Source organism: Neopsephotus bourkii, unplaced genomic scaffold (assembly GCF_033783945.1).
Source record: "Neopsephotus bourkii isolate Nb327-2 ecotype Australia unplaced genomic scaffold, CSIRO-AGI_Nbou_v1 NB_1740, whole genome shotgun sequence".
In the NCBI taxonomy this organism is placed as follows: Eukaryota; Metazoa; Chordata; class Aves; order Psittaciformes; family Psittacidae; genus Neopsephotus; species Neopsephotus bourkii.
In genome coordinates this window covers 117,834-171,088 of record NW_026902214.1, presented here as the reverse complement: position 1 = coordinate 171,088, position 53,255 = coordinate 117,834, and the positions used below count along the sequence as shown (strand labels likewise).

Sequence of the window (53,255 nt, the reverse complement as noted above, 5' to 3'; positions counted from 1 at the left end):
GACTGTTGACCCTCTTGGCCACCAAGGCACATTGGTGGCTCGGTTTCCGTTTAGTGTTCATCAGGACCCCCAGATCCTTTGCCGTAAAGTTACCTTCCTGCCAGTTAGGCAGCCCCCATCGTATACTGGGGCATGGCCTTACTCTTCCTCAGCTGCAGGACCTGATGATCTTCCCTTCGGCCCGTTTCTCCAGCCCATTGAGGTCCCTCTGGATGGCAGTGCACGCTCTTGTGTATCAGCCATTCCTCCCAGTTTTTGTCATCAGCAAACTTGCTGAGTTACATTCTGCCCCATCACCCAGTTAAGTATTTGAGATGTTGAAAAACAGTGGATCCAGCAATGACCCCAGGGTACGCTGCTAGTTAACCAACCTCCAACTCCTGCCTTTGCATGGCAGGAACTCTGAGGTTTTGGCCTCTTTGTGGAAACTGACATCTGTTGGTGGTAGTAAGCTTGGTTAGTAAATTTTGGCCAAAACACTCTGGCTAGTTGAACAGCTTTCAGCAGACCGCTGGCCCTGACCTCCCCAAACCTTGTGGTATCAATGGTAAGAGAGTACCAGGCTCTGCAGCCCTCTTTCATCATCCGTTCCTGTAGTGTGGAAGATCTGAGACTTTCATGGGCAGTAAGCAAGTGGATAGCAAGGAAGCGTATGTAAACTTTACTCAGTGAGAGAAAAAGAAATAATAACCCAAAGTTGTACTGGAAAGCTTCTAAACGTGTTTGGGCTTTCTGGGCTGTGAGTGGACACTGACGGCTCACATCCAATTGGTTAGCTACCAGTCTCCTCCGAATTGTCCCCTACAGGGCTCCTCTCAGCCCATTCACCAGCCGGTAGGGGTTGATGTGAGGGACGGCCCTGAACCACGTGCAGGACCTTGCGCTTGGCCTTGTTAGACTTCACAAGGTCTGCACGGCCCCACTCCCCAAGGCTGTCCAGGTGCCTCTGGATGGCATCCCTTCCCTCCAGCCTAATCAACTGCAGCCCTCAGCTGGGTGTCATCTGCAAACTTGCTGAGGATGCACTTGATGCCACTGTCTCTGTCACCGATGAAGTCATTAAGCAGCACTGGTCCATGCAGGGACCCCTGAAGGCCACCTCTCGTTCACAGTTTCCACTTAGAAACTGAGCTGTTGTTCAGAGGCATCTGGAAACGTGCAGGGTTCAGGGTGGTGCTTCTGGGGGAAAGCTCAAAGGCAGGAGACTATGAGTGGTCCTGCTAGATGCTGCTGCAATCCTGAGGTGTTCAGGGTTTGGAGCTTTGCTTTGCTTTGCTTTGCTTTAGTGACTGGGACAAAGCCAAGGCATGCTTGGCTCAGACAGACAGGCCTCATTCCCCTGTGACGGCTTTTGGGAAGCAGGCAGCCTGTTTCCCAAAGAGAAGAGCAACAGCGTCCTGTCTCCCAGGCACAGGCACAGTGTCTGGGGCTGGAGGAGTTGGGCTGCTGTTGTTGGGAAGTGCCAGAGAAAAGCTCTGAGGGCTGTGACTGCAGGATGACATGACCTGTCCCTCAGGTGTGGAGGTGCCTGCAGGAGGATGCAGCACGGACAGGGCTGTCAGCATGGTGTCCGTCCCTGGCACCCCACTTTGCGCGTCGTTAGGACAGGAGTCCTGGATGGTGGTTAAAGGACATCTCTGCCCAGGGTTGGAATGGGGAAGGGGGGAGGCTGGAGAGCATGCCCTGCAGCGCCTCGGGGCTCTGATCTTCACTGCCTTTGCACGAAGGCGAGCAGGCGCACCATCAGAGCCCCCAGGTAGCAGCGGGGGCCGGGTGCCTCAGTGAGGTGTGCCGGGCGCTCCCCTGCATCCTGGCGGGCGGGGGCGCCGGAGCGCCGAGGGGCTGCGTCAGCCGGCTGCCGTCGGAGCCTCCCCGCGAAGCACCTTCTGCTCCTCACGGGCCCGGGAGTGCTGGGCCTTGGGCGCAGGTGGTAGCGCCGCGGCGGGGACCTGCTGCGCAGCTCCGCGCTGGCCACGGACCTCGGCGGGCGGGCGGACGAGCTCACCACGCACTCCTGGTAGTCGTCGTCCGCCCGCACCGTGTGCAGGACGCGGTGGATAGGCCTCCTGCAGAGGGGGCACACCGCTCTCCTGGCGGCCCACCGCTGGATGCAGCCGAAGCAGAAGCTGTGCAGGCAGCCGTCCACGTACGCTGCATCGCTGATGTTGCCCATGCAGATGGTGCACGGGACGTCTGGCGCTGCTTCCTGCCTCCCTGCCCACTCCAGCTGGCTGCTGCCAGCCGTCATGGCAGAGCTGCTCTGCTGCAGGCGCTCCTCAGGACCCGGCAGCGTCTCCTGCGGGGAGAGAAGTTCAGGGCTTTCCTGGTGCTAGCAATGGAAACGGAGACAAAAGACCCAGAAAGCGGTGGGACAGGGGAGGAAAGGGCCTCCCCAAGTGGGCTGAGAAGTGGCAGCGGAAGCAGCCCTGTGGGACTGTTGCAGGTTATTTTAAGTGTTACTGGATCCTTTTACATTTTGTGTTTGATTGTGAAGCAGTTATCTATAGGAACATCTTGAAGAAGTTAGACTCTACTTGAGCACGGGATGCTGTGTTAGCTTAGAAATTAGAAGCTGTGTAGCTTGAAGTCCCTGTTCTCTGTGACATGCTAGCTTTCCTCCTTACTCTCTAGAGCATAAGCAAAGCACCTAGGGTCTACCGTACATAGGGTGAGTTATGTGACATCCTGGCAAGGCAGAAATCTGGCCAGCCTACGTGGGAACAAAACTTACTTTTAAGGTAAACTGCCTTCATGGTAGTACTAAAAAACACATCCAGAGCTAGAGAAGACCCCTGCCCAAGTGAAGACCCTTCCCCCGCGCAGGTGTAGTAATAGAAGAGAATGACATTGCAGATATTATGATTGTATGTAAATCACTAACCAGTAATTGTACCTGGGACTGTACTACCTTGTAATTTTTGTGTAAAAATGTAAGGATGAAATTGGCATGGGGCCTGCTTGATTTGTGGAAATTCCAGCTAGCACCCAGCACTGCAATAAAGACAGCCCTGCTTCTTAATGCTACATTGATGTTAAGGAGTTTTGTTCTCCCGACTTTGGGTGACAGGACAGCCAGCCCCAAGGGCTGCCCTCCCGCCTTGCCTGGCCCCCTCAGCTCCCCTCAGAGACGCTGCCCAGAGTCCCAGACCCCCACACCTCTGCCTCTCCCCGACAACCCACACGACTGGAGCTGCCACTGGGTACCTGAAGGAGGTGGTCAGGAAATGCAGGGGAACTGGCCAGGAGTCCTCAGTACTGCCCACTGCCACAGACAGCTGTGTGTGGGACACAGAGCCCCCCAACCACACAAAGCTCTGCACAAAAGCAGCGCTGCAAAAGCAGGTCCACAGTCCTGGTGGAGCTTACACGCTGTGCGTGTGCACTCCAGGAGCCCCGGACCAAAGCTGCAGGAGCACAGCCTGTGGCTGCAGGGTAGCACTGAGGCTGGTGACGTCACTGGAGCCTCCCAGTGACATCACCGCATTCTCTGAGGCTGGCCCCCGACTTGGCAAATGGCAGTAATGCAGGAGAGGAACCTCGCAGTAATGCAGGAGGTAATGCGCGGAGTCCCAGGCCCCCACTCCTCTGCCTCTCCCCGACAACCCATACGTGTGGAGCTGGCACTGGGTACCTGAAGGAGGTGGTCAGGAAATGCAGAGGAACCAGCCTCCAACTCCTGCCTTTGCATGGCAGAAACTCTGAGGTTTTGTTCTCACAGACCTCATGTAGGCTCTACATCCACAACTTTCACCGAAAATCATTTGCAGGAAGTTCACCTCCCTAGTGCCCATGCTACTAATGTAGCCTGGAGGGAAAGGAAGTAATCAGTTACTGAAGTTGTAATTTTCAGTATGATGCAACAGAGATGTGTAATATGCATTCTGATACAAAAAAAAAAAAAAAAAGATGAAGCATAAAGTCACTTCATCGAGTATTGAGCTGGTGGTGTGAGCAGATTCAGAACTTGATAGTAGAGAGAATAAGGCCTGAGACCGTTTTGGAATAGAGAGCATTTTAGTGGGGTAAGAAACTTTGTTACTAGGAGTACAAGAAGCTAATAATCAGCTGGAAGCAGTGGTGCAGTACAGGTTTCGAATGGAATAGAGGTCAGATAGTTTTGTCTACAAGCTGGTTGCTGTTTTGAGGATATTGTGGTGGAAAGAGGTAAGAGAGAAATTTAAGAGGAGAGCATGAAGATCATGCTGCCACAGTAGAAAGCAGACCAGGGAATAGTTACCTATATGTCAATTGAAAAATCCCTGGGCAAGGGCAGAACATGGAGCACCTGTATAAATGCCAGAGGTGTGGACAAACATTCTTACAGGAAAGGACACCTTTGAAGGTGGAGTACTGCTGCATTAGATCCTAGATATAAGAGTAGGTAGTATGTCAATGTGTGTGCAAACTTTGGGTAGTCCTTTTCCAAATGACTTATCCTAGGAGAAAGAAAAGGGTTTGAATTTGGCAAAGTGTTAGAGGCATCTTGTTTTCCAGCTTATGGCATGGTATGAAGGCATGGGGTAGCCACCCCATCCCTCAGGAGGCAGTGATGCGTTCCCTGCCTGCATTTAAAGCCTGTTTTTTTTGCTTTTTACTAAGTGGTTCCCTATGAAAACTATAGATACAGAGATGTAACTTTACCTGAACATCATACTCATCTGTTTTAACATTTATATATTCTAGAAATATATTTGCTATTACCCAAGCAGTGCTACCAAAGTGCTACCAGCAGTTTTGAGAAACAAAAATTAATGATGCTTGTTTAAATATCTTCACACTTTGGCATTTTAAATATCAGTACATCCTTTTATTTATACTATTTTTATTATAAAATTCCAAACTTTAATGAACATCTGGAAATCTGAGTTGCAAGTATGCTCCCTCCTGAAACAGTCTCCCAGACATCATGAAACTTGCTGTCAGGGACAGAGGACTTCTGAGCAATGTATCATACAATTTGCTATAGCTTTCAAGAAACTATACTACAGATGTTAGCTTTCTGCCAGGTCTTTTGATTTGAGGCTCCCAGTGTCCAGCATCTGGGCATTCCTTGCATATCAATTGATCCATTGGCTAATTAAAAGAAGACAAACTTCATATATATCTGCCCCTCTAGCAGGCAGACAGAGGAATTCTGAATTGGGCCAGAAAATTTTCACATTTGTAGTCCAATGTAAAGTTTGCAGATGCTTCATACCACTCACCATACTTTTGGGAAGGAAACTGGGGTAGAAGGAGCAAGAGCTGTGTCCTGTAAAGTACAAGATTAAGTACTGGTGTAAAGAATGCACATTTGTAAAGCACTGATTCTTTATTTTTACACTTTGCTGAAGAAGCGTACCATAATCCTTCTTTAAAGTCCTGTGTTTTCTAAGAGTTCTAAGATTTAGCTCTTCTTGTGATGGTACTCTGTAATGCAATAACCAAGGTGCTCAGAAAAAGCACCTTTTAATACCTTGGCCAGTAAGTTATCCATAATATGCTTTTCTAGATACACATGATATAGTCACCTTAATATTAGACTGCAAGATAGTCAGCTGCATTCAATATAATTAGAATTCACATAATAAAAGGACATCAATACAGAGTTGTATAAAGAGGAAGTAATTAAAACCATAGCATACTACTACTACTACCTAAAGGTGTAAAGCTTCCATGGCAACTTTCACGTTGCATTTCTTGCATTTTGTGATTGCAAAAGCTCAGCTTCAGTGTTGCTTTAATACAGTATTTTACACTAAATACTTTTACCACTAGAAGGATTATTTTGAAACCTGTAGTTTCTAGGGCTCCTAACACTAACCCAGTTTGTGCAGCAACATTATAAATTATTCAGAAGAAACACTGCTAAATTATAGCTCACCACAAAACCTCAACTTGGCTCAAGCTGGTGTGATGAATTATGGGTATGTGGTAGCCTCTTCACAGATAAGGTCCCAGCAAGTAATCTTTGAAGTTTCATCTGCTACAGTGGCTGAAAAACTATATGGCCTGAAAAATGCCACATTAAAACTCAAGGCAAGAGGAATATATCTGCAAATGTAAAACAGGAAAAAAAATACTTATTCAAATTACAATTCATTTAAGAACCAAGTGTACTTGGAAAAATGATGGTTGCGAGGAAAAGCAATGCTGTGGACTACTGCTGCATTAGACAGAATTGTTCCAGTCTCGAACCTGCAACTTTTGATTAGACTTCGGTAACTAAAAATGCATTTTAAAATGAAAGTCACTTTTGTAGCTTACTTGTAACATAAATGCTAGGACCTTGAGAGAGCGGGACCTGGGTTTTCAAAGCCAAAGCACACAGTTTCCATTCTTCTTAGGCTGCTTTACTTAAATGCTGAGTAAAAACTGTCTTCAGTTATTCCTATTGTAAGGATTTGTAGAAAACCCTGAAGAAAACACTTTTACACATATTTTGAAATTTAAGGTCATCTTTAAACTCAACAAAAATGTTCTGATTTCTTGAGTAAACTCTTAAACACTAGAACATTTTATTTCAACGTTTTTATGGTACATGAAAATGGTCCTTGTTCTGCTAAATGTCTTTGAAATTTGGCAAACTTTACAATAGCTTTTGTGTAAGGAGACTTGTAATACCCAGAATAGTAATATCTTGAATAATCTGCTCCAGGGAGATAAGATTAAGGAATTTCTTAGTTGACAGGCACATATCTTTGCCAGCAAAGCCACTACTTCAACACTTAATGCTTAGGAACTGAGATATCAGGCAAACCCTTAAAAAACTTTACTGAATCGTTTAGGACTCAGGGAACTTGAATATCCTCCCAACCGATTAAAACAAAACCAGTTTTATAAACTTGTGCAGAATTAACTGACATCATCCACTGTTTTCAAACAAAATTAATGACCCTTATATTTATAAGTTTTATTTATTCACACAAAAGAGAAAGTAGTAAAATGTAGTAAGACCCAGAACTCAGACCTTCTTTTAAAAAAAGTTGTATTTAAAGGAGTTTAATTATGAAATTTACAAAGCCAAAAGCACTGAAATAATGAAATTACTAGCAAATATACTCATTAACCTAGTCAGTGCACATTTATCACAACAGCCTTAATTCTCATCAAGCAAATAGTGTATTTTCAGTCATCCAAAACTGCACAGTAAAAGCAACCCACCTGAAAAAAGATGGAGGGATCATTCATATGTAGACTAGGGTTTAGATCATCCTAAATAAAGATAACTGTAAACATATTTTTTGCTATAAATCAGCACAGTAGATTTACAAAATCTGTATTTTATAATTTTAACTCAGAATTTCATAGATACAACATATGTTTGCATAGTTACTTAACATTTTCATATCAATGCCTATGATGCACTAATTACATTTCATAAATTATGTAGTTTCTCATATGTGTACATAAAATTAACATACTGTACTTAATAAATATACCACCTGATCTCTCCCTTAAAAAGCTCTAAAGCAAGCTTGTAAAGGCATACATGAACATCACTGAACCTGGCTGAACATGGAACATCAGAATTAGGATGGCTGCAAAAATACTGCATTTGTTTAATTAAGAAAATTATTAATTTTTCTGTCAGTATTTACTTGCTAAACTTCTGAATCTTGCTTTTAATGCAGTGGATATTTACAGGGACACCTGCCAACCTTCAGCAATTAATTTGTGCCTTTTTAATATTGTTTCTTAATGTACATCTAATTTAAATTCTTTGTATTATTATTAAAATATTGTATTGTTTTCCTGAGGAAAGCTGCTTTTTGCCTGGTACACAGAATTTATTTTAGACCTAAGTCTCTGGTTTGGCTTCAATCCCAGAATATCCTGATTTCTAAACAAGCTGCAAAGCATGTCAAATAGGCATCATGATTAAGCTGCAGTCTTCACTGTGGATTCTGCACCATATTAATCCCTGTTATAACTCCATTTATTTCACTGGAGTTACATTTCTTATTTTAATATACTCGCCATGTTTGGTCTCAGTATAAAATAAGAAAATGGCATACTTAAAATGAGGCACTGTACTGACAGAATTTCATTATTTCAGACCTGGTGCTGGAGACTAATAACAGCATAAATGATCATATATTACAGCTGGTTGTGAAACTGTTTGACTTCAGTAATTTCCCAGTAGAGAAAGGATGAATCTGTGAGTCCATGTGTTTAATCACTCTTAATCAGGTAAGACTTTTAAAGCAGCAGTATCAAATGCTCTTTCATAAGTCTGTTTGCTATGGCAAAGCACATTCTAAACATACGCCTATCACTGTTCCCAGAGGGCTTCTCTGGTGCCAAGAGACAGAAAAAAACTGTAGGCTTTTTTTTAAGACTAGATGAACACAGGCACTGGAGTTTTCCTTCATTTTTCCTCCAACTATTGAACATTGACCTGCTTTGACCAAAATTTCCAGCACTATTTACTTTCAGACAGCAACTATACCTTGAGAACTTCAATTCTGAAAGTTTCCATAAAATTGCAAATAGCATCGAACAAGAACTTCTATGTTGCATGACTGTTTCCATCCTATGAGAGAGATTGCAGCTGGTTTCTCAGAGACCTCTTGAAAGTCACACTCTTTTCTATCTGTCAGAATTAAATACTCTTTATAGAGGCTGAATTCAGCCTCTATTACAGATCATAAATTTCTTTCACTGATCATTCGGCTTGTTGTTGCCCCAGTAAATTAGCTTTACTGTTTTGTTACAATAAATACACAATTTTTACATCAGAAATACACCAGTATTTCTCTTTGGAGGCAGAAGCACAATACTAGTCCTAAGCATAGGTTGTATTTTTTATTTTTTTCTTGGGGGGGGGGGGGAGGGCAGGGGGAGAATCTGGTGGAATCTCTAGTGCTAGGTCTCAAATTCCATGCTGTACACTTGCTGAGTATCTTTTGCCCAGTAGTCTTGATTCTTTGCTTTCATGACTAAAACCGTAAGTAAGGCTTTGCAAGTCTTTCCTGACAGAAGAGAATGTAACCTGTTAACTTTGCAAGATCACAGTCAGGGGCAGGAGGTAAGAAGGCACATACTGGGGGGGGGGGGGGGAGGGGAAAAGAAGAAACAGCTCTCAGCACATCAAAGCACAGAGATTTGTCTCAGAAGGCTGTCATGGATTTGTAATGTGTCAGGTTATTTCGGGTGACTCTCTGAAATGTGCAGCTATTTTGATAAGTGGTTGCAGGTAAAACATGGAGAGCAAATCCTGAAGAGTGCACAGTCTGCCAACCCCCCCTCACAATTAGATACAGCTCTAGGTTAACGTAGAAACAAAATATCAGGGTAACTTGTGCCAAGGAATGGAGGAAAAGGATACAAGGAAAACACAGCAACATAAGTTACTTTAATCAGGTAAACACATTGCTAATTTTTTCCTTGTCATTGTATAAAAATATTGATGCTTAATACACTGCTATAAACACTGCCCGCTACCAGGTGTGTCGACTGTATTAGGTTGCATTTATTGTAGACCCATGGTAAATGTGAGAAACCTCGAAGAATTACATATTATTGGTTAATGGGTAGATTATGGCAAGAAAAGTGGCAAATGGTATGGAGAACACCATGTGAATGGGCCAAATTGAAAACTCCAGCTACCAGGAGTTGCATCACTGCCTTTTAACATGTAAGACGTAAATTTCTGCTTCGAGCAGAAACTCGGCTGAGTTCCAGATAAAAACTGAAGTCCTTCATAACTGGGCACTGGTAGGATTCTCATGAAACTGAAGACCTATTCATCCTCTGTGCAAACTCTCTTGGGATTGAATTCCTTCACAGGGAAGAACCCTTCCTTCATGCCAGTACTTCTCATTTAAATTTGCTATCAAAACCCCACAAGCAACTCTCAGTGGACTTTTAAAGATTTGTGAATCATATCCGTTAGCCTAGCTCTAATCATAGCTGTGCACTGACCACAGATCACAGCCAAGATGGAAAAGTTCTCAGGAGAATTCTTTGTTATGCACAAACTTGCCTTTGGTAGCCCTTCTGACTGGCACAAACTTGCCTTTGGTAGCAGTCTGACTACAACAGGACCCTTCAGCTTCGTCTCTTTTCTACTCCTAACCCCTGAACTGGCCATGTAACCCTTAAGCCCAGAGAACTCAAACTGTGGCACAGATGAAAAATGTCTCAGGAAATAATGGGATTGGCAGCCCACGACTCCCCATGGCAGCCTGTCTGTAGCCCCTTTTCAGCTAGATCCCTAGGCTTTGTCTCTTTGAACCTTAATGCTAGAAGTCCATGGAGCTTTAACACCAGACAGCCCCAAACATGCCACAGATCAAAAAGTTCCCAGAGACCTCCTTCTGCAGCCCAGACCTTCCCTCAACAGCCCCAATCAGTTAGACCCCTAGCAACCATCCTTTCCTCACCTTAAATTTGCTCATGACCGTAACCCCAAGTAAACCCAAACAAAGTCCTGACTGAAGTTTTCCAGGGTAATTCTTATGCAGACCAAGCTGTCCCCAGGCAGCCCCTTCACAGACAGCTCCCTAGGAACTCTTTCTCTTCTAATCCTAAAATTGCCCAGAACCCATTTTCTGCAGCCCAAACCTTCCTTTGACAGTTTCTCTACAGTCCCACTCCACCTAGACCCCTAGGCTTTCTCTCTCTGAGCTCAAACCCTACTCTTAAGCCAAGCCATGTGCTGGGACCTCAAATAAATAAAAAATAAATAATACTAAAATAACAATTAAAAAGGCCAAGATAAAGAACTATTAAGAAAAACTTGTTTGTAGCTAAACATACCTTCAGCACTACCTTTGCAGCTTCACTCCATATATGCCACCAGGGTTTATCTCTCAAATACAATGCTAACCATAGCCACGGGCTGACCCTTGTACAAGGATCCCAAGCCATGGCCAAGATGAGAAAGTTCTGAGAGAAGGATTTTTTTTTGCAACCCAAACCTTTCCTCACCAGTCCATCTGCAGCCCTGCTCTTCCTAGGCCCCTGTGCTTTGTCTCTTTCCTATCAATTAAGCCTATCTATGGGTGGCCAGAGCCTTAAGCATGATGACTTGGCCTGCTCTCAGCAAGCCCTCAAGTCAAGATCTGAGGTGAGCATGACCCAATTTACACCCTCCCTCTCAAAGAGGGAAGCTTCAGCAGTGTGTCAGTATGTGCACAGACTCATTATTTCAGCACCTGCTCAATGCCAGGAGTTCACTTATGGGAACTGTCATTCTCCAGAGGGGGGAATCAAATCCTGATTTGGCTCGTATCTTCTGAATCCTGGATCTGCCAAGGTGCAAGCATTTTAGCCCATTCACGACTGAGGGTTTATCCCAGCACACCTATAATCTCTGGCGGCCATTCTTTTATTCGAATTATCTTTTATAATATTCAAATTTTACCTTTTATCATACTTACACTGTTTACTCAGTATTAGCTTTCTGACACACGTCTGAAGAGTAGCTCAATGCAAGCGGGCAGGAACTTTACAAAGCAAAACACCCACACTGCTCGCCGTAGCCGGAACGGGTGGTCAGCGGGGCACTGTAACCTCGGCACGGTGAAGCCGCCGAAGCTTGCGCAGAGAAGCCACTTCCGAGCCATAACACCTGAGACAGAGAACACACACGCCGTGAGCCCGGGCTTTCGGTTCCGCCCTCACGGGGATGCTACGAAGAAGACGCCCCCCTCGCAAGAGCCAGTTGGTGTCTCCGCAGCCTGGCACAGCTGCGCAGGACCGGGGCGGCTGCTGCTCCGCCTCTCAGCCCCGCGCCCCAGCACCACGGCAGTCCGCGGCCACCAGCAGCATTTGCGTGCACCGCTGGTGCTCCGCCATGCCGCCAGGGGAAGCGAGCGCGGGCAGCGGCGGTGTGGCGTGGGATGGAGCAGAGCGGAGAAGGCGCTTCCTGACGGTGGATGCATATCCGGGTCAGAGGCCTGCACGCAATCGCAGTTGTCTTCGCCCGCTTCCGGCTGGCTCTGCTGTGAAGGGGTTGCTTTCCTGGTGTTCTCGGTGTCGCCTACCTCCGCCGTACCACGGTGTAAGTCTCCCGGCGCTGCGCGGGGATGCCCTGTTGTTGTGGGGAGGGGTGCCGGGGAGCTGGAACTCGAGGGCTGGAGGGTGGCTGCGGACGCCTCCCACGGGGACCGGAGCCATCGGCCGCTGAGGCTGGGGGACTGGCGAGGTTCGGCCCCTGTGGGAGCGGCGAGCACGGTTGGGCTTGACTGCACGGAAGTGTACCGGCGTTCACTTGTGTGTTTCCTTCAAAAGTCTGCGTTTATTTGGAAACAGACCCCACTCCGACGGGTGTGCCTGAATTGTAACGTTTATGGAACTTTGTGGGGAGCCTGGGAGGTTCTGCTCAGGTAACCTCTGCCGAGGGGCGCGGTAAATGCCGGTACGCTACTGTGGGACAGCAGCGTTACTACACTGTTTTGGCTTAGGTTTGGGAAGGTAACTCCTCCTGTCTGGTGTTTGCAGCTTCAGACACTAAAATGAATGTGTTACTTCTGTAACTCAATCTTGAATTCTGGTGCACGGTTGTGTTACTGATTAATACCTCCATAAGCTGCTTATGTGTGTGATGCTGTGAGTGCCAGGGCAGCCTAGAGGTCAATGGGGTGTGTTGATATTTGTTAGTCTCCCTAGTAGAAATGTCATGCAGTTTGGTTTCTGTTTTTCCGCAGAACTGAAAGTAAACATCCCCAAAATAAGTTTCACTAATACATAATACTTCCCTCCTCCCCTTTCTCCCGCTTCCCCCCACCCCAGCAAAAAAACAACCAAACAACAACAACAAAAAAAATAAACCACAAAAACAAAGCAAAACAAAACCCATGAAAACCAAACAATAAAACCCAACCAAAACTGAGAGCATTAGTCTTGACAGGGTTTTTTTGAGCTAGTACAGTAGTGTCCATGTAGATAGTACTAGGTCTTTAGTAGTCTGGGAACAAGGTAAAACCTGAGGAAATAAACACCTTGGTATTTATCTGCCAGTGTCCCATTGTAATGCTGCCTGCAGTGGCAGTGAACAGCTATCTGAGGAGGTTAAAATCTGGCCCCACTCCATAGTGGTAGGTGAAAGAAGACTTCAGGGCTGTGGTAATGGTGGGGCCTTACTACAGTAAAGTTAGGACTTAAAAATAACTGTTAACAAAATAATAACTGATAATAAAATAACTTTTTATTTCAGTGTATGAGAATGCCTATTAATGTAACTGCTAATACAATTTTTATATTTATATATATGTATATATACTTATTTTGGTAATCAAGAAACCGTAAAAGTAATAATTTTATTCCAGACTTAGACTACTGTGTGATGATAGGATTTCCATGCCGGGGCATGGACCTGTCAGCACTTTTTCCAATTGTATTGCTGTAGCACTGGGTTGATAAAAAAGTTTTTAATGTAATAATCAGGGAAATACTGCTGTTGCTCTTACAACTTCTAACGGTTACAGTTAAAAGTTTTGTGAAAAAACTTATCTTGTATTTGAATCCCTGTATGGCTCTAATTCATATGCAGAGTATTGAGGTCAGTCATGTACGACTGCTTGTCAGTGACACATCTTCTTTGCAGGACTCTTATTTAAGAGTTAAAGCATATTCTTAAATAAGCATATGTGCTTATTTAAGCATATTCATGTTCTTATGGTGTAGCCCAGTGTCTGTTCCCATGTATTGTGAATCTCATTGTGGAATGTTTGAAGCAAGAAAAATACACCACTGCAATATGTTACATTTTCTTGAGATGAAAACTCTTATGTTTTGTGTCATGTAATTTTTCTAAAATTAAAATGGAGGGGAGCAAATAATAATCACTTTTAAACATAAAGTACGTAGTACTTGTGAAACGTAAGAGCATATAGTACTTTTATTTAGTGTCCTGTCCAGAAAGGAAATAAAACTAGCCTACAATCACAATTCTTTTCAGCAATCTCTGAATATATATCCTAGATTATTTGGATTTTTAAACTAAGTGTTTAGAAGATAACTGGTATTTCTTGTTGGCTAATTTATTTTTTTTTTCCTCTCCTTTAAGTGTAGGCAAAAAGATACATATGCACCTCAAGTAGAAAGGAGCATGTTCCCAAATCACTCCATCTTGGGTTGTCCGCCCTTCCCTCCAAAACATCAACAACAGAGTAATTTCTTCAGTAAGATTCCTCTGAATATGCTACCCACTCTTGTCTCTCAGCAGCGTCTAACTGAGACTCAGTTTAATTTTCAGAATGCAGTGTAAGTACAGTAAATTTTTTATAGGTATTGGCTTCAGACTGTCTTTTGAAAGAAATATTTCTATTTATGAAGCATGTTTTTCCCTGGCTTTAGTATTAATCTGCATTCAACTTTAAAATATAGGAAGGTGTTTTGTAAAATAGAGCTATGTAATTTCTGTTGGTGACCTGCAAGTTTTAATGCTGTCTTGCATTGTGCATAATGCATGAAACGCCATTGCACTGATTAGAGTTAATAATCCACGCTTTAGTTTTAAGTATCTTCAGTTGTATTTGTTTACTGGGGGAAACACAGAGGAGGTGAGAAAGGGATAGACTTGAAGGCACCATAGTCTTCTTTAAGGTCTTAAACTTAAGAGTACCTTAAGTTAATTTGGTTGCTAACCTCTTCTTATGCTTGTGCTGTGAAGAATGACCTTCTTTTTTTTTAAATGAAATATATATACTGAAGTATCTCTTTGAATAGAAAAGACAGATGTACTGCGTCAAACAGAAAAAAACCCAAAAAATAGGACTTGCTGAGTTTAACATTTGCTTAAGAAAAACTACCAACCCATAAAAAGCACCTTAGTTATATGAATAATTGTTACTGACTGTAATATTTTCAGGGCTGTTTTGAGTGGTAACCTTACAAGTACTCAAGATGCTACACTGCAGCCAGTGGCTTATGTAAGTGGCAGTCCAGTACATGTGTCTGATGCCCCCACGTCATTCCGAGGAAGAAAGTAAGTTCTTTATGTGTGCGATTAACTCCGGTTGTAATGTGCCCTTGGTGAATCTCATCTCTTACCAATTTCTCATGCAACTTGCATGTTGTTAGAAATTGCAATACTGAATGTTTTTTTTGATGGGTCATGTCATAGCCCTTCAAAACATTCACGTACCTGCTTTTCAGAATTTTGATATTAAAAGCCTTATGTATTGTTTTTCTTTCCCAACAGCTGTAGCCTTACAGAATTGTGATTTTTGTATTTTATTTTAATACTATAATAGACCATGGTCTGTATGTGTTAGCAAATTGAGTGTTGTCTTCCTGTTAGTTTGTCAGGTTAAGAGTAAGAGTTCATCTTCAATATTTTATGGAAATTGTGATGTTTCTCTGGACACTAGATACACTAGATGTTTCTCCTGATTGTCTAAATTGTGTTGTTTTGTTTTTTTTTTATTTCCCAAGTACCAAGTCCTAAATTCAAGTCATATGTAAGTTCCTTTTAAAAAGAAGAATTTTATGGAGTCATATTTTTTCTGCTTTTCAAAAAACTAAACTTACTTGAATTTACATATCTTCCTTTGTTACTTTAGTTACAACAGAGGAATTTCAGATGAATGTACAGTTTTAACATTCTAGAACAAAGAAAAGCTTCTTACAAATTCAGAAACAGTAGCTGATACGTGTTTGTAGGGATTTCCTCTTGACCAGTTTGACTTATGGAAAGTTATGCTGTGTTAGGAGATTTGCAGTCAATTAGCGAATTCTAGATCTTGAGTGGACTCTTAATATATTTTTGGTGAACATGAGTTCATGCAAGTTCTCGTCAGTCAAAATAGGTTGAAACATTGTTACGTTTTGATTTAGTGTTACATTATGAGTTCTTTTAAGATTGTGGGTAGGTTTTGTTATCTGAAATTCTCTTAGACTTGAAAACTGAAATGATGATTTGAGGTCTTTTCAGTTAAATTGATGAAAACAGTTAAATGCTGTCTTTCCAGGTTCCCAAACTGCTTTGATGCTGGCTTTTGTAACTACAAGAAATGACCATAATTTTATTCACACTTAATTAATTGATACATATGAATATTTGATTTCATGCTTTTTTATTTACAAAAATGGGTGAGAACCCACGTACAGGTTAACTTTGTGATATTTGGTGTATAAACAAAACATAGAATCGTAGAATAGTTAGGGTTGGAAAGGAACTTAAGCTCATCTAGTTCCAACCCCCCTGCCATGGGCAGGGACACCTCGCACTAAACCATGCCACCCAAGGCTCTGTCCAGCCTGGCCTTGAACACCACCAGGGTTGGAGTGTTCACAGCTTCCCTGGGCAACCCGTTCCAGTGCCTCACCACCCTAACAGTGAATAATTTCTTCTTCCTTATATCCAGTCTAAGCTTCCACTGTTGAAGTTTTAACCCGTTACCCCTTGTCCTATAACTACAGTCCCTAGTGAAGGGGCCCTCCCCAGCATTCCTACAGGTCCCCTTTAGGTACTGGAAGGCTGCTATGAGGTCTCCACACAGCCTTCTCTTCTCCAGGTTGAACAGCCCCAACTTTCTCAGCAGGTCTTCATATGGGAGGTGTTCCAGACCCCTGATCATGAATGTCCTCGCTTATTCTTACTGTGGATGTGCCACAGTATTCAACACTGGCCAGCTTTCTGTACAAATTCTTAACGAAGAGTTCAGATGCCAAGGGGTTGTCTGTAAGCTCGCTTTAAATATGTCTCTTCAAGTGTATTTGAATTCTGTGAGAAATTACTTAATAAGGAGATACAGAGTACTGTCTGGAAATGAGACATGATGTTTATGACTGTGTAGCTTAATACAGTCCCTAATTTGATTTATCAAATAACAGTGTTTCTTTTTTGCCCGGATTACACAGTTAACTGTCTGTACAATCTAAGAAACAGACAAATGCTACATTTTGAATGGCTATTGCGATGTTTCTGTTCCTCCCCTCCCTGCTACTGAATTTATTTTATTCATCACTGGGTATTCAGAGCTCAAAAAACTTCTCACTGCAGTTGCATTGATTTAAAACAAAAGTACCCTTACGTAGTCTGTATGTATCTTTGACCAAAAAAAAAAAATTATGCTGTCAGTGAAATAGTATGACCAACTTTTGCAGTTGTGTGTTCTTTCTTCCCATACCACATTTATTTCATCCAAGGTCTAGGATGAGCATGCCTTTTGTTCTGCAGAATACTTGCTTTTAATAGTCATGTAATTAAGGCATGGTGTTTGTAGCAACTGTCTTTTAATTGTAACTTGGAGCTTGCAAACTAGAGTAATTACTGTCTCCCCCTTTTGTGTTTTTGTTGGGGGTATTTTGTTTGGTTCGCATTTGGTTTCTGTTTGTTTGCTTTTTAGGAGATTAAGTGAACAAAGTGTTCCATATAATGTCAAGCGGCACCGATTGCATTCACATCATTCTGAAACAGCTGGAATTAACCAAGCAGTGCTTTTACCAGAAGAACGTAGATCCTCTTTTCCAGGATCAGTTCAATCTCCACTCTTTCGTGCACATCGCATCCCAGATTTAACTGGATGTGTACCTCTGGTTCGATATACTTTGTTTCCAGAACCTACAGAAACCACTGTCCATGTGGCCAAAGATAAGGTAGTATCTTTGTATGTCCGTGCCTTACATCTGCCTTCTGAGTAGGCAGGGTTCAATATCAATGAGGAATATCAGTAAACGTGACTGCCACTATGGCACTATGTAGCCTTCCTGTGTGCTTGGGTTCGGAGCACATTTTGGGGGTAGGGGATTGTTTAGTTTCAGTACTAATGTCAGGAAACCTGTATGTCTGCTCCAAGAAGTAGAAATTGGAGGAAAGGTCCATTTGTCACCTGACTGGGGGTAGTGAGAATGCTGATGAAAAAAGGCCACCCTAATAATGTCAGAGATGCCTGTTTTGAGTAAATAGGATATTGGGCCTGTAAAGATGTTCTGTGCCTCTCATCAGGAGATAAAAGTTACTATTTTAGCTATGCTGTAATAGAAAAGAGGTTGACTTATTTAGGTGGACAGTAAAGTTGCTACTGTGATTTTTGTTCTATTTTTGGTTAAACCCCAAAACATGGTTTGTCAGTCTTCATACTTCTGCTGCACCAACATGACAGATTTTTTTAGTATAAAATGCCTGTTGACTACAGCATATAAGTGTCGGGAAAGAGAAACAACTAATATCTCCTTCCACCAAAGATCTGACTTCTACCACATCTTCAGTAGTTTCTGTGGAATTGAAAAAAAAAAAAGCTGACTTTAATCAGTTTTAATATTTATTTTTCTCCTTGTTGCTGGTAGGCAAACTGTTGATGTTAAAGTCAGTAGATACTGCTTATTCCTTGAAAGGCTGCAGATGTTAATAATGCAGAAAATATTTTTCAATGGGTAGACATTTTGTAACAGATTTAAGAAATTTTAAAACTTTGCAGGATTTTCTTTTGGGGAGTTTTTCAATATGAATTCCAGTGCAGTTTAGCTCTAGACAATATAAGAGGTCATGCAAAATACAGTCTTCTGTATTTCATGTAATTACATCTCTGTCAGGAAAGGATGTTCATTTTTCTGTATCTTTACTTTTTGAATATGTATATCTAGTTAAGTCAGCAGGTTTTGGAGTTATTTCAAGCATGTCAACAACAGAACTGTGATTTGCACAAAAAAGAGGTCTGCAGAACACAACTCCAGAGAGAAATTCAGCGACTTTTTCCACGTATGTTTTGACTTTGGTTACTGTCAATTTGAATGTTCTTTAGGTTTATGGTTCTTCCTTCTTCTTGAACTATGATGCGTCACATCAGATTTTATTCTGTGATTCCTCTATTACAGACAGCAGACTCTTTTTGGTTGGGTCCTCCCTGAATGGGTTTGGCACTCGTAGCAGTGACGGTGACTTGTGCCTGGTGGTTAAAGAAGAACCAGTAAGTAATATAAAACATAAATAAAGTATCTTTTAAAAATGTCTGTGGTTTTATAAGGCTGGATTCTAAAATGTGAAACAAATGCTCATATCCTTTTGATTATATAATGTATTTTTGCATTTGTAATACCTATGAACTGTGGGACAAATAATGTTGCAGATATGAATTTAACCCTATAAACCCTTTAGGCCAACAAAACATTAAAAAAATAAGCATTACCTTTGCTCTGTAAGTGGAAAACAGGGAAGTAAGTTCCCTAGAATCATGAAGAGAATTTAGAGAATGCTACCTCCTTTTAGATGCAGGACAAACTTCTTGTAAGTTGTTTTTTTTTATTGTTTAGATTCATGGACAGTAATTTTAGTGAGCAGGCGTAAGTACGAATTGGATATACAAAATATCTGAAGTATTTTTGAGTGGAAATGTTTGAGTTTTATGTTGAGGAAAAGATGTAACAAAAAAATCTAAAGAAAGCTTACTTTTGAAAGAATGGAAGTATCATTGCAAAGGAAAGAGAGGACATTTTTGTGTAAGTGGGGCTATGTTTTCATAAAATTCTGTGATTTGTGAATGTCTGATAGTAGCTTTGCATATCGAATACAAATTGTTCTCTGTGGTGTTTGCCACACTAAAGGTATATGTAGGCTATGGAATGTTTTGGTATACATGATCATGTCTTACTCTGAGAATTTTATTTGAAAAGTAAAGTGTGATTACTTGGAACATTTAAATGAGAGATACTGTAATTTTAATACCATATTCCAGGTAAATCAGAAGACCGAAGCAAGAAACATACTCCGCTTAGTCCAAAAACTCTTCAGTACTAGCCTTTGTAAGTTCCTGGCTACAGTGAGGTGGTAAGATTACTGGCAATTCTTGGAGAAAAGCTGTAAATGTTTAGTAATGCTAGCTATCTTGGTGCTTGCTGATGGTTAGTAATCAAAAAAACGTAACAGTTGCCTTGCAGACTAGTGGACTTCAAGAATGGATAGCATCTAAAATGACTGTTAAATTGTGGACCCTGGTGGGATGGGAGGGCATGAGCAGAGAAGTAGATTTCTGTTAGAGACACCTCTGTCAGTGAAGTCCTTTTGCTTCTTTAGATTGCAGTGCTTTCCTGGGATCAATGCTCTGAAGAATTTTTTAAGTGTCACTCAGAGCAGACTGTGTAGAATTGAGAAGGGTGGGGGATAGGGAACCTTCATACCAGTGAAATAATTAACATAGCTGCCTAGTGAAGAAAACACTAAATGTTGACAGTACCAATGCTATAGGCAAAACAGGTCAATTCATAGTTCTTGTAAGCTCTTGTTTTGGGCAGTTCCTGACTTAAATGTGAATACCATTAACTTCAGATCACCTTTGGTACCACCCCTGTGGAGTTAGAGAAGACCCTGTCATTTATTGGTATAAGTGACTGCCCTCCCCTTACTTCTCACTTGTGGTATGTTCTTTAATGCGACTCCTTATATTGCTGTTCTGAACTGTCCTGCAATGGTAAAAGAAAAGGACAAACAATAAGCTTAAATGCGGACTTCAGAATTTCTTTAGTGGCAAATGTGCATACCTGGATCTCAGCAGCTTACTTTGGAGAGACTTGACAGATCCATTATAGAATGAGTAGCTGATACCTAATGGCTTACTACTACTGTATATTGATGTTTACGTTTGGAAGTCCAGAACTTAGTCTGGGTTAGCCTAGGATACAAGTCATTCTGGTGCTTTCTGAGAAGTACAGTGATAAAATAGTTGTGTTTTCAGTAATCAGAAAGAGAGCATCTACATAAGCTTACTTGTTTTCCAAGAGGCTGTATTCTGTGACAGCGCTTTAGACAAAATCATGTTTGTTTGCCCGGGAATATGAATATTGGAAAGACATGTTCATGTGTGAGTGGTCTCTGAAGGCTTTTTGTTTGTGCCATTGCTCATTTCTAATGCTTTTTTTGATTTTATTTTTTTTTTATAATTATCTGTTTCTTGCAAGTGGCTTTGGTCAGCTTCATTTAATCAAAATGTTCTTTGGAAAGTAAGGCAGGTTATGGCTGATATTGCTGCTCTTGTCAAACTGTCCTAGTTGTGGGTATGTAGATCCAGAGCCTCTTGGATCATCTATAATCTTAACATGGGCATGAATTCTTACATCTAGCCGTCTGTCAGTGTGTTTGTGTATAGGTGCTCTGTGGACAGAGCTTATAGATGTTATCTGAAAATGTTCACCTGATTCAAAAATGAAAGGTTTTGCCATATAGGTCTTTCAATTTGGATTTAGTTCATTTACAAACTGTATCTCGACTGTGCTAAGGTTCATGCCTTTTGCCCAATTCTTATGTGACCTACAGGCTCTGCTGTTCTTTGTCTTTTCCATTACTTTCTTGGGTGCATTTCTTACTCAGGATCATGGGGACAACTAAATGTACCCTGAGATAGCATTAAGAATAGGGAAATGGTGGGTGATACGACTGACAGAACAGTTTCAGGGAGCTTAGTGCAAAGATGTATTTGGTGGAACTGTATGGTTCTGTCACACCTTAGTATGTTTGGGTTTGGATGGTCTGACCTTAAGCCTATGTGTCAATAATACGTAGATAATCACCTGAGAGGCAGTCCTGTGATTGTATGTTTATTGCATGTCCTATCACCATTAAAGCAAAAGGCAGATAAAGGTTATATTTGGAAAGCGTTACAATTCAATAAGGTTTGTATTTCTTGGTATGTACTTTATAAGTCAGATAAACAGTTTTTAAAAGGAAGTTTTAAGCATAATCTATGCATAGTGAAGAAAGCTGTATTAATTATTTATCAGTAAAATATCTCATTCAACTGTAAGCAAACTAAGCACAATTAAAAATTATGTGGCTGATCATGTGCCCATTGTATAAGGTAGTGCTGGGTGTAAGTCTCTGGCTCCCTTCTTTTTGAACCTTAATTGCAACTATTCAGGACTTCTGTTACAAGTACTGCTCAGTGAAAGCACTGTAGAGCTGCATTCCTTATGTTCAAATTTCTTGAATATGCTTCCCACAGAAAAATCTTCCACTTATGTTTTTCTCTAATATTTAGTCATTATTTTTCCACACACATTTTCCTAGATTGTATTTTTGCTGCAGCTGCTAAAGCTTACTTAGTTTAGCACAACCCCTTCTGAGAATATTTTTGCTAAAATTAATAATCTACTATTCGCTAGAAATCAGTCAGTATGACTCCATTTTAGGATCTTCTTTTTAAGATCAGCATCTTACTTGAAACTTAATTGCATATTTTTCTTCCTTTCAGCAACCTACATTGAGAGACCTCAGCTGATACGGGCAAAAGTGCCAATAGTGAGGTTCAGGGATAAAATCAGGCAAGTATTCTGTTCAAAACGATTTTTTTAGATTCTGGTGTGATGAAGTACTCTGTGCTGTCCATGTGAGTAGTACCACTGAAGCCATGGTTTGTTTATCTGTGTTGTCCTATAGTTGTTATATTGCAAATTTGTACACTTACTGTGCAGTGGCAGTCAGCTGACTTCTTTGGTGGCGTGAAACACCTCTTACGGTTGAGATGCTGTTAAGTTTGTGATGTGAATTAGTAGCAGTATATCAGACTTCTGTGGGTTATTTGTACACAGTGGACTCCAGTTGACAAATAGTTTATGACAAAACAATGGTGGGAAGAGAACTGTTGTGAAAGGTAAGTGTGCTGCTTTGTAAACATAACTATTGAGTGACTTAAGGACTAATTCACAGTGTTTACACACAACAGTAACCTGTAGTTTCTTGTGATTGTCTTCTTGATTAAAAATTTACTATTTAGAATAGTATATTCTAAAATAGTATATTCTGCTGTCTTATAGGGAGGTATTCTGCATTTAACAAAGTAGCTTTGCATGTTCCATTCAGTATGACTTTTTTTAGGATTTGGGAGGAATTGAGAGAAGTGGATGTGTTGTATGTTACTGTATCTTCATTACAAAGACGTGAAAATGAGTAATCAAGAGGGATGTACTAGGACAGAGAACAATTTTATTTCTTACTGTATGTGATAGAAGTATCTGACAGAGGAAAAAAGTCGTGCAAAGCACTGAAGTTGGTTGGAAGTCTGAGTAATGTTTAAATCTCCCTTTATTTATGGGCTTAGATTTTATAGGGCTTACATATATCACCTTCATGTAATAACATAGTTTGGCTATTCATTGTAAGTAGGACTTTGAAGAACTCTCTTGTATCTGTCTCATCCTGTCTATATGCTTCTAAAATTTTGCAGCCCCGTCTGTTTTTAAAAAACAAATAAGCCCACTGTTCTGACCTCTCTTGATAAAAGCATATCACAATATGCTTTAAGACAATATACCTTTATAAAGATACAAGCCCTGGGGTGATAAAACTGAAAGTGTCATGTTCACAATTCAAACTAATATCATCAGTTTTAAGTTTTTTTTTGCATCTGAGATTATGTAACACTTGTCAGAATTTTTCTTTATACTTTCAGTTACATCTATTTCCATATTTACTTCTGTATACTTGTTTACCTTTTAAAATTTTGAATAATTTTTATCTTCTTTCTCAATAATACAAATGTTGTTTCTCCCACACTTTCTGTAACTACTGAACTTGTCAAGCCAAAGTTTGGGTTATACAGCTATATATACTATATAATGTGCACATGAAGTGGTAAATTCCTGGTACAAATACTGAATAAGTAGCAATTTTGTAGCAATTTTAAATTGGAGAATAAACTTCAAAAAGAAGCCTTAAGTATGGAAGTGGTTATTGCAGCTACCAGCCAGTCAGTTTCATGTCCATCCCTGGAAAGGTGATGGAGCAGGCTGCTCCAGAGGTCATCACCAAGCATGCAGAAGAAAAAAAAAGAAAAAAAGGTCATCAGGAAAGGGAAATTTCAGTTTGTGTTTGTTTTCCTTTTTCATCTTAAAGGGGTTTTTCTAGTGCTGTAACATAAGGAAGATCCACTGTACCTAAAGGCATATCTTGAACGCAGATTCTGCTGCCAGATAAGCCTTTGATTAATTAACAACATCTCTGTACTACAGAGGATGCAAAAGCTGGTTCATCTACCACATTTGATGTGCAGTTGACTTTTTTTTTTTCTCTCTCCTGTAATGCTTTTTGTAGAACTTGAGTCCCAACAGTACAAAGGGGAAATCTTGCTTGACTAATCTAAGACTTCTATGATGACATGGCAGGGTAGTTGACGAGGGGAGAGCAGTGGATGTTATTTGCCTTGACTTCAGCAAGGCTTTTAACACAAGGCTCCCATAAGATCCTCATAGGTAAGCTTAGGATAGGGTTAGATGAATGAACAGTGAGGTGGATTGAGAGCTGGCTGAATGGCAGAGTTCAGAGGGTTGTGATCAGCAGAACAGAATCCAGTTGGAGGCCTGTAGTCAGTGGTATTCCCCAGGGATCAATACTGGATCCAGTTTATCAATGCCTTGAATTTTAGGTTTTTTAGGGTTTTTTTTTCCTGATGATACAAAGCTGGGAGCAGTGGCTGATACATCTGGAGGCTGTGCTACCATGCAGCAGGACCTTGATGGGCTGGAGAGTTGAGCAGAGATAAGGTTCAACAAGGGCAAGTGTAGGGCACTGCACCTGGGGAGGAAGAACCCCAAGGACCAGGACAGATGGGTGCTGACCTGCTGTAGAGCAGCTCAGCTGAGATGAACCTGGGAGTGTTGGTGGATGGCAAGTTGACTATGAGCTGTCAGTGTGCCCTTGCAGACAGTTGTAATGTGGGGTGCATGGGGAGGAGTGTGGCCAGCAGGTTGAGGGAGGTGATCCTCCCCCTCTGCTCGACCCTGGTGAGGCCGCATCTTGAGTCCTGTGCCCAGTTCTGGGCTCCTCAGCACAAATCAGACAAGGAGCCACTGGAGAGAGTCCAGGGAAGGGCCACAGGGATGATCAGGGCTCTGGAGCATCTCTCTTATGAGGAGAGATTGCAGGACCTGGGCCTGTTTAGCTGAGGGAAGATTGAGAGGGGATCTCATTAATGCATATAGGTACTCAAAGGTGGGTGTCAGGAGGGTGGTGCCGGGATGTTTTCAGCGGTACCCAGTGACAGGACAAGGAGCAATGGCCATAAACTAAACCACAAGAAGCTTCACCTCAGCACAAGGAAGAACTTCTTTACATTGAGGGTGGCAGAGCACTGGAACAGGCTACCCAGGGAGGTTGTGGAGTCTCCCTCTCTGGAGACATTCAAAACCCACCTGAATGAGTTCCTGTGTAACCTGCTTTAGGTGGCCCTTCCTTGGCATGGGGTTTGGGCTGCATGATCTCAGAAGTACTTCCCAACCCCATCAATCTGTTTCTGCATCTGTAGTCCATAGTATGGTCACTTGCAAAAAAAACAAAACAAAACACCCCAAACCAAACAAACAAAAAAACCAAACACAACCACCCAAAAAAAAGCCAAACAAAAAAGCCAACAAAAATCCAGCCGGTAACAGTCATGATATTCGTATACCTTACAAACAGGATTTAAAGAATTCTTTTTTTCCTACTAAATCAATATATAATCTACTTAAACTAGAAACAGCCCATGATATTTTTTCAGAAGGAAAAAACCCACAGTACTATTTGCCATCTGTTTTCCTGCACTGTTTTTCTGGAAGAGGGGAGCGGTGGGAAATGACATGACTTTGGGTTGAGTTGTAGTGGTTTTTGGTTTTGGGTGGAAGCGACTGTTGTTGGTTTGGAGTGGTGTGTTTTTTCTGGGGTGAGTGGGGTGTATGGGTTGGTTTGGTTTGGTTGGTTTCCCCCCACACCTCTTTCCAGTTGTCTTTATGTTACTTAACCTGCCAGCTCACCTGTGTTTTGTCTTTTTATTCAATTACCAGTCTCCTAATTTCTTACTGGCCTTTGTCTTTCATAGACTTATATACATGCATGCTTATTCTGTTTTTCACAGTGGTTTTGAAAATGGGTTGGATATTCTGTACCCTAAACTTGTTTTAGCCAAAACCAGAAGCTAAACATGACAAGCTCCCTGTAAAAGCCAGATTTGATGCCTGTCTGCTGGGAGAAGATGATAGAATTCAGTGGGTGGTGTCTCTGCATCTGGATCTAATGTGTTGCCAATGGTCCATATATTCCAGGAAATTGCCATTTCCCACTTGATTTAGTGAATGAGAAGCATTCAGTTTGTGTTTGTTTTCCTTTTTCATCTTAAAGGGGTTTTTCTAGTGCTGTAACATAAGCAAGATCCATTGTACCTAAAGACATATCTTGAATGCAGATTCTGCTGCCAGATAAGCCTTTGATTAATTAGCAACATTTCTGTACTACAGAGGATGCAAAAGCTGGTTCATCTACCACATTTGATGTGCAGTTGACTTTTTTTTTCTCTCCTGTAGTGCTTTTTGTAGAACTTGAGTCCCAGCAGTACAAAATCTTTGCCTGCCATAATTGTAGCATCTATTGAATGTGCATATTAAAGTACAAAATAACTGCAATGGAACTTGCTTAATCAGTATCTAGTAAATAGTAATCTTGTTAATTTGGGTTAATTGGAATTACACATGCTGCCTAACATTTTTCTTTATTATATTTGCACATACAACTAATACTATTACTGGTTGTTTATGCTTGTTTTTACAAATGTCAAACAGTAGCTCTAGGTTGTTTATTTCCTATTCTATTATGTACTGTGCTCTTAAAAAAATCTAAAAGTCATGCTTGATGTTAATTCATGTTTAAAATTATGTAGTATTTTTGATGCAAAGAACAATTTATTTAATGGTATAAAAAAACTTTCATGGGCATCAAATTAATATTTTGTCCAGTTTAATAAATTCAGTACAATAATTCAAGACAATCTAAACAAGTATTCAAACAAGCAGATACTATGTGAATGAGGCTTGGATATATAAAATGGGAATAGCTGTACATTGCAAATAGCTACTTCTTTGTCAATAATAGGCTACTCTTGTTGGGAGATACGGTGTTGCTGTAGCTTACTGACTATGAATTTAATATCTGTTTTTTTAGTATTGTGAGTCATTAAGCTCTAGATGTGGTATGAAATTCAAACTTATTGTGATATAAATAAAGCAGGGAGTGCTTGTTTTCCTCTTTCTTACTTGCTGTTAACAGCATGAAACAGTTAATGAAAATTGTTTTATCACAAAACATGCAGTGTTTACTAATAAACATTTATAATTTTAAAGTACTTGCTGATTATCTCTGAAAATCATTGCAAAAAGTCTTACTGTTTGACCTCTTCCAGTTCTTGTTCATCAGCATGTTTTTCTAAACTAACACCTCAGAATCCTTCCTGGCTTCAAAACTTGTCCATAGTAAGCCATGTAGTGCAAATCTAGTTTGGAGGAAGATTCATTAAAAATCAAAATTTGGCATATTTAGTTAGGTCTTAATTTGGATCTGTGTGTATTCTTTTTGTAAACCAACAAGTATATTTTTTTCTAACAATGGAATTCACTCACTTGGAGTATTGTGTACAGTTCTGGTGTCCTCAACTCAACATAAAAAGGACATGGAACTGTTGGAACAAGTCCAGAGGAGGGCCACAAGGATGATCAGGGTGCTGGAGCACCTCCTGTATGAAGACAGGCTGAGAAAGTTGGAGCTATTCAGCCTGGAGAAGAGAAGGCTGCGTGGATACTTCATAGCAGCCTTCCAGTATCTGAAGGGAGCTTATAAGGATGCTGGGGAGAGACACTTCTTTAGGGACTGTCGTGACAGGACAAGGGGTAACGGGTTAAAAGCAGGGTAAGTTTAGATTGGATATAAGGAAGAAATTCTTTCCTGTTAGGGTGGTAAGGCACTGGAATGGGTTGCCCAGGGAAGTTGTGAATGCTACATCCCTGGCAGTGTTCAAGGCCAGGTTGGACAAAGCTTTGGGTGGCATGTTTTAGTGTGAGGTGTCCCTGCCCATGGCAGGGGGCTTGGAAATTGATGATCTTAGGGTTCTTTCCAATCCTAACTATTCTATGATTCAAGTACTCTAAACAAAAACAGAATAGAAATCACAGCATCAAAACTCTGAAGACAGTTTCTAGAGTACCATCATAAAGTTATATTCCTCCACCTCTATCATTAAACAGGTAATAAATACTCTGAAATTTAATACCATGACATCTGATCTTTTTGTTTTCTCCTTCCCAACAGCTGTATAGAGTTTGACTTGAATGTGAACAGTGTTGTGGGAATAAGAAATACATTCCTTCTGAGAACCTATGCATACAGTAAGTTTTTAATGTATTTTCTTATTTCTATAATTTTTGCTTTTTGAAATTATATTTTGGTTACTATGTATATATAAAATTACCTAATTGGCTGCATCAGATAGTTTCAAGATACATTCTTGTTGCTCATTCTAAATAAACAGAGAAAACCAGTGTATGTTTTTAATTGAATATTATAATATTCAGAAGATAACAAAGATGCTTCATATTAAGGTCCACATTTATACTACAAGGGTGCTTCAGTACTCTGCCGGTAACAAGATTACTATGCTAATGATTATTTAGGGGTATAATCTCCAGTTCTCTTATTGCCAGTTCTCTTATTGGAGCAATAGTAAGAACAGCACTCTTACCACCACAATGTCATTTGACAGATAAATACCTAAGCAGTGGACCTCAGGGTAGTTCTTCTAGGCCATTTGCAGTTCTTCCTTGACCACGTTCTTCAGCCCTTGCATACTTCCATTTAGGGTAGACTGTGATTAGTAGAAGTTACCTTTACGAGTTAACTTTTTACTAATATTTCAGTCAGAAGAGTTTCAGTATTCTGAATTCACATTACTAAGAGTGTCTGCGACTTGTCCTGGATCAGTTGGTTAACTGTGATTATTTTTCATATATTCAGGAAGGCGTATGCCTGGAAAAGGATTTCCTCCCAAGCTTAAAAAAGTTACGGAAATGTCCCTTATTCCTCTCAGCAAATCACTGTCGGACAGAAAACTTTCCAGCTGTGAAAAGAGCAGTGGAAGGGGTCCTCGTGTCCCACCTTTTCTTCTGTTCTGCATTGCTGTCCACTTTTATGAGGCCAATATTTTTTTTTATAAATTTATTAATTTATATTTTATATATAATTAGTAACTTAGTTAATTTTATCCACAGATAATGCAGGTAGACTGCTACTTTAATTAAAAAGCTGTCGATATTCCTCAGAAGTTTGGAAAATCATTCCTGAAATATGGCTGTCTTTATGTCTTTCCTCATGAAAGCATATATCTTGATTTGATGACTTCTTGCATCTAACATCTCATCTACATAAAAACCATTGAAGCCAAGGCAAATTTAAGATTAATGTTTGTATGCAGGGGTTACTACTTTCATAGATCCTGAGGAAAACTTAAGAATGAGCTCTGTGTCCTCCAGCTGGGAGAGTTCTTTTCCCTGCCCTTGAGGTTTTTAGAACCTAAAAAAAAATTAGTTGTAATCTGTCCTGGCTGCAAGTTAATTAGGAAAATTAGTATAATGAACTGGACAGAACTTAAAAGTAGAATGTGACATTGCTGCATTGACTGATGCATCCAGTTTTGTCTTACCTGCAAGTTAGCTGGCATACCCCTTGTGTGTTTTCAAATGGAAATATTGTTTTCTGATTTTTATAAGGTGTGTAGTAACTGCAGAACAACTAAATAAATTCTATAAAATGATTGAAAAAAAGATAACTTTGGAATAAAAAATATTGTGTTGATCAAGTAGAAACAAACATTGATTGCTGTCTAGTTAAATGTGGGTATTTTTGTGATGTATTTATTTTACTTGCAGTGGAAAATCGAGTTCGTCCATTAGTGCTTGTTATCAAGAAGTGGGCAAGTTTTCATGAAATAAATGATGCCAGTCGTGGTACTTTAAGCAGCTATAGTCTTGTGTTGATGGTTTTGCACTATTTACAGAGTAAGTATATATTTTTTTTTAATTTTTATTTCTATTTTTTTACATGTTGAAACTGCCCTTTGTAAGTTTGTATTTATGTAGTTCTCCGGTTCAATAACATTAAACACTGGCAGGAGTCAACTTCAACACAGAAAAATACGGAGGTAATGTGGGTTTACTGCCATTTCCTTAATGCTGCAAGTTGACCTGTTCTCTGAAGGCAGAGTTGCCAGCTTATGAAAGGCTGAAAAATAAAAAGTCAGTGTTCCTGCAGGATACTGTATAACTTGTGTTTCTTTTAAAACTCAAGTTCCAGTTAACAAAAATAGGCTTTTTAAGAAAGGGAAAAACCTAAACATAATTTTAGGGGTGTTTGTTTTGTTAGGTTTCATTTGGGAACTTCTAAGAAAATTCAAAGGGATAACAAATGCTGTGGGGTCACTTTTATATCATCCTTCGAAGGACTGAACATGGAAGACAAGTGTCCTCAATGACACATGGGAGTAGAGAATGTGCTACCATCTGATTACATTTTTCCACTGATTAGTGTCTTCTGTAAGGTGACAGATGTCGAAGACCGTTGTATCCCAACCCAGAAGTTGGGATATTTGCCTGTCAGTGGCAGGATCTTTTTTTGCTACTTCAGTATATTGAAACATAGAATATCTGTGTGGAGGTGGAGAGCTTTACCTGGGGAAATTCAACAAACCCATGCAGGCCAGAAATGTTTTGCAGGAATAGCCTGAAACAAGGTGATAGAATGATGATCACAGAATTGTTAGGCTGGAAGGGACCTTAAAGATCATCTAGTTCCAACCCCCCCTACCATGGGCAGAGACACCTTCCACTAGACCAAGTTGCTGCTCAAAGGCCCATTCAGCCTGGCTTATCCCTATCTTTCCTCCTTACATTAGAGGAAGCCCACGTTTGTGATTTTTGCTTTTCTTGCTTAAGACTTAAGGCATCATTTAATAGATTATTTAGCTTAGCATGAGTTTATTGTTTTACTGTGAGATAAGCGACTTTAGAAATGAGCACAAGGAACCCCAGAGGTGCACAACTTGTGGTGTAGGATGTCTGTAGAAATATTTTCTTAATTCCTGTTAGTTTTGTAGTATAAACTGTGTATTTTGATGCTTGTATTTATTTTGCATCTTTAACGTCTTTGTAACATGCTGATTATTTTTGCTTGTGTCATTTTAATGACAACTGGTTATTAACATTTTATGGTCATATCTGCAGACCAGTTACATAGGCTCTTATTCTGGATATTTCCTCTTTATTGGTTTGTGTGGATTTTAATATTTTTGTTGGTTTTTTTTTTCTTTAATTTGGTTTGAGGGGGGTTGTGTTTTTTGTTTTCTGTTTTTTTTTTTTTACTTGGGTAGTAGCAATGTTTAGCTCTTCTGACAGCTTGTTTGGCCTGGAAAGTAGATACTAGCTGTAGAGTGGACAGCCAACTATTTATGAGTCTCGAGATTGTGCTACACCCACTCTGTACTAGGGTGGAAAGCCTTACATGATAGTTGACTTAAGCTGATGGCTTGATTTCAGCTAAGCAGTATATGTGCGGCAGAGACCTAGAAGGGCATTTTGTGTATTTGGGATACAGTTGGTTTGATTGCTTCTGAATTCTTTGATGCTTATACTTGCGCTTGTTGTTAATGTTACCAGTCATGAGGACAGTAGGACATAAGGTAGTCCACTTAGTGACTGTGTGGGTTTTTTTTCTCTTCATCTGCTGTGGTGGAATTCCATGGATTTCTTTGTTTCTGTGGAAAGAAAATGTGGCCAAGTCTGTGGTCACAGCTCTGAAACCATAATATAGGTATAGATCCTCAATACACATCAGGGGAAGAGGGGTATCAAACAAAAAATGTTGATTTGGAGGAGATGAAAATACAACGAACTTTAAAAATGCCAAAGTCATTCTGGATGCGAAGATTTCTATGCAAAGGTGGAGCATGAGCAGAAGAGAAAAAGAATCTTTACAGAGTAAAGATACATCAAGGCATTAGTGACCATCTTAACAGTGACTTGGTAAGCATTTGGTAGTGTTACACGTTTAATGGAAATAAGACTTTTCACTTGGAAATTTATTCTCCAAATCTATTTTCATTGTATCACAGTTACTCTAGAGACTTGTACTGGGTGCTGTGTGCAGTCATGGATAGCCAATTACTGAGCTGTGCATTAAAGTAATGCAGAAAAGGGAAGCAAGTAGGAGTTACAAGGAAGTATAAATGTGTGGGCTTGCTAGAATGTTAACAACCCTGCAAGCATGAGGGCATTTGCTGTAGTTATCTGTGGCAGCTGCCACAGCTGTTGCTGTAGTGAAGGGGAAAAAAAGGTTCAAATAATCCTTTTCATCCTAAACTGTCATCAGTCAGCTGCCTGGGAAGGTTCAACAGTCTGCAAACCAAAGAGGAGCCTTTTACCTGTGCCTTTGTCAGCCTTTTGTGATAAAAAAGACTGAAGCGTGGCTCTGGATGTGTATCTAGCAGCAGCTAATTAGATTCTTACTTGTACAGATTTTAACCTGTAGTTGGGTTGTTTTGGGGTTTTTTTACGTTTCTGCTACATACATGTGATGCTACTGAGAGTACCTTGTGTCCTAGTCATAGAATTTCTAATAGTAGAATTTCTAATAGAGATGTTACTGTTGAGGGTAAACAAAATAAAATTAAAAGCTTCCTTTTGCAGAAAGTAGTGTCCCTGTCTTTACTAGGCAAATTTCTTTCCTTTACTACTTAATCCATTTCCATGTTCTTATACCTGTGGATGTTTTTGGACCTAGAATTAGTGTGTTGTGAGTTTATTTTGTAGATAGGTCAGTGTCTTGTACATGAACTTCCCCCCAGGGGATAGGTCCAACTATCTTGTACAGTAAGAAAATAAAAATCCATGTGGCAAATGCTAGTGGTAGGCGATAATTTTTACCCTTAATTCCATCCTCTTAGTATAGCATACGGACCAAGATAAAATGTCTTGATTGCTTGTATTGCTCAGAGGATTTTTTTCCTTTTATTTTAGTGTGGCAGAGAACTGGAAATTATCCAAGATGTTTCAGAAATAAGATGCTCTTGCATATTTTTAAACACCCACAAACAAAAATATTAAAGCAGCTGTGATCATATTCTGAGCAATCCCAGTAGCTAATATAGTATACTCTTTGAAGATAACCTAAGCACATTCTGAAAATTCTGTCATTCTGGTTCTAAGTCCCTATGGAAAAAGGATCTGTAACATCTCTTCCCCTATGACACCTTCTCTAAGGGTGAATTAAGTCCCAGGTCAAAATCCTGTATGCTGAATTTAAGATCATTCTTCCTAATGAATGATGTAGACCAATTGTTTAAAAAACAAACAAAAACATGCTGATAACATGATGTTAAAGTTTTAGTATGGGGAGTGCTCTAACAGTTCTGTAGCTGCTCTAATGCTTGAGTGGGATGTGAATACTTTGGATTTGTGTCTGTCGATCTGCAGGACCACCTAACCTGTGAGACAGGGTCTTGTGTTTTGTTTTTTTCTCCTTGTTCTTCATATCCCAATTAAGTGTGCAATAGATGCTCTCCCCATTCACAGCGTTTATGAAAGTTAAAACTGTTCAGCTCATTTTGTGTTTGTTGGTATGACTGCTATATGCCTAATTTTATAACCTGTTTGCCATTTAGTAGACCAGTTAACAGCGTTAGACTTTTTTTGTATTTTGACAGGATTTTGCTAGCAATGTCTACTATGTATCTTGGGCATTTTATCTTTAGATTACTTATGACAGTATGTAATACTTTGCAGCTGAAGAATGATGTGTGCTTTTGCAGTATCTGGAGACTTCCTATGCTGTGATAGAATCGTCATGTGTTAGACATCAGGAAAAAAAAAAGAGTAAAGCTCTTTTTTTTTCTTTTTTTTTCATTTGGGGAATCTAGATGAGTTTCTTCTAGTGATGTTGTACCCAGCTGCTCTAGAATTTTTCATGTCTTCTACAAATAGCAGTATCTGAGTAACAGCTTCCCTTAGCTGAATTAACTCCTTGTACTCCCATACACAAAATATAGTAATAGAAAGATTTGCTGAATAACTTTTACTTTACAACATGCATGAAATAGATAGATCTTAAGGTCCTTTCCAACCCTAACCATTCTATGATTCTATTTTTTTTTCTATGGAATTCCAGTCCAAGCTTTTAATGTAGTTGATACGATATTGTTTCCTGTGAATTACTTGAATCACAGCAACTTTAAACTTTTTCTTTTTTTTTTTTTTATAGCCCTACCTGAACCTGTCCTTCCATCTCTCCAAAAAATTTACCCAGTAAGTGTTTCTTATGAATTTACTGTATCAAATGTGTATGAAACTGCTTATCTAAAATACATGAACTCCTAAATATCACTAGTGGATTAAGTTAAACACAGTCTGTAAGCCTATCATTGATACACTGAATATAAGCATGAAAAAGGCTATTGCTGCTTTTGATAATTTCTTTAGTGAAAACAGCCTGTTAATATATGAGAAGATTCACACACAGTTGAAAAGGAGTGCTAATGAGAACCACTGACCTAGTTCTCTTTCTGCTGGCCTGAAAATATCCCTGGGTCATCGGTAACTTTATGATTCTTATTTCATAATATGTCAAGTAACATATTACATCCAACTGTGGTGTTTCAGAATTCCATACCTTCCCACATCTGTTGAGTTGCCTGAAATTTCTGAGTGCAGAGAATGAATGATAGCTATTTACTAAGGAGACCTCACAAAACTGGACTTTAGTCCAACGAGAAAACACCTTGTGGTACTTCGCTGTTATGTGCAGATCATACCCTGTTGATCTTCAGAGAACCCTTTGAATCAGTATGCTTTGATCCTCTGCAGAATTAGGACTCTAATTAGTGACAATCTAAGGAAGATTACCTAGAAATAAGAGCTAGCATCTTAAATATTTGTCTGGAAACAAAAGAGCTGTTGCTGACTAGTTCTGTGCTGTAACTTACAGAAATTTCTCAGTTCCTTTCTCCTTACCTTTCCTGTCATATGCCACTTTTAAAATTTTTCTTTATATATAGTTCAGTGTCCCTGCCTATGTTGGGTTTTGCTTTGCTGATAATTGTGCTGAGGTAGTATCAGAAAGTCATTCTTTCTTTGCATATATTTCCTATAATGCTGAAATAGGAATATTTGATGACACTGTACATCAGGGAGGAGATACTGTGGTGTCAGCCATTTTGGGTAATTAGGTTAATCAAATGCAGAAGAAAGCTTCGAGCTATAGTACTGCAGTTTTATTTCTATTTTGTAAACCTAGGTAGGCATACCTATACTAAATCTTTCTGGTCTTTATATTTTCCTCTGATCCTTTTACATACTGAATACCTTCTTATTTCTTCTTTCTTAGTATTCAAAAGCATTTAAAGCTGTTCTTCATTTCTTGTACACTTGACTTTATCTGATGGGTTTTTTTGAATTGCTAAATATGCTAATTATGTTTGCTTAAATCTCATATGCCTGTAGTATTTTACGTTTTGTGCAGCATGTAGCTTTAAACAACTGTAAGAATTGGTAACTTTTTACTTCTTTGTTAAAATAATGCAAATATTTATATTTGTGGTTTTTACTTGTATACAGGCCTTCAGAGTACTATATAAAATTACTTAAATGATTAAAGCAAGTATACAATACCATAAGCTGAAAAATCTAATGAATTTGTACTAAATGCAAGGGTTTATCTTGTGTCATGTGAAAGTGGTAAATCACTTGCAGGTTCCTGTGTTTCTGGAACACTGTTGTAATAATAGCATTTTTTACCCTTTTCAAAGTAGGGTGCTTGTTGTTGTTGTTAATTACCTTGCCTTTGGACTAAATTTTCTAGGATTGCTAATAAAAATAATACTTTATACATGATTACTATAAAATGAAATCAAAACTATGCATTAATATTTTTTAATTGTGTTAGAATTTGGGAGATACGTATTTTTAATGTAAACAACCAACCAAAAATAATTGAATTGTGAAAGTTACAGTTTCTTAATACTGATACTGCAAAGAATTTTAAAGTGAAAATGAGAAATATGCCAAAGCAATTCTGGTCTTGTTACTTGCAGTATTAATTATAAAGCATGGGCATTATGGCTTCTGAAATGCTTTGCCTGTGTATTTGCCAGAGGTCAAAGCTTACAGAGAATGTTGCTTTTACTTATCAGTCTTGACCTAAAGGACACTTTATTTATGATTTGTATATCGATCACAACTAATTAATTTCCGTCAGTGTTTGTAGAGCATTTGAATAATAAAAAGGCAAATAAACAGTTACAGTAATAGCAAAAGACAATATAGCAAATAGAGGTTGTAGTAAAAGTTAATAGCAAAAAGCGGAAATGCATGTGTGCCGGTGTGTATATGCTTACATCCAGAAAACAACAAAGAACAGAAGGATATCAAATACAATTTTCAGTACTTTTTCAATAAGACTTGTTAGCAGTTAATGAAATAGACATTCTCCCCAAGCTTGTAATACTGCTAAAGAAAATAGATTATTTATTATTCTGAACATAGTATCCCAAAGTCTAACTTTCTAGCTGCTCAGGATGCCAGTGTCTCTGTGGTGGCAGATTTTTCTTGCAGTTCAGAATTTTTCAGGCATTTGAACAATCAAAGTTAAAAAAAAAAAAAAATCCACCTTGTTCTCCTTTTCAGAAGTATCTGCGGCCTCCAAATACTAACTTACTAGTTTTAGTAAACACCTGTTGTAGTAATTGAATTGCATTTCTTGTATTGTATGGAGGCCAGCAGCCCTTGGTCGTGTTCCTTGCATTTGGTCCATTTCCTCATGAGTTGTTACGCTGCTAATACTAAGTTCAGTTTTTATGGCTCTTCTACAACTTTCTGTGGGAATGGGCAAGGAGTGACTTTTACTCTAATACCTGTCTGATTAACGGTATATACTGTATAACATAAGTACAACTGTTCCTTTTTATGATCTTTATATGTTCCATATCTGCTTTTCATGTTTGTCTATATGTTTTTGGTTTGTTGGATTGTAAGCTGTTAAATACTGAGTTCTGCTAACTATAATATTTTATACATAAAGTTATATGATGTGAGAACAAGACTTGAAACTTTTTCTTAGCCGGAAGAATAGTCTTTTCCAAGAAGGTGTTGCTCAAGGTTCCAGGAAGTTTTGCTAGAATTGGCAAGATAGGATGGGAATACCAGACTTTCCAGGCCTGCTGGTTTCATTGCGTACCACACTTTTTTCAGAAGAAGCACTGCCAGCTGTGAATGTGGAAATAATATTACAGTGTAATCCAGTGATTTTCTAGTACTGTAATGTTTGAGTCGTGCCTGAAACTACTCTTTAAAACAATGAAGTGCAAGGGAAGATACAATAATGACTGAATAGGTTTCTACATTTAAATAGATATATTTATGTGAATGCAAAGCTTGCTCTTATGTATCTTGGGTTCATTTTCCTTGAAATATAAAACATTGCTGTAAATGTAGCATGAGGCTTTAAAAATTGTTCCTTTAGCAAGAGAAGATACAGTCTTTTGCATGTACCCGAGTCTTTCAGAAGAGCCTGAAGGATATAATGAACACCTAAACAGTATAGCAGATCTAAAACCATGCTGATTTATTCTTGTGTAGATGCCTTTTTTAGTCTGCCAACTGATACTTCTGTTTATAGAAAATCTGACCTTTTCTCTCCCCTTTCCACCTCCCCAAGAAAAGCATATTTCAGCTTAAATGCTGCATTCTGTATATTCAGGATATTTTGGATGACTAATTTCTGTTTTATTCTTTCAGATAGGTTGTCTAGAGGAGGCGCCTTTGTAGTCCTTGAACTCATTAAGTGGGAGGATGCAGGTTCATATTGGAGCTATTGGGTTTCGTATCCAATTTTAACTCTATGCCATGGGCAAAATTAGTCAGGCCTTCCTTTTGGATTGTTTTGGTACCGCAGTTATGGGACCTTGGTGATAATTGCATTAGCTTCACCTACCCTACCTCACTTAGCTGTGACCAGCTCAGTGCAGGCTACCTTACTGAGCTTCTTCTCACGTGGTTTTACTAGCATGTAAGTGCAAGTCCAGTTCAAAGATTCTCATTTAAAATTCTTAGGCAAATAGAGGCAAGGGATAGTCTCACACACTCCTATGCAAGGTGATTCTGCCTGAGTTCAGGGAGAATAACTAGCGTCCAACAGAGGAGTACAAGAAAAGTGTCCTTTGCTTATAAGTTGTCATTGATTTCTAATAAGCGAATGACAGGCATCTGTTTTACTGTGACAAATACATCCATCTGGATTGCGGCTCGGGGAGGGAGGGTGTGTGTGTATCTATTCTCTGATTTTATTTTGGCAGGAATCTTTTGATCCTAATATGCAGTTGCATCATATTCATGAAGCTCCACGTGCCATTCCTCCATACCCCTCAAAAAATGGATCAAGCCTTGGAGAATTGCTAATAGGCTTCTTCAAATATTATGCCACAGAATTTGAGTAAGTAAAAGCTCATCTTAGTGTTTTAGAATATGCAAAGCTTTGATTCCTTCTAATCAATATATCAGCACTTTATAACTCTTGAGAGAATAGCAGTAATGCAGGAGTGATAACTAACATAGAGGAAATGAGTGAAAAGATTAAAGGGCAACTGGACTGTCCTTTAATCATAAAGACTGCCTGACACCTTTTGATTAGCCACAGATCCTATTGTCTAAAATAGCTGCTGGAAGTTAGAGAGCTTTATCCTTTAAAATAGCTGGGTTTTGTTATATTACACTATTCTAAAACTGCCTAGCCATGTGTGAGAAAGATCTAGTTATCTTACTGGTAGTTTAAGGTATAGATTATGGTATGAATTACAATGAATTATTAGTATCTGCACTTGTCATCTTCCTCCCAGGTCAATGGAAGTAACTGACCAGGAGGTAACTCACTAGGCCACACATGGAGAAGAATTCTCCTATATACTTGCTAAGGCTTTCTAACCTTGTTGATTTGCTAGAATCTGAGTTTAATTTTGGCATCTGGACTTTCCTGTAGAAGAGAAGGAGAAGCTAAAGTTGTGAGGGCATCTGAGAAAGCTGTATTTTGCAAACATTCTTCCAAACTGTCACTTGAGAATTTTTTAGAAAAATGGTATAAAATATCAAATGGTTGTATTTCAATATTGTGTATATATACAATATATACATTGTATTCAATACTATATATATAGTACTCAATATAGATATATATATAGTATACAATACAATATATATGTTGTATTCATCATCATCATGGCTTGACTTCGCGAACGAAGACTTGGGAAGGGCTTTACCCACACTTACTACAAGCGCGCTGATGACTAAGAAGGCCAATGTGGGATAGGCAAATCCAGCTACAAAAAGCACAGCAGGTCTCCTCGGGTGGTACAGGTGGGGTGCGATTCTTTCTGCGTTGTCTTTTCTCCTCGAGACTAGTTCTTCGTGAGCTCTCAAAGGAGTCAACAGCATTATGTATGGTGTGCCTCCAAGTCTCCCGATTGGAGGCCATGGTGGACCACTGATGGTAGTCAATATGGCCAAGGCTAAGGTATTGTTTCAGGGAGTCCTTATATCTCTTCTTTGGGGCACCTCTCTTGCGGCTGTCAGTGGCAAGTTGACCGTAAAACACGATCTTGGGGAGGCGGTGATCCTTCATCCTAGAGACATGCCCTGCCCAGCACAGCTGCAATTTCAGCAATATGGCCTCGATACTGGTGACCCCTGCCTGTTCGAGGACAGTGACATTAGAGACATAGTCAGTCCAATTGATGTTTAGAATTGTATGGAGGCAGCGCTGATGAAAGTGTTCGAGGAGTCGCAGGTGATGGCAGTAGATGACCCCATGATCCAGACCCATATAAAAGAGTAGACAATACAATGGCTCTATAAACACTGATCTTTATACTTTTCTTCAGGTGTTTATTCCACCAGACTCTTTTATGGAGTTTTCCGAAGGCTCTATATGCCTTTGCTATTCTGTTGTCTATCTCTTTGTCGATCGTGGCATCCGAGGAAATGATGCTTCCCAGATCGCTGAACTGCTGAACTGTCTTAAGCTCTGACTCACCAATGGTAATGTGGGGATGGCGATAATCTTCTTGTGGTGCAGGTTGGTAGAGGACTACTGTCTTCTTCAAGCTGACTTCCAGCCCAAAAACCTCAGCCACCTCCGCAAAGCAAGATCTTAAACGCTGCAGAGCTGCTTCTGTATGGGCAATAAGGGCGGCATCGTCGGCAAAAAGCAGTTCACGGACAAGATGATTTAGGGTCTTAGTGTGGGCCTTCAGTCGCCTTATATTGAATAGGCTACCATCGGTACGATATCGAATATAAATGCTGTTTTGTTCGTCGAGGTCTACTGTAGCCCTTTGGAGCATCATGCTGAAGAAGATTGTGAATAAGGTCAGTGCGAGAACGCAACCTTGTTTCACACCATTGGTTATTGGGAAGGGCTCAGAGAGTGCATCGCCATACCTGACTTGGCCTTGCTGATCCTCATGTAACAGAATAATCATTTTGAGAAACCTGGGGGGACAACCTAATCGTTCTAAGATCAGCCACAGGCCTTTTCTGCTCACAGTGTCAAAAGCTTTGGTGAGGTCAACGGAAGTTACATATAGCCCCTTATTCTGTTCTCTACACTTTTCTTGCAGTTGTCTGAGAACAAATACCATGTGTGTGGTACTTCTATTAGCTCTGAAACCACACTGACTTTCAGGTAGAAGTTCTTCTGCGATAGCAGGTACTAGTCTGTTCAATAGTATTCTTGCAAGAATTTTACCAGCAATGGAGACCAGAGTTATACCACGGTAGCTTGAGCAGTCTGACTTGACACCTTTTTTCTTATACAGAGTGACGATGATTGCATCACAAAAGTCTGACGGTATTTTGCCTTGTTCCCAACAGCACAGAACTAGATCATGAAATTTAGCATGAAGTGCTTGGCCTCCGTGCTTCCATATTTCAGGTTGGACTCCGTCAACCCCCGCTGCCTTGCCAGTTTTCACCTGCTGTATGGCCTTAAGAGTCTCTCCTATGGTAGGGGCTAAATCCAATTCATTTTTCACCGGATGTTGCAGAATGTGCTGGATTCCTTCACCTTGGACTACACCATTAGCACTAAAGCTCTCTCAGGATGGAGATTTTATCTGTAAGAAGCGTTTGGCCATCTGCAATAAGTAAGGGGCTTCGAACCTGAAATGTGGGTCCATACACTGCCATCAGAGCCTCATAGAATCCTCTGTGGTCACCCAGATCTGCACATAGTTGAGTCTTTTCTGCTAGGTTGAGCCACCACTTGTTCTGGATGTCTCTAAGTTTCTGTTGGAGTTTGCTACATGCAAGATGAAAGGCTGCTTTTCTTACATGGCAGAGTGGCTGAGCGAGGTGTGCTTGATGAGCAGATCTCTTTTTTGTCAGCAATTCCTGGACCTCCTGGTTGCTATCGTCAAACCAGTCTTTGTTTTTCTTTGAGGAGAACCCAATGGATTCTACGGAGGACTGCAGGATGCTGTTTTTGATATGTTGCCAAAGCGCTTCAGGAGAAGAATCTATAAGTTGGTCTTCAAGCCTAGTTTGAAGGTTAGCCTGAAAGCTGTCCCTCACTGCAGCTATTTGGAGATTATTAACATTGAGCCTCCTCCTTGGAATGCCGCCCCTCTTAGGTTTGGGCTTGAAGTGGAAATTAAGTTTGCAACGCACAAGGCGGTGGTCTGTTTGGCATTCTGCACTAGGCATCACTCTGGTCTGGCAGACATCACGAATATTTCTCTGGCGCACTAAAACATAATCAATAAGGTGCCAATGTTTAGATCGAGGATGCATCCAGGTTGTCTTCCAGCTGTCTTTCTGCTGGAAGATAGTGTTGGTGATGGTAAGCTGTTGCTCTGCACAGAACTCTAGTAAGAGACGACCGTTATCATTGCAGCTGCCAACACCGTGCTTGCCTAGTACTCCTTTCCAGGCTTCAAAGTTCTTTCCTACTCGGGCGTTGAAGTCACCAAGGATTATGATCTTATCTTCTATAGGAACCTTTTGAGTGAGGTGACGCAGGTCGGAGTAGAATTTTTCTTTTTCTGCAGGGTCAGCTTGCAGAGTTGGAGCATATATGCTGAAAAGAACAACATGTTGCTTATTGTGTAGTGGAAGACGTAAGGAGATAATACGGTCGGAATGACCTATCGGCAAATTTTCAAGTTTAGAGGCTATGGAGTTTTTAATCATGAAGCCGACTCCAGAAAGATGACTTTCAGTTTTGGGTTTGCCTGACCAGTAGAGTGTATAGCCAGCACCATGTTCTTTGAGGCTACCTTCCTCATGAAGGCGAACTTCACTGAGAGCAGCGATATCGATGTTAAGTCGTGACAATTCATGGGCAATTAGCACAGAACGGCGCTCAGGACGCCCACTGTTCACTGTATCAAGCATGGTTCTGATGTTCCAACATGCGAGTGTCAATCTGGACACACCTTTGGAGGCAGGTGTATGCCTTTGTCTCTTTGTCTTTAAATGACCACAACAGAATATGCCCATTGGCCACGGCTAGCCAACCAGGTGGAGGGGGAGATCAGCTTTGGTTAGGCCACCTTTTCTAGGCCTCTCTCCGTATGGAGCAAGCAGTGCTGTCCTTGAAAAAGGCTGCTTGGTCATTCAGGATGTTGCCGAACAAGACTCTCATCTCCTGGGTCAGTCTCGAGTGACCAGTGTCCTGAACTGCCTGCACGCAGGGTTGGGTCTGTGACTTCCAGTGCACCTTATCACCTGCTGTTTCGTCCCTCGCCTGTCACTACAGGGCTTTGTAAGTGTGGGTAAACCCTTCGGGCCTGTGCAGTGGATTCTTTAGGTGAGGCACAGCGTGCGCAGAACTGGCCTCACCCTTTGCACCTGAGGTTTATCTGCCAGGGCCTAGCAAGCTTGGACAGTGACAGCAAAGTCCTCAGGTCGTAGGTTTGATTAGAGTATCCTTTTCTTAGATGGATGGCCTTACAGGGCTATACGAGCTCCATCTGCCTGGGTTTGGAGCTGTCCTTCTCCTAGGATGATTGCCTGAAGGCTAGTGAGCCCATCCTGCCCATGGGCACACTTTGTCTGACCCTTCATTTGAGAGCTGACTGGCATGGGAGACCCTACCAGAAGCATAAGCCACCACCAGCATAGCTCCCAGCTTCACAAGGGCACGCAAGCTCTTTCCCCAGGACAAGGGGGTGTCCATGAAAGAGATGTTGTATTCAATATTGTATAAAATATCAAATGGCTGTATTTCAATAAGCTTAAAGATCTTCTGAAGAACTTGTTTGAGGCAGTTGGTTCGTATATGTTGCTGTCCTGTGTACGTGCCTCATCACCATTTCCTGGAAGGAGAACAAAATGTGTAACTACTGTACATGCATTATAATTTTTGAAACGTTCATATTTTAGTTAATGTTAGAAATGATCATGAAATCCTTAAAACATCCACATACGTAATATATAATCTAAATCCATATGGCCTGTGGCAATTAATGTACTAATTGCACTTTGCGCATGCTTACGCCTGATTCTGAGAGATCTTCACATAAAGGATTTTTCTTCAATCTCTGCTGATAAGGGAATGGTCTTTTGTCATAAAAGTTTCTCCTGAGTACCTGTCTTTTCAGCTGGCAAGGTGCTGTTTGCTAATTTGCTAAACAGGTAAATTAGAAGTCACAGCTGGAAGATAATCAAGTTGGACTAGAAGCTAGAAGATAGGTTGGACTAGATGCATCCTTTACTACTTGTCTGTACAACAGGCTGTTAATCTTCTCATACATGAAAGTAAATTTCTATTATTCTAAGAGGTATGAAGAGTAAAAAGGCTGCCATATCAGTACTTGAACTGATGGTAATTTCTGAGTATTATCTTTCATGATGTTCATGAAGAAAAAAATACCACCTAATCAGAGAGGAACAGGGGAGTTTCTGGTTAAAACCAAGTTTGAAAAATGGACAACAAAGATAGGATAGTTGCTGACCTCAAGGGATGAAAAGATTTTTTTAAAACCACCACCAACAACAACAACAACAAAAAAGTCTGGCTTGTTTTTCAAGTGTTAAGTACCTGTTAAGTATTTAAACCTTTGACCAGCGATACTCTGTTTTAAAAAAATAAATAAATAAATAATACCCATTAGAATTCCTATGTTGAAAATGTTACATGGCTGAGAAGTCTCTATCAGGAAATGATGCACCTAATGCAACCTATATTATTTTTAACACTTTCTGCTACAGGAATAGAACTTAGGTGTACTGCTTACTTAACCATCTGTGTATACCTGATAATTATAAATCCTGTTTGAAAGGAGTAGGATGTGTCTCGAAGATAAGAAAAGTCTGTATAGTTTCATAAAACCTAGTAACTGGCTGGAGATGAGAAACCCAAATTAATGACCAAGTGGGGAAAATGTGGGCAGAACATGGTGTTTAAACATTTGTGAGTTTGTCTGTGATAGCCAGCAAATGCGGCAAGTACCGTGTCATGCAGTCCACAGCTGATAGAAATGTTATAGGTGGGAATGAGGATAGGACTTAAATACACATAACACAGGGCTCTTGGTTCTGCCTTTTATGGAGGAACTAGTATTTTATTCCTGAATGTGTTAAATGATTGCTATAATCAGTATTTTTTTTCAGTGTTTACTTTCTCTGTAAAATATTTACTAATTTACAGAAATTTTGAGATGATACTTCAGATACTGCCTAAGTTAGGTTACATTTAATTAGACTAGAATCATAGAATAGTTAGGATTGGAAAGGACCTCAGTATCATCTAGTTCCAACCTCCTGCCACGGGCAGGGACACCTCACGCTAAGCCATGTCATTGACCTGTACTGTGACAGTGAACTTCCATTATTGAACTCTAATGTGTTTGATGAAAAGATTACTAAGGAGAATACTACTACAGTTTTCATGAAAGTGACTTTTGTAGTTTCCTATCTATGGAGTAGGATACAACACTGCCAGTTTTGATACACAGAATCTGATTTGCTGAAAGAAGAGCATGTAGTGATGAATGATCAGATCATGTGTGAAGACTGTCATTTTGAACAGAGTCAGTCATTGATGCCACTTGCCTGGAATGCTTAACTGATCAACTATTTTACATGTTTTGGTCAGAAAGGTGAAGGGAAGATGGAGATGTTTTTTTTTAAACACATTTTAAACATAAAAGGCGTTGTTTTAAATTTCCACCTTACCTCTAGCAAAGGCCAGTAGGTATTTCAGTTTAGATTCTGTTTTTTATTTTACTTGATGTAATGAGTAATATTTAAGGGCAGGATGGGCCCAAAGAGCAGAGCACAAAGTAAGAAAGGAGCCTTGCATGCTCTGCAGCCATGAATAAGTTCATCTCCTTGTGCTCTGTTAATTTTTGTTCTTTCTTTGTGCTTTTAATCTGCTTTGTTTATTTAGATTACAAGCTGTTTCAGAAAATTGATGATTACTATGTTTATATTACTACATACCGGGCCCATTCCACAGTCCTGCTCTGGGGTTTTCAGTGTGTCCATAAGTAGTTTGTATTCTCCTTCATAAGTTACTGGAAATGTGATTTGGAAATTGCTGCATATACTGGACTTACTACGTATGGCAAAGCTTGAATTGCTGACATTTATAATTAGCTTACCATAAGAATCCAAGTCTGCAAAATGTTTTTCATGATACAGCTGGCTGGAAGTACGCTTATAACTCCATTCTAACTTTAAGTATTTCAAACTATGAGTGGTCTGCTGATCACACAGTGAATGTGACCAAGTGAAAAAATGTATGGAGGTGTTCTCGAAAGAAGGTATTTGGAAACTGGTCCATGTTTACCAGGCCCTCTGAAAAGAGTGTCTGATTTCATTCCTGTGAGTGAAGGCAGCAGGTTTTCACTTGGCTGTCTCTTTACAAAGCGAGACCTTGAAGCAAAGCCTTGCTCCCCTGAAGTTACCGCTGGGGAACCTAGAGACTATCCTTTGGGACTGTACTTCTCCCCAGTGTGTTATTTCAAGTTCTGTATCAGTTGTTTGAGATCACTCAATGATTAAATTGTATTTGATGGACATGATAAAAGATTGGGTACACCCCATGGCATGGGGGTGGAACTAAATGATCTTAAGGTCCTTTCCAAACCTAACTATTATACGATTATTGTGACAAAATATAAACTACAGTTGCTCATGGCTGTCTTCAGGGTAGAATTAGTCAGGAAACAAAAGAATATTTTTTTTTATTAGTATACTGAATTAAATATGCTGGCAGTCTGTACCTATCTTAGTGTGTTTATGCAAGTGGCTTTGGCTTTTAAGAAGAGATAAGCCTTTTATCTCTGGAAAGATAAGCCTTTTAATCTATTTGTGGTGTATTCATACCCAAGTTACACCTGGAAATGCCTGGTGTTTTTCTTTTAAATTCTTGATTTCTCCATGAGAAGCACATACCTGCTACGGGCAGTGACATGAGAAATAAACTGATAATTGAAATAGCTGTTTAAATGGTTACTGTTAACTTATGGACTGAAAGTGTGTATGCAGAGAATATTTGCTTTGTGCTGTATCGTGGTTTAAGCTGAACCCAGGACATGCTGACACCAACAAAGTTATTTTGTGCAAGCCAAAATGGTTAAAATGTATGTAGAAATCATTCACTATTGGCAATTCATTTCTAATTCAGGCAGATTTTAGTACCAAGGCAAGGCTGGTGAAGGTTTAATGAGGCTATTAGATAAAGTAGTTGGATTCAAGTTTATATTAAAAGCTGTTTAGATAGCTAAAAACGACACTTTTTTTGTTGTTGTTGTCATTGGTTAAACCAGTATATTATAAATGCATTTATTTTTTGCTGAGGTATCAGGCCAAGTATAACCTAGAGAAAAAGAAGTCAAGAATTACATGTTCAAAGTGAAACAATACTGCCTGGTTTAACCAAACACAGATCAAATAACTTCATTGTATGTGTTTCTCCAAGCGCCCTTCCTCTCCCTACCCCCACCTCTCCTCCCTGGCATGGATTTCCTTTTTAAAAAAGCTTTCAGAAAAGGCAGTCAGTTCATGACCAGTGTTCTGGAGCTGCAGTTAAAGGTTCTTTGATGCTCTAGTCAAATGCTTTTTCTCTTTAGCCTTATTTGTTTGGGGCTTGGTTTTTGTGGGGTTTTTTTGAGCAGTTAATCTGAATTTCTTGTTAAGTTTATGCTGATGATAGTTTATTAAAAAGACATGATAGGAAAGTATTTGGTGCTTCACAATGCCTCTTTCTTCTGCGAAAGTAGTTTACTATGAGAATTAAGGAGAGCGAGAGTGATGGGTTAGAATGAAAGTGCTAGTTTTCATTGCATTCTAGAAATAATCATATCCTGTACTACTTTTCTGAAGAATGTATAAAGAGAAATTGACATGCTACCATGGATGAATAAGTAATCTGGGATACCCTAGGACATACTTCATGTGCTGTGTCCTGCACCTTTTTGAAATAGGTCCTATTCATGTTCTTAAATAGAAAAATAATGTACTGTTCTATGGAAGCGCAGGTATTCAAAACAGCTGACTTTCGTAAGTGGTTGTAATCATGAGTTGTATCCAAGATAATCTGTACAATTTACAAGCATGGATTTTTAGCTGGTGTAAAATGCCTGATCACCACCAACCCAATGAAGTTATGGTAGCTGGTCCTCGGCCTGAAGAGCACAGAGTTCTTCCAAACATAAGTGATGAATTATAGACTGTGTTTTGATTTACAATTGAGATTTACTGCAGGGGGTTGATGCACACAGCCAAGCTCCTTTCTTTGCATTATGCCAGAAGATTGATTCAGTCAGATCGTGTCAGGTGTACATAACATCAGTACAGCTAGAAGTATGTTGTCTGGCTATTTCAAAGCACCATTTAGTGAGGGCATTTAGTGACACATAACTGGTGATTGAAACATTTCACTGGTATGGTATTTCTCTGGTTTAGTTAAGAGCAGCTGAAAACTGGCTGGGTAGGTAAGAAAATAAAACTGCAAGTGGTTGCTTTGGCTTCTGTTACCTTTGGTGTATTGTTGGGCCAAGCATCATAACAATTATAAAGATGCTTGGCACATGATAAAGATTGCCTTGTAAGCAGCCTGCTGTTCCTCAGTGTGATAAGTTCCTATGGTTCTGTTATTGTAAAACTCTGTGCAGAAAATGGTAGAATATCTTCAGACATACATTTGAATATATTGGAGTTCTGTTGCACTTGTAGGAGGTCTAAAATTCATATCTAAAATTTCAGTATTAGAAAGCGTTAGTGCATTATAATACTAAGTTCCTTGCACCAGGAATTTTGTAAGCAAGCTACCTTTATATGGTTTTATACTTTTGAATATCTTAATGGAATGCAGTATGTGACTTCATCTGCACTTTAACTCCGTTTCTTTTCTCCCTACAGATAGATTTTAGGCTGTAATTTTTTTAACTCAGAAATAAATGTAGGTGTCCGTATTCAAATTGATGCTGTTTATTTAAAAAAATACTCTGTTGTGACTATATGATACCTGTGATGTTCTGGTTTGCAGATGTTTTTGTAAATAAACTTCATTTCCTAGCCATTATTTCTTGCTTGTATAGTGAATTATAAAGATAAGACTGTCACACTAAGTTACTGATAATTATAAAGAACTGTGTTATCTAGGCTTATGATATAACAATTTGACTTTTTTTTTTTAATTTTAACTGATACTAATTTAAAATCAAGAGTTAAAAGTTCTGTAAATTGTTTTTCTTTTCCATAGTTGGAGCAATCAAGTGATTTCAGTTCGTGAGGCCAAAGCTATTCTCAGGCCTGATGATAGTGAATGGAGAAACAGATTTATTTGTATAGAAGGTAAAATGAAAGCTGCATTACCATTTTTAACTGTTAAGACACTAAATGCATAAATCTGTCAGTTAAACTTTACCTTGGTTGTGTTTTAATAATGCAAATATAATATATTTATGTAGAAAATTAAATAACCAGTGTAAACAGTTCTGGAAACAGTCCCACCAAAAACATTTGAGAAGGAAGCTTTTAGTTCTATAGCGTTTAAAAATAGTTCTCCTGACCTTTTCTTCAAGAGCACTCATTACCCTGTTACTTTTGGAACAGGGATTAGGACTTTGACAAGGAATGTCCTCTATGACAGTAGCGTACGTTTTCCTGCTCTGCAAACATAGTAATCAGTTTTGCCAAAATTAAGGTTCTGAAAAATCATAGCAGGCACATATTCATATTCAGATTCACTCTCTAAGAATATTCTTTGTTCTAGAAATGTCCTGGCATCCCAAGTCCTAGCAGTGACTAGATTATGTGTATGTTGATCCCCTTGTGGCTACTATTTTTGTCTGGCTTATGAATGTGCAGTTTCTGCAGAGACTGTTTGATGACTTCCAGAACTGTAGGGTAAACCCAGCCTAAATTTTGGAGTTCAGCCTTTTTAGTTAAGTGCAGGCTGAACTGGGCTGTCGCACTATACAGCTGACCTGCTTCATGTGATCTTGACGGCTTTTCAGCTGTTCTGGGAAGCTACATGCTGCAGCTAAACAGCACACATAAGAGATAAAGCTTGGACCAAGGAAAGAGAATATAATAAACCATAAGAAGAATTCAGTTGTTAGGAAAACAAAAAGACTAGAAAGGAAGGAACTGAGAGGTGCTGTGTAACTGGAAACACCACAAAGAATGAGAAATGGAGCACAACAGGGGAAGAATAAAAAAACAAGGTGGAATGGGAGCAGAATTAGAAGTAGGTGATTTAAGACACTGGGTAAAGAGCAAAGTTTTGAAGTAGGAGAGATGGCCTGGATTCTGGCCTTAAATAAATGCAGGCTATTAGGATCAGGTGGAAGTTTTAGGATAATGTTTGGGGTATGTCCCACCCTGCCAGTGCTCAAGGCCAGGTTGGACAGGGCTTTGAGCAACCTGGTCTAGTAGAAGGTGTCCCTGCCCATGATGGGGGGTGTGTGGAGTGAGATGATCTTTAAGGTTCTTTCCAACCCAAACCATTCTATGATTCTATGACAAAAAGAAGGGGAGCAAACTACCAGTCATAAGGGGAAAAAAATTACACAGAAAGATGATAATGCTTGACTCCAGTCTCGAGATTTGAAAAATGTGAGAATTGGAGTATGTGCACAGCTGAAATGATTCAGAAGAGCATAGTGCAGGCTTTGGCAAGGCTCCGGTCTGAATGTGGGAGGTGATAATGCTGGGCAGCTGTGTCTGCTGCTGTCACATGATGCTGATCCACTGTGTTGTGGGGAGAGCTGTGTGTTTAATCTCTCAATTCTTTAATGAAATTACGAAGTGGTTCAGTATGTAGGTTTTCTTTCTGCAGGTTGGAAATACAGTGTCAGCATGTAAGATAGGCACTTCAGAATTTTTATTAAATGGGCTTGTTTACACACAACTTTTAATAAAAAGTCTGTTTTGCATTTGAACTATCAAAAAAGCAAAATTATCTAGAAGGTGGTACATCTGATTCCTTCTTGTTACAATGTGCTTTAAGACTGAATTGAGAGTGGGTTTTAGCCTCACATACCAAGCTTTTAGTTCTAAATTGGAAGGGAAAAAATAATTTGATATTTCATCTTGAAGTACACTTCATGCTTTTACAGCTGTTAAGCTAAACTAGTTTAACAAATTGTGTAGATAAAATTCTTTGTACTTTGAGAAGAAGCTTTTAAAAGCTAGCTAAACATGTTATCATATTATGTTTTCCAAGTCTTTGCCAGATTTTCCATTTATCAGACTAAAATTTCAGTTATTGGTTTTACTACATATATTAATATTTTAAATGTAGTTGTTTATAGCTTACACAAGTCTATGCCCGCAAAATGCTATAATTCTGCATGTAGCACTGTATTTAGGCTCACTCAAAGAAAAAAATGTGCTCTGTTTTTATTTGTGTTAAGACTTATTTCTGGGCTTCTGTGTCCCTTAAGGACTTTCGTACATTCTGCCAATGTGAAATATACCATGTTTCTTAAGCAGTTCTCTAGTAAGGCAAAAAACCCTATATAATCTGTTTTGTAGTGGATTGTAATGTGTAGTCTCTGCATTACAAATTTTTTAGTATCCATTGCTTTAACGCTGGCAACCCTATCACTATCAAGGAGTACTTTTGTAATCTTTCAGTTAAAAACAAAAAAAAAGTTCCGAAGTATTAATGATGTTGGCAAAAAGAAAAAACGGGGGTGGGGGAAATATCGCATAAATGCGTGTCTAAAGTATGTTAGAAGTCCCAAATTGTTAATTTATGAATGGAAACTGTAGAATGGGGATGAACTGATAAAACCTATTTTTACAGCAGTTGATACATCTTATAGAAAAATGTATAATAAATAGTTTACTGTATATCCTTGTATTTCACTAAGAAGCTGTTGAATGAGATGAATCTGAAGTGAACAGTTCCAAGAGGCATGTGTAGTAAATTTCAAAACATTTTAGTATGCAAAATCGTATTCTGCTGTGTTGACACAGACTATTAATCAGTAACAAACAATTACTGATGCGTAAGTTTATCACAGTAGAAGTATGCTTCAATAGATATAATAACCTGACTTTATTATGGACTGCATACCGTAGGAGCATCCAGGGTGCAGGGCTTGGTTTTTGGGGGTTTGATGTTTTTGGTTTTTTCCCATTAATGTTATGTAGAAATAAAGATTGAGAAGCAAAGTGAAATCAACCACTCAAAGCACTCTTGTGAAGCAGCGATATGTTGACCCTCATAGGTTTTGTCCGAATACTTACTGGGTGAAGACAGCCGAGCTGTAGTTTTCTTTAACACTTTCAGTATTTGTGATTTATCTTGCAGAGCCCTTTGATAGGACAAACACTGCTAGAGCTGTACATGAAAAACAGAAGTTTGATTTAATCAGAAGTCAATTTCTGAAGGTAAATATTGCATCTTGTTTAATTTTTCCAGTCACTTTGGTTTTCAAGGTAGTTAGACAAATGCTAGCATTAAGCCTGCTTGTTTCTCGTGTTTGTTTTAAGAATATTTCTAGGTTTTGTACTATATATAAATAGAAATGTGTTTTTTTAAAAAACATCTGGAAAATTATTTAGTAAGAGTAATGGCAGACACTAAGCATCAGGCTTAAGTCCATAAGGAGTGACAGTTGCATAAAACTGCAATTGTAGGATTAATATCCTTCACTTGTTTTAAAGACGCCTAAGGAGTCTGTCTCATTGCCCTTGAGAGGTTGTTCTTCCTGTGGTTTTCATTGTACATTGTGGTTTAAGTGTATTCTGCATAAAGACAGGAGGGTCACTGCAGTTGTTTGCAGTTTCATGGCCTTTAGATGTGTTTTGGAATTCACAGTAGAATATAGAAGAAAATTGAAATAACCTATTTTAAAGCAAATTAAGTTCTGGAAATGTCAGTGTATAACATCCTGTATCAGGAAATTTGACATGTATGAATTTGCAACAATTATCTTGCAGTCAGAATATCCATGTAATGCTTAAATAATGTTACAATCCGAGTCTCCACAAATCCACTCTCTTCTTGAAAAGCTGTACTTTTCTCAACAGTTCATTGCATTTTGTATACCTTTTGGGTTTTTTTCTTCCCTGAGAAAAAGAAAAAAAAAGCCAAAAACAACAACCAAGTCACACAAAACACTCAAACCCCCCTCTTTTTTTTTTTTCACGAAGGGTAAAATACCAGCCTTATATTTGTGGATCTGTGAGGCTTACTGCTTACAATGGTATTTAAGTATTAATGGCAGAGATTTTTTTATTTTTTTTTTCTTTTAAAACCTTGTACTTTTTTCCCTGCAGTCTTGGCATTTATTACGAAACAAGAAAGACCTGAACTGTGTATTACCTTTAAGAGCAGCCATACTGAAAAGATAAGCAACCTCTTTCACTTTCTTCTTACTGGATCCTGCTGAAATAAGTATTGAAATCAAGAGGCAGTTACCCCATGGGTAGTTGTCTTATAATGTCCTTTTCCTTGTAAACTTTAAGAAAATGTTTATAAGAAAGATCATGTATTTCATTATTGTTAATACAGCTGGTCATTAAAATATAGGTTTTCTGAAAATTCTTGTGTTGTCTATTTCTGGAAGAAACTCACAGCAAAACACAAGGTTTTAAGGAAAGTATGGGAATATAAACGTTAATTCAGACATTTTTAACCATGAAATAAAGATATTTAGAGCTAGACAGTGTGTATCTGACCATATCCTCAAGGCACTGCACACAGTACCTGTTTCTTGATGAAAAAACAGCCCATGCTTTGCATCTGCTTAATTGCAGTAAGCACTTCTGCTCAGCTTGGCACTTTCCAGTTTTAAAAGCTTCCCTTTTACATGAAATAACAAGAAACAATTTCTGAAAATCAAGCTAGATTTGGGCTTGTGGTGTTCTAGATAACATAAACTGTAATCTAAACTGGAATTTTAAGCAACAATTCTACTGCTGAGAAGCTACATAAATGCTTCATATTCACACAGAGTAGCCAAGATACTTTTTAATGCTTACTTTTAAATATGTGGATTAGTAGTAATGCCTGCTTTGGAAAACTAACAAAAACAGCC

The 53,255-nt window shown here is 39.5% G+C and overlaps 1 protein-coding gene across 1 annotated transcript; it reads left to right on the top strand.

Moving 5' to 3' along the window:
• The first annotated feature begins 12,325 nt into the window (after positions 1-12,325).
• On the top strand, positions 12,326-52,676 carry TENT2 (terminal nucleotidyltransferase 2). The gene is made up of 15 exons (XM_061376821.1): positions 12,326-12,569; positions 14,002-14,193; positions 14,801-14,917; positions 17,283-17,532; positions 18,520-18,634; positions 18,751-18,842; positions 19,608-19,674; positions 22,116-22,185; positions 27,971-28,047; positions 29,584-29,712; positions 33,965-34,008; positions 38,052-38,188; positions 48,461-48,552; positions 51,524-51,603; positions 52,495-52,676. The coding sequence occupies exons 1-15, from the start codon at positions 12,565-12,567 to the stop codon at positions 52,567-52,569; spliced, it is 1,542 nt and encodes a 513-aa protein (XP_061232805.1). The 5' UTR covers positions 12,326-12,564; the 3' UTR covers positions 52,570-52,676.
• Positions 52,677-53,255: the final 579 nt, after the last annotated feature.

What these genes read in the sequence shown, in the direction of transcription:
- TENT2 (XM_061376821.1), top strand. An exon ending in TGGTGGTTAAAGAAGAACCA is followed by an intron (nt 18,843 to 19,607) that starts GTAAGTAATATA and finishes ACCATATTCCAG; the next exon opens with GTAAATCAGAAGACCGAAGC. An exon ending in CTCTCCAAAAAATTTACCCA is followed by an intron (nt 34,009 to 38,051) that starts GTAAGTGTTTCT and finishes TTATTTTGGCAG; the next exon opens with GAATCTTTTGATCCTAATAT.